Here is a 72,089-nt window from a genome sequence, read left to right on the forward strand (position 1 = left end):
TTTTTTTAAAACTTTTTTTATATACTTTTTTTTACTTTTAATATACTTTTTTTTTACACTTTAATAGTCCCCATGGGGGACTATCTATAGCAATCACTTGATTGCTAATACTGTTCAGTGCTATGCATAGGGCATAGCACTGATCAGTGTTATCGATCATCTTCTGCTCTAGTCCGCTCGATCTCAAACCAGAGCAGAAGAGCCCTGAAGACGGACAAAGCCAGGTGAGAGGACCTCCGGCTGCCATGCTGGATCATTGGACCCTCGCGGCAGCGCTGTGGGGAATCTAATCATCTATTTTAGTGACCGCACTGCCGCAGATGCCGTGATCTGTATTAATCACGGCATCTGAGGGGTTAATGGCACACATCAGCACGATCGCTGATATGCGCCATTACTGACGGGTCCCCAGCTGCTGATAGCAGTCAGGACCTGCCGCGCATGACCCGAGCATCGGTCCATGGTCATGTACAGGACGTAAATGTACGTCCTCGTGCATTAAGTACCACCGCACCAGGAAGTACATTTACGTCCTGTGTCATAAAGGGGTTAAAGGGATACTCCGCCTCTTGACATCTTATCCCCTATCCAAAGGATAGGGGATAAGATGTCTGATCCTGGGGGTCCAGTCTTTGGGAAACCTGCGATCTCTGTGCAGCACTCAGCGTTCTGAACATTATGTTCAGAACGCTTGGTGTGGACACCTATGTTTGTGATGTCATGCCATGCCCCCTTGAGATGTTATGCCACCCCCCCTCCTTTCATGTCTATGGGAGGGGGCGTAGCGACCATCACGCCCCCTCCCATAAACATGAATTGAGGGGCATGACGTCCCAAGGAGGCTTGGTGGGATGTCGCAAGAGGCATGCGTGATGTCACGGCCACACCAAGCACTGGGTGCTCCACAGACATTGCAGGGGGTCCCAGAGGCCGGACCCCCGCAATCAGACGGAGTACCCCTTTAAATATATTTTGTGTATTCATTTTTGAAAAGATGATAACAGGAATTTATTTCAAGTTAGTAAATTATTTTTTCTTAATTTTAGCATGGTTAGCAATAAAATGTGTCCCAATGCTTAAAATACAGGTGGAATCAAAAAGGTTGGTTCAATATGATAGCCTCAGTATTCATAACTGAAAACATATCACACATTGATGAAAATCAAAAGATACACTCATTGAATAAATTAGAATATTAGATTGGCTGTGCCGCAAACAATGATTCAGCTGTCTTGCACTGATAACACCAGATAACACCCTGCAATATCTTTCTGTGGGGCTACACCAAGGACAAGCAGGTGTCTGGATAGAACTGGACTATCCCCTAGACATCTGCTGTGTTACCCCTGGAAATCACGGACATTTGTAGTGTATAGTTAAAACTTGGATCAATAATGTGCTTTTTTATGTTAATACATTTTTGCTATGTTCTCTTGGTTATGAATACCAAGGCTATAGTATTGCACTATCCTTTTTAAATCCAAGTAGAAAAAAGAGAGGTTTTGGCACTGTACAATTCCAATAAAATGTCTTGATATAAATGTTTAAGATACAAGCATATCCATCTAGTTTACCATATAAAAAGCATAACCATAACATTAATTATGTCTAGATCAGACACATTTCAAGATTGCCTTAGATCTCCCATTGCTGTTATGTCACTGAGGAAGAGATATAAGGTGATCTAAAAATATGTCTAATGCTGGCATAGTTAAAGGGGTTTGCCACTGGCCAGCATTCGGAACATTTAATTCTGAAAGCTGTGCTCACACTGCAGGGGGCCGGTCATGCCCCTTTGTGCCATCAGGCCACGCCTACTCAATGCAAGGCTATGGGAGGGGGTGTATCCCATAATTTGTCTATAATGTTATCAAATACAAGGTCTGTACCACGATACTATGGCGACAATTCGATGTAATAGGCATTTTGGAATATAGCGTGCAGAAGCTTTGAAGATGTCATTCTGCATTTACGTTGCGGCCCTTTTGTGTTTATCTGCACCAGCTTTGATATTGGCCACATGACTCTCCCACACAACCGAAATAGGGTCCAGAACAATTACATTTTTTTGCATTGCATTGAACCTCATTTCAGAGTGCCAAGTTGTCTTTGATATACATAAAGCGAAGGATTGGGATCCTACTTGGGCACCGACCATATTCTACAGTGCATGTACTTTTCCATACTAGTGATGAGTGGCATAGGCCATATTCAAATTTGCGATATTTTGTGAATATATGGACGAATATTCGCATATTCGTTATATTTGCTTTTTTATGCGCATATGCGAAAATATATGCGCATATGCGAAAATAGCTGTGCATATGCGCATATTCGCGAATATTGAGCCCTCCCTTCTTTATAGGGAACTTATGGGCTAGTGCATTAACTTTGTGATTTTTACCCATTGAAACCAATAGACCCATTGTGGTCTATGGGGATCTCAGGGTATGTAAAACTGTATGATAAGCAGGAGGGTCTTGGCAGTACAATGTATTGGAGACCGTGCGGTGGTTCGAGTCCTGGGATGGGACATAGTGTTGTGGTTAAAAGCTGATGCCCATAGCAACCAAGCAGATTGCTTCTTTCATTTTTCACAAGGCCTCTGCTAAATGAAAGAAGTAATCTTATTGGTTGCTATGGGCAACTCAGCAGATTTTCCTTGAAAAGCTGATGAGTCGCCCATAGCAACCAATCAGATCACTTCTTTCATTTTTCACAAGGCATCTGCAAAATCAAAGAAGGCATCTGATTAGTTGCTATGGGCAAGTGGACAACTTTTCCTTTGCACAGGTTTTGATAGATCTCCCCCTATAGGGGAGATTTATCAAAACCTGTCCAGAGGAAAAGTTTCTGAGTTGCCCATAGCAACCAATCAGATTGCTTCTTTCCTTTTTGAAAAGGCCTCTGAAAAATGAAGGAAGTGATCTGATTGGTTGCTATGGGCAACTCAGAAACTTTTCCTCTGGACAGGTTTTGATGAATACCCAGCCTTACACATTACATCCAGTTTCAGTTAACTCCAATACCCATATTTGATACCCCATTAACCTAGTTCCCACGGTTCAAACACTGAGTTAATTGCCAATTGACCTAGTTCCCATGGTTCAAAGGCTTTCTTGATTACCAATTGACCTACATTTGTCAATCACGAGTAAAAAAAGTTAAACCACTGTAAGACTCTGTCCCACTCTGGGACTCGAACGACCACACGGTCTCCCATACTCCTGCTTCTCTTACAGTTTTACATACCGTGAGATCCCCATAGACCACAATGGGCCTATTGGTTTCAATGGGCAAAAAATCACAGAGTTAATGCACTAGTGCAGTGGTTTCCAACCTGCGCACCTCCAGATGTTTCAAAACTACAACTCCCAGCATGCACGGACAGCCAATGGCTGTCCGGCCATGCTGGGAGTTGTAGTTTTGCAACATCTGGAGGTCCGCAGGTTGGAGACCACTGCATTAGCCGATTAGTTCCCTATACCATTAAGGAAGGGAGGGCGAAATATTCGCGAATATGCACATATGCAAAGAGCAGAGAGGGATGATCGGTGATCACTGTGATGTGTACTGTGTACCAAAAAAAAAAAGCGAATATTCATTATTGCTGATATATAGTACTACATTCACAAATTCGCAAATATGCGATATTCGCGATTAAAATTCGAATTGCAAATATTCACGAGCAACACTATTCCATACCACCAGTGGCTTCAGTACATGAGCTCCTGCTTCAGTTTGGTCTGTGAATCCTTCAGACAGTGGCCAAGAGAGGTGCTGAAGCAGAGGCTGATACAGCCCAGGACATCGAGTGGAGGCAGCCATAATCAGAAGCCCCCGCTACTGGAACGGTAAGGGGTACAGTGTACTAAGTGACTCAGTGCAACATTTTATTTTCTTAGAAGCATGGGAGGAGTATCGAACTTTCAGTTAAGGTCCCTTTCACACTGCCGTTGCTCCCCGTCGAGAACGGCTGTTAAAGTCTTTTTTTTTTTTACTTTAACAGCCGTTCTAGTGACAGGGAGCAATGCGCAACAACGGGTCCTGGCGGCTCCGAATTACTATTATGGGGGCCACAGGGTGCCTTCATTTTTTGACAAGAATAGTTGGAAAAAAGACGGTGATTGCAGAAATTTTTCTCCCGCTATTCCCCCGCCTCTCCCAACGGTCATCACACAGCCTAAGGCTACATTCACACTGCGGTTGGAGCGTTTGGCAGGTGGATCCAGCTGGGAGAGGGGAAAACCGTTCACACCCGTACTTCAACCGGACCGGCGCCCAACTCCATTGACTTTAATGAGCCTACCGGGTCACACAGTGACTCCAGTTGGCTCATTTTCGCCCTGTATCCAGTTTTGTGAATGGACCTAAAACTCATTAAAGTCAATGGAGTACAGCACCGGTCTGGCTGGGGTAAGGGAGCACACAGTTTCCACTCCCCCAGCCGAATCTGGCAGCTGTACGCTCCAACCGCAGTGTGAATGCAGCCTAACACTGGTGTAGGTTTCTACTGAAATTCTATTCAGACAATATTTGGGACATTTGTTTTGCAGGAACTGAGCAAGCATTAGGGGGAGATTTATCAAAACCTGTCCAGAGGAAAAGTTGCCCATAGAAACCAATAATATCGCTTCTTTCATTTTTAAAGAGGCCTGTGAAAAATGAATGAAGTGATCTGATTGGTTGCTATGGGCAACTCAGCAACTTTTCCTCTGGACAGGTTTTGATAAAGCTCCCCCATAATATCTATTTTTACAGGAACGGAACAGTACCTCTTTTATTGACTCTGCTGGGACATTTATTTTTATTTGCAAGAATTGTTTTTATTTGCAGGAATAGTTTTGGTCTTTTATTTTCAGGATTGTTTTACAATTCAGCAAGCATTGGGGTAGATTTATCAAAACCTGTCCAGAGGAAAAGTTGCTGAGTTGCCCATAGCAACCAATCAGATCGCTTCTTTCATTTTGCAGAGGCCTTGTTAAAAATGAAAGAAGCGATCTGATTGGTTGCCATGGGCAACTGGGCAACTTTTCCTCTGGACAGCTTTTGATAAATCTCCCCAATTGTATCTAGAGAATAATATTTGCATATACACTATGGCCGACACTTATCATTGTAGTGTAAGTGAAGCATTTTTTACACCTTTTTGGTTGTGTGCTGTAATGTGTAGGAGCACCAAATTTATTAAATGGTCACAGAGCATTTGATACATTTTGTGCAGGTCACATTTTCTGAAATTTCTCTCCTCACATACACCAAAAAGTTAAGCTAAGTCTGGGCCGGTGTAGCTTTAGAGACCTTACAGTGGCTTTGTGTCTTTTTTGCGCCTTTTTTACAAAAAGGTGCAGTTCATAAAACCCTTCCATATCATGTGTTTTGCCAAAATCAGTGGATTGCAACTCAAAATCAACAGAAATGTGTAAACCAAAATGCAAAAAAGGTGTAAATAAACCCTGCTTGCTCCTTTTTTGCGCCTTTTCTAGACACAAAAAACAGTCTAAAGACAATGATAAATGTCAGCCTATGTGTGTAATACAGCAGTTGTGTCATCAGACTTGTTTTAAGGGGCATCATTTTATTAATTTAACATTTTTTGTTGCACCCACATGGGTCCTGTGGTATCCAGCTCTGTGATATGAGTGTGATATCCTTTTTTAATTTCATTAATACATTTTGATATTATTAACCACAAACACTTGTCCATTTGTCCTTGAGCCACAATTTTTGGTTGGTTATTTAATTTTTTTGCCTAACTAGGGTATTAGTATGACATTATGAGCTCAGATTCTAGGTATTTGCTAGTATGGTGGGCCTGTATCTATATCTTTTGTTTATAAATACAATAATTTTTTAATCAACCTTTACATTTAAGCCAAGAAGTAATATTGAACGAGAGAAGATCAAATAGGCTCTGAAACATATTTTCATGAATGGAATTCATAGGTACCTTTCAGTGTCATCAACAGAATAAAAAATGGGCTCTACATTAAAGTGTTGGGATTAGCTACTCAAAGCACTGGGGGGAGATAACACCTCTGAGGAAGTCACCCACATGTGACGGAGCATGTGGGGTTCCAGAAGGGCACCTGTTCCAATTGATTTCTATTTCATACCATTTCCGGCTCCTCTATTTTCTAGTAACAATAGAAGAAAAGCAGATATCAGCTCACCCAGTAGTCTCCAAGGTAAATGGAAAGTAGCACAATACACCTGCACCAGCGGGAGCTTCGGATGGTCTCTGAGGCCAAGTCCTCAGCAATCAGGGTGAAGCAATCAGGAGAACAACACCAAACGCACCGACGCGTTTCGACTTAACGCTAAGTCTTAATCATGGCCATGATTAAGACTTAGCATTAAGTCGAAACGCGTCGGTGCGTTTGGTGTTGTTCTCCTTTCATTGGTTTTATTTTTTGCTCTTGCACTGGATTTTAATATGAAGAAATAAACTTGACATTTTTTATCCAGCCTTGGGAGCCGGAACTTCCTTCTCTCCTTTCTATTTTCTAGTGCCTTACTGAGATATGTATATGTAGGATTGCTACTATATATACTCGAGTATAAGCCGACCCGAATATAAGCTGAGGCCCCTAATTTCAACCCAAAAACCCAGGAAAAGTTATTGACTCAACTATAACCCTAGGGTGGGAAATACATCATCCCCCCGTCATCATCCAGACCCCCCATCATTAACACCCTCATCATCATCACCCTGTCATCATCATCCCCTGTCATCATCCCCCCCTTTATCATTACCCTGTCATCATCCCCCCCTTCATCATTACCCTGTCATCATCCCCCCTTCATCATCCCCCTTCATCATTCCCCCTTCATCCTCCCCCTTCACCATTACCCTGTCATCATCCCCCCTTCATCATTACCCTGTCATCATTACCCTGTCATCATTACCCTGTCATCACCCCCCCTTCATCATCCCCCCCTTCATCATCCCCCTCTTCATCATTACCCTGTCATCATACCCTCTTCATCATTACCCTGTCATCATCCCCCCTTCATCATTACTCTGTCATCATCCCACACCACCCCCTTCATCATCACTGCTTGTCAATGTCTGATTTAACAGTGGTCTTCAACCTGTGAACCTCCAGATTTTTCAAAACTACAACTCCCAGCATGCCCGGACAGCCATCGACCACTGCCCGGGCCTTCGTTGTCATCCAGCTCCCCCTCCCCCCTTTAGTTTTGTACTCACCTCCGCTCGGCGGGACGTTCGGGTGAGCTGTTCCTGGCCATCTGTGCTGCAGGACCGTCTGGTGGGGAGGGATAGTCTTTCCGGGTAGTCCATCTTCACCGGGTGGGCCTCTTCTCCGCGCTTCGCGCCCGGGCCCGGAATAGTGACGTTGCCTTGACGACGACGCACAGGGCTGGGCGCGAGGAATTACATGTGCACTGGTCTCATACATGGCTAGAACTGAGCTGGTCTAAATCAGTCAAGAAGCGGGCAGGACTAGGGAGGCTCCATCCCCATACTCAATTTCCACTTAGTAGTGGATGGGGCTGTGTGTTTTGTAGAACTTGTCTCTTATGCACCTACAATTAATGCCTTTAGGTGTCAGCAAAGTTGACACATGTAGAACCATGTAACAATGTAGAGTTCATTGGAACTCACAGTAAAGGATTAATACTATACCCTATTGTGACAAAATGGCAACCAAACTATACCCATTAACACTTTTGTAGCAGGCGCTGTACTACACTGCACTTGCTTTTTATTATGGTTTCTTTTTTTAGTGATTACAGATCCCGGACAAATTCTGTTGACACCTGACTGACACTGATCAATGGATAGTTATGGCATTTGGCAGTACTTCTCTGAATCTGAATATTTACAGAAAAGCAGTAGACATAATGTCACCTCATCGATGTTGTGTCCTTGGTCATTTAATTATAGTAATTGCCATCTATACATTTTTAGAATCTTTTTCCTTTAACAAAACCTAAAGCTTTTTGGATGTGGACAGACGTATCTATCAAATGTTAATATAATTGTATCAAACACATAATGAAACATAATTAACATCTATCGAGAAAGATAAATTCATATAAATTCTGTTTAAATTAAAGGCAAATTGATTAATGTAACATAGAAGTATAATTAGAATTACTTATCATATAAAGAGAGCAAAATCTATTACAGAATAATAATTAGACCTGCGATGCCATATTGATTAGATGAAGGAATTAGTATAGATATATATTGTTACCTGTATAGTCTCGAAATCAATAGGGGAGTTAGCACTTACAGTAGCTTACAGTTGCTATTGATCTCTCTGGAGTATACACTTTTTCTGATCTATAGGCATAAATGTATAGATTTATTTCAGTTAACTCCTTCTCCTGCCATGCCTTGGAGGCTTAAAGGAGATCTGTAGTTCAATATAACTTATCCCCTATCCGAAGGGTTCCGAGCGCTGCCCCCCCCCCCCCCCCCCCGTGATCTACTGGACGGGGCCACAGCAGTATGCTAGAAAGGGGGCGTTCCGTCCCCGCATGATGTGCTGCCTACACGCCCCCTCCATGTACCCAATAGAGATACATGGAGGGGGCATGTCTGCCACGGCTTTCTACTTGGGACGAAATTTCACTTCCTGCAGACTGCCGCGGCCCCATCCAGGAGATCCCAGGGGCCCCAGCGCTCGGACCCCACACAATCCGTAACTGATCCCCTATACTTTGGATAGGGGATACATTATTTTGTGCTGGAATACTCCTTTAATGTCCAAGCTATTTTTATTTTTTTTCATTGTCACCTTTCAAGTGCTGTAATTTAGTTTTATTTTTGAGGGTTTTTTTTTTTTTGCAGGACAAGTTGTGCTTTTGAATATCACCACTTTAAGGTTCATATATATTATTGGTTAATTTTTATTAACTTTTTTTTTGCTGTGAAAATATGAAAAAAAAAAATGCTTTTTTGTCATTTATTTTTATTGCCTTATTCTGTGGATCAGTACAATGACAACCAGGTTTATATAGATTTTTTTTTTTTACTACATTGCAATGCTAGAATTTTATTGCACATTATGGATTAAGATCATTAACTTTTTAAAATGTTACCTGATGCTATGTTAGGGCTAATTTTTCCAGGAAAACTTTTAGCTTTTATTGGTACCTTTGTGGAACAAGTGTGACTTTTTGATTGTTTTCTTTTTTTTGGAGGTATTTAAAGTATATAAAGTATTTAAAAATACTGCAATCATGGCTTTTTTTGTGGGATACATAATGAAATAACTGTACTGCTTAGGTCATTATGGGCATGGCATACCATACATGTGCATTTTTTTATTCATGTATGAAAAGGGATATAAAGGGAAAAAAAAAAAAAAAAAAAAAAAAAATATATATATATATATATATATATATATATATATATATATATATATTAGTTTGCACCCTTTGGGTGTAAATATACTCTTAAACAAACTTTTCATCTATAGTGCCCCATATAGTAATTGAATTACAAATGTCAATAATGAACCTTAGTGTCCTAAACAGTAATTTTTGTGGCCCCTTTTGTGCCCTGTACCATAACTTTTTTCTAACTCTTAAAGCAGACCTGCCAGTGGAAAAACACGGATATAAATAAGCATTTGGCTCGTCATCATGATTCCAGATATACATTTTTTATATATTAATGGTCCTTTCCAGTGCTGAGTTTTTTTGTTAATATGCAAATTAGACTCAAGTATCCAGAGGGCTTTCCCCAGCACAGCAAGAGCCCAGGTAAGTATCACTGCCCCCTAGCCTGCCTGCATTCAACATTCCTGTTTGTCTTGTGCCATTAAATTAAACAGTTTATTATTTAAAAAAATAGAAGGGGGAGAAAAAAGAGGACAGAGCCTCGTGTATTACCCAAAGTGCCGGTGTCAAAAGAGACATAGTAAAATTGGCTCTTCAAGATGGCCGCTCACCTGATATGAGAAGAATGCATATATCACCCCAATGGGGTACTGTTGATAATCTGGAGATGAACTGCTGAGCCCAATGTGAAATGGGAAGGAAGGGAACTTCTCCCATACAGGATGTAGAGAATGTAGCAAAAAAAAGGACCTTTTGCGGGCGCTGTTCCCGGTTCCAGTAAATTCAAGCAAGTTGCTGAAGTATAGTTCAAGTGCTGCAGAGCACTAAGTTTATTAAATATTAAAACCAATGAAGTGTTTTGGAGGGACAGACCTCAGATTGACATGTGAGGAAGGAGGTCTGTCCCTCCAAAACACGTCATTGGTTTTACATTGGGCGCCAGGTCCCCTTATAGCTATGCCCCTGATGAGCAGTAACAGTAACTGCAACAGAATGAAAGTGTACCTCCAGTGTTTTATGAAAAATGACTATAGTACAGCACTGTGCACAATAATAATTGTTCTAAATAACATTGATTTAGAATTTGGCACTGCAATAGCTTAGCATAGCACCCATTTCCAGCGTGAGAATCAGTGCAATGTGATTCTACGCCACTTAAGTCGTAGTACCAAGGTCCATCTCCTAATGCAGAGTTGCTATGTGGCGGTAAGTGGGGAGAATAAGCACTCTATAAGCTATTTAAAATCTGAATTTAAAATCAAAGTTATTTAGTAAAAGGACTATTGTGTACAGTGCTGAAATATAATAATTTTTTTTGTTAAAAGTTAATAAAGCACTGGAGGTACAGTACACTTTAAGTATCATTGGCATTCAATTTGATAGTTCTTACTTCTTCAAGTCACTTATAAGAATTAGTCCCCATCTCAAGTTCATTTTCAGACACAGTCACTGCAGACTTTTACTTTCTTCCTGAATATTTTGCATACCACCACCCAAGGGAGTGCTAATAATAAAGATGGGACTCAGCAGTCCCAAAAGTGCTCACATTAAATACATTGTGAGGCCCATGCACGCACCTCCTCTATAAAGAAACGCATTAGAGACTACTTCACAGGGTATATCACCCTCCTCAGTGTGTAGGACTCACTTAAAGATGATGTGAGTTACTGTCCATTCCAGCAATAATTAATACATTGCAGCATACTGTCCAAATGGGGGATAAATCCCGTCCCGTAACGTAAGTCCTTGCATAAAACCTAAACAATAGCTGTGATAGATCTTCTTTTAAATGTGCATAAATCCCCGAATTATCTGCATTGATGTTCAATTATGTCAACCATCTTCTACACAGGGGAGCTTTTATCTCTTCTCTTTGTAATTGTAAGTTATATGCCCACTCTGTCCTTCAGTGAAGGACAGAAGAAATGTCTACAGTAATTTGAATTACCACCTATGTGATATGCAAAATGCCTTTCATCTTCCCTGGGTTGAAGTGCTGACGTGCTTTGCAGTTTGTGTGTTTCTCATTCTTTTTCCCGTCAGCAATTAAAATGTTAATGCGTGTACTTTATGCAATTAAATAGCTTAATTTTCCCTCTGCTGTATGTAAGACATGGTGGTCAACTATAGGCAACAAGGATGATTGTGATGTTATAAACAACATCTCTGCTCTCCATGATCTATATTTACTGCTTCAGTAAAAAGGGGGTGTCTAGAATGAGCAGCTATCCAAGGATAGGTAATCAATTTATTATTGGGGCCCCATCACTGGCATCTCTTCTGATCACCAAAGCAGGGGTACCCCAATTCCTCAAAATTGTAGGACCACAGTAAGGAGAAAATAGAATGGAGAAGTGGTCATGCATGCAACCTCCTCCTCCATGCAAGATCTAGGTTAGGCATAGGCAACCTTCGGCACTGCAGATGCTCAGAACTACATCTCTCGTGATGCTTTGGCAGAATTTGACTCTAAGAGCATCATAGAATATGAAGTCCAAAACATCTGCAGTGCTGAAGATTGCCTATGCCTATGTATTTGGGACATGCCCATTATATATGTTTAGTACTTTTTGTCTTGTGAATTCATTTCATTCTACTATAACAATAATGATGCATTAATTTTGTATATGGTACATGGATCCTAAGTTCTGACTTAGGGCTAGTTCACACAGAGAAATTCTGCCAGAAATTTCCACTCTGAAGACTATACTAATAGAGTGCCAATATCATGCCATGGCATAGCACTGTTCAGTGAGAGCAATCAAATGATTGCTTATATTAGTCCCATATGGGTACAATAAATAAAAAAAAAAGAGAAAGAGCGAAAGAGAGAGAGAGAGAAGAAGGTAAGACACCCCCGGGGGTCGACCTCTGTGCAAGTGGTTGCCCAGCCCAGGATCAAATCACAGCCCCAGCCAGGTCATGGATCATGAAAAAAATGGAAATCTTTATTATCTCTGTTTCAAAATGCAACATTTTGGCAGTAGTAGCCTTTATCAAGCATCCATTAATGCTTGATAAAGGCTACTTCTGCCGAAACATTGCATTTTGAAATGGGGGTAATAAAGATTTCCATTTTTTTCACAATTCATGACCTGGCTGGTGCTGTGATTTGAGGATTTGGTATAAATAAACATATATATATATATATATATATATATATATATATATATATATATAATTTTTTTTTTTTTTTTGATGCACTGATTTTTTGGGAAAATTAAAAGGGGTCATTACATAGTACAATTGGTCATACAAAAAACAAGCTCTCATATAGCTCTGTGAAAGGAAAACATTAAGAGATATATCTTATAAAAGTTAAGGAAGAAAAAGTGAAAACGCAAAAGTGATAATTGTCTGTGTCCTCTAGGCCAAAACTTGCTGTGTCCTTAAAGGGTTATAAACAAGCTATATTAGAAAGATGTTTAACGTTTTACTATACAGTGAATAAGATTTAAGTTTTTCAAAAAACGATTACATGCCTCTAAAGTCGCAAAATGTATTTTTATTGCCTACCAGTAACATTCTATAACATCCTCATTGATCCTTCCCTTACTTGCCAGCTTTCCCAATATAATGCCGGTCCTACTGCTTACCCATATGGCCAGTGCTGTGACTGTCCGAATGCCCTATTCAATGTGAGTCCCACAGAGATGTACAGAGGAGGTGACTTCCAGTCCACGCTGCCCCTAAGGCAGGTACCACATCATACTGTGGAAATGAAATTGTCTGGAAATAGAAGGATCAGAACAGCTGTTTATCTAGTGCAAGTTACTAGCAGGCAGTAAAAATAATATATGAGATTTCTTATAGGCTATGAAAGGAGAAATCAGTCCAGGAATAAGGCTGTGCTGATACATGAGAGATAGTGAAGACAACTGCACCATGGACACACGACCCACATCCAGCATTGTTTGTGAGAGGGACACATGCACAAAAAACGGCATATCCCAACATATAAAAAATTATGAAAATAAAAAGTCTAAAACATAATGCAACTTTTTTTAACTCAAGGTATCTGCTTACAAAAAAATGATATTTTTTCATGTCAATGATATCCTTACCCAGGGGAAATCTCTCATCTCTAGATCATGCTCAGAGCCCCAGTGTCAGAGGCTGTGTGCGCCAACAGCCATACCATGCAAGTTTCCTCCCTCCCCTACATCCTTGGACCTTGACTAATTGATGTGCAGGGATCAGTCCTTTACATTAATTAATCGAGTCACTTTATAGAAATATACAAAATCCAAAATTGATTAAATCACATATATATATATATATATATATATATATATATATATATATATATATATAAACACATTGGAGGCATAACACACTCAATGGGGGATAGAAAACAAAGAATTTCGGACAAGCCTTTGTCGACAAAGGCTTGTTCGAAAAGCTGCGTTAGGGTGGTGTCACCCTGTTCCCCAGGACCATGCATTGTCTAAGTATGTACTTACTACTATAGGGCTGTTTTTCTTCTTCTTTGTAGCTCTCCATTATATATATATATATATATATATATATATATATATATATATATATATATATTTATATATATATTTATTATATGTTACTACTGTTAGTGAACGGGGTACAGTGTGACACCTTGGTGTTTTTTGTTTTCTATCCCCCATTGAGTGTGTTATGCCTCCAATGTGTTTTATATATATATATATATATATATATATATATATATATATATATATATATATATATGTGATTTAATAAATTTTGGATTTTGGATATTTCTATAAAGTGACTCCATCTTCTTTTGTTGTGTTAATATGTATGGAAGTTCATACTAGCTGTAGTGATTTGGGTTCATTTTGCACCTTGAGTGCGTTACTATTAGTAATTGGATTACATGATATAATTCTTTAGTCAATAAATTTTGACGTGTATAGTAACCAAATCTTTATTGTGTTTTTTGTATTCACATTAATTAATCGAGGCATGGGAGGGTGGGGGAGGGAGGAGGCATGTATGCTGCATCTCATTGATACTAGATCACTGGGCATAATCTAGAGCTGTGCGTTTCCTTTTAAGTGCAAAATTTGAATTAGAACTGGTAGCATTCGTTTGTTTAATTAAAAATGTAATATTAATTTTTATTTTCTAAGCCAATTTTCAACTAGGACTATTTGACCTCATACAAACTCAAATGACTAAAAAAATATTTTTATTGGGCTCCTCTGACATTCTGACAGTATTTCTGTAGTGCAAAGATCTCTGGCAATATTCAAAAAATGGCCTCAGTAAAAAGCCTCCAGTTTCACAAGTTTTACTGCCAAACAATTTTAACATCTAATATGCACCACTGAGATTCCATTGAAGTGTTTCTATATGAAAAGAATTCATGAGGAATATGCCTTGAGATGGTAAATGTCAATGGTTCTATCTCATCAGAACTTTGATGCACTGCATGACATCTGACATGGCTCCTCAACCTGGTGAGATGGTTTCCTGTTCTTAGCTTGGTTCATGTGCTATTCTTCATATGCTTTTATTATGTGGCTCTGCTGTGCTATGCAAATGAAGAAGAAAGAGAGAAACCTCTTTGGAACACCTTATTGACACTTTCATAAAACATGCTGTAGTTGCAATGCATCATTGTGTTAGTAAATAAACACAATAGTTCAAACCAGATAAACATTGTGTTCAGGGTAAAGTCCAGGGGAACAATGCCATACCAGTCAGATAAACTTGTGGGTGCAACAATAATTTAAACCATTATCAGTAGAATTTAAAAGAGGCAAACCACAGAAGCATACCAACGTTGTTATAGGGCAAGATACCTTGACAAACAGTAGAGATGGATTTGGTCTGAGGTTATGTGACCTCCCCCATAACAGGTGAGGGGAAGGGATGAAGAATAAGAGAGTCTTTCTGTTCTGCATCAGGTAGGTACATTGTCTTAAACCAGGCCCATGATGACGTTTTTCTGTGGTGCTTTCTATTATCTTTGTACATTATATCCGTGTAAACTTACACTATGTGTCTGTGTCGGATGTTCCATTAGGTAACATCTGGGGATGTCTACTCAGCCAGTCACTAATTTAAGCAGGTCGCTGTGGACATTTCTTGTGTACCAAGAAGAAATGATTAAGAGGTGGAGATAAGTAGAAAAGGGAACTGGTGACCATGAATGGCAGGGAATTGGAGATTAACTTTATTTTTTTATTTGAAAGCCCCGTTAAATATTTGCCTAATCCCACTTAGGAATGTCCATAATGTGTTCAATATTCCCCATTTTCATTAAAATTAGCATCAATTATGCCTCTTTGCAATTTACTTTGCAAAATTGTTGACAAGTATGTATATGGAGAATTCCGAACAAAATTATTACTTTGTATGTATGGGGGGAAGGGGGAGGGGGATCTAAGCTTTAATATCTGTCCTGACCGGATGACAAAATGTATATAAATACATTTCTTAGCTTAAGTCTACATATCTGCATATCTTTGTCATGGCTTCTACATATATTTTATACCAGATTCTGATGCCACACAAGAGACCCCACTGACTAATACATGGATCCAGTGGGTTCATGTTTTGAGTGGGCATCCGCTACGTCTAGAGAAAAAAAAGGTTTCACCATCATCACAGACAGAGATTCTTTACTGTTAGAGCAGTGAGACTATGGAACTCTCTGCAACATAATGGCCCTCATTTACTAAGAGTGGAGTGTAGGTTTCGTTGTGGGTTTTACTTCCCTACAATTTATTTTCCACAGTATTTACTAAGGTTTCCCTACATTTTCCACTTTCCCTACGTTTTCCTTTCCCCCCCCCCCCCCCATGCTCTGATCTGTAGGGTTTTCCTCAGCTGAAATCCACCACATTTTATGTGGAAACCTTAGTAAATATGTTGGGTTTTTGTGAAAATGTCAGAAACACACCCCTTTTCAGAGACCACGCCCCCTTTTCACGGCGGCCACGCCGTGAAATAGTGTTTTCTTAGCAAAATGGAGAGCTACTATGGGTTTTTTCAATTCTGGCGCAAATTCTGGCGCAGACAGAATTCGTGGCGCAGATTCTGGCGCAGACAGAATTTCTGGCGCACAACCAGACAAAACATGTCAGGTTTGCAATAGTAAATGAGGGCCAATGTTGTGATGTCTGACTCAATAAACAAGTTCAAGGGGGGCCTGGATGTTTTTCTGGAAAAATATAATATTACATGTTATGGATACTAGATTGATGTGGATAGAACGTTGATCCAGGGATTTATTCTGATTGTCAGGAGGGAATTTTTTTCTCTGTCATGGGCAATTGTCATCAGCCTCGTGGTGGGGTTGCCTTCTTCTGGATGAACACAGTAGGGTTTTAGGTGTTTTTTTTTTTTTTTCAATCTTACAAACAATGTCACTATGTGTGTGTTGTTATAAGAGTAGCTCCATTTGCTGTGACAGAATTGTAGATCTGTTGACCGCATTGGGATTGGAGCCTAAGATTTCTTGACTCTTTTAATATTGGCACTGGGGCGGCACACTGCGCTTATAAGATTCCAAATTTAATTATTATTTAATGAAAAACCTGTCCTCAGATTCATGGCTCATAATCCTAATGACATGCTCAGCGGGCTCCTCTTCAATGCCTCATTATTTTGCTCTATATTTTTACTTTCCCAAAAAATAAATAAAAAAATAACACTGTTAAATGAATATCTATGGTGCAATATATGAAGAGATAATCTGATTTTACTGTTTACTTCTTTTAACCACAACTGACATCTCTAAAATGTAACAAGAGATTATCTGCCAAATCTGTTTTCTGTTCATATGAAATAAAGACCATGGGGTCTTAGTCTATATTAGGAATAAAGTAGATCTGGCTGTTTTCACCTGGTAAATCCCACTGCTGTCTGCTGGAGTTAACAGGAAAACGTCATGTCTGTTTTATATCCTCATATACAATAAAGCCTTTAATGAACGGAGATAAAAACAGAAAAATCTCCGGGTAGAATTGTTGGCCATTGAGTATATGCCTTTCCTCAGCATGCACTGGCCATATGCTAGTTGTATGCTGTGTATTATACAATTATTCCAATAATAAAGTTTTAAATATCACTAAAAGGTGTATTTTTATGATAGAATGGTATAAGATGTTGCTAAGTACTCCACTGTATTGTAGAAAAAAAGGAATCAAATTCCCTTCAGTTTTTCTTCTGCAATAAGGCACTGCCAGGCAGGGAATTTCTTAGATGTGCATTAAGTTTAATGTGAACAGTAAATTATTATATTGATGTTCACCAGTCTTTATTTGGAGGAGACATTGCAGAGCTGGTTATATTTTGCATATTGTTTCTTGTACTGTGGAAATATTTATTATGAATTGCTTCCCTGTGTACAAAGTATGGCATATAATAGTGGCAGGAATTAAACCACTCTGGATGCCATGTGGCTATATATAGCTAGTAATGGCTAGTATGGGGAATCGGTTATGTGACTATGATTTCGGTTAGACCATGTGATCGTTTGATGGGCACGTTGCCATGCTCGCTTAAGATGGGTGGGGTTCTTGCCAAGTGGGAAGTGTATGTGTTGTGATTTGATGGGAGAGACATCTGTGTTCCTGAATACAACACTGGTGCAGTGGCATTGACAAGGAAAAAGTGTGCAACTGTGGCTGCAGAGACCAGTCCTGACCAGTAGAGAGAAGTGTGTCACTTGATTTCCATCATTGAAAACTGGGGTAGTGGTAGACACCTACCAAGTGAGAGTGTTGTCACAGCCAATAGAGAACACAGTAGGAGAGAACCTATGGGTTGGTTGGGAACTGTATTTCCATGCTGGTCACAGTCACTGACATGAGGGCTTTGACAATGTTGTCCCATGCTCTATGGGCTGGCACAGTGAAAGAGGTTGCATACAAGGCATAAGTAATGTTAATTCCTCCGGGCACACCCTCCAAAGTGTTCTGCTGGCTGGTATGTAAGGTGCTTTTGCAGTTGTGGTACACTTAACAAGCCATACCCTATGATGTTCAACGAGGCAAACAGTCTTTACCTCAAGAAGGCAAGTCTTCTGCAATATGGAAGGCATGGTCTCTTGGAAATAATGAACAAATATGGCATGAGCAGTGAGTTCGCCCTTCTGGAAGTGACATAGAATATTGGGTTGCTAGGACTCCTTAACTTCGCCCAGGCTTCAGCACTAGTCCTATGTTCTCTTTCTTGGGGAGGGTATATACTGCTATTGGTTATCTCTTAGTGAATTCCTAAAAGTGCTGCAGTGCCAACTGCACATGATATCTAGGCCTAGCCTTAAGCCCTGAAGAGTGCTTGGGCAGCTATTGGGCTGTATCCAACTTCTACCTTTTTTCTCACTTTTCTCCATTCTCCTTATTCATCCACTCATATTAAAGCATATGTCGCTAGGATAAAATGAAGACTCTGCAGGAGATGTTTAGTGTCCAGATATGCTAGGTCTTTGCCTAGGTCTAGAAGGAGGTAGAATGCTCCACTCTCTTTATTATGACACTCTAGACTGAGTCATCATCATTTTTCTGCATAGAAAGAGGTCGGGCTACAGCAATATCAATCCCCAATCTAGAATATTCCCATTTAAAGAGTATAGGCTTAAGTGTTGTGTATGGGATAACCCTTTTTCTTCACAGACAAGAGAACGTATATGCTTCATGACAATTTAAAACACTATGAATACATTAAAAAAGTACATGATACTCCGGTCCCGTAGTCGTGACCCTTCAGACACGTAGCGATCATCGCTCTGTGCAGTGGACACAGGTGGGTGCTGCATGCAAGATTGCGGGGGTCCCCAGCGGCAGAACCCCCGTGATCAGACATCTTATCCCCTATCCAAAGGATAAGATGTCTTAGGGCCAGAATACCCCTTTAAGACAGGCAAAAAAAAAAAAAATGAAGCATGCCTATCATTCAAATGAATAAAAAATACCTGCATGGTTTATTAGATTAACCCTTCAGGGTGTTGACAAGGTTATTTTAACATGCTCACTGCTATCTAGCACACTCCCCATTTCAGGGGGCTGGACAGGAGCTGGGTTCTTTGCCATTAGTAAAATCATAGTTACTTCTTCCCATAGGCGGCTCTAGACTTTGTGAGGCCTTAGGCGAAACTCAATGATAAGCCCCCCAGCACACGATAACCACTACCATTACCAAATATAGTAACTTGATAATATTACCATATTGATACTGAAACTACTATACACAGACCAGCATCACCAATGACACCACTATACACAGACCAGTATCACTAATAAAACCATTATACAAGGGACAATTAATACTGCCACCACATTATCACTGCCATTTAGAAACAGGATAAAACCACCATTCTAGTACTGAATAAAACCACTGTACACAGACCAGTATCACCAATAACACCATTATACAAAGACCAGTATCACCAATAACTATACATCACCAAACCACTATACAAGGGACACATTATACTGCTACAGCATCACTATTATCACCATATAGTAATGGAATAATACTACCATACTGATACCGAATAAAACCACTGTACATAGACCAGCATCACCAATAACACCACTATACAAGGGAAAAATAATACTGCCACACCATAACTACATGTTACCCTCATATAGGGGGATATTTATCAAAACCTGTGGAGAGGCAAAGTTGCCCAGTTGCCCATAGCAACCAATCAGATCGCTGCTTTCATTTTTCCCAGGCCTTGTTAAGAATGAAAGAAGCGATCTGATTAGTTGCTATGGGCAACTGGGCAACTTTGCCTCTCCACAGGCTTTGATAAATCTCCCCCATATGGACTGGATAATACTACTATACTAATACTGAATGGAAACCTTTGTATGCCGACAGGGGTGATTCCGGTGATTACATACAGTTACATCAGGTGACGTCTTCTCTAATTGTAGTCATTCACTTTCCTTTTTCTTCTCTATACGGCCATTATGATGATTTCTTTTAGCCACAACTCGTTTCCACAGGACCTGTCAGACAAACATTTTAGGCTGTGCACTTTTCCAGCACCTATAGTACTCCAAACAGTAATAATAATAACCCCCTTAGTGTATCACAGAGTAGAGTGGGTGGATAAATGGGTTGGGGGAGAGTAGGTAGGGCCCCCACATTAGGTAGTTATGTTGCATTTGTAGTTTGACGTGTCACTTCACTTTGTTTCCCCCATAATACAGGTGCCCCAAGTAGGTAGGTGCAACCTGTAGATATGTACCCCTGTAGATAGCTGCAGCCCCCATATACACTGGTAGACACAGCCCCCTTTAGGTAGTAGTAGAAGCAGTCCCCTTTAGATGGTAGTAATAGTAGCCCCCTTTAAGTGGTGGTAATAGCCCCCTTTAGGTAGTAATAGTCGCCCCCTTTAGCAGCAGCCCCATGAACTTAATAAAAACAGCAGCAGCCCCATGTACTTAATAAAAACAGCAGCAGCCCCATGTAGTTGTAAAAATAAAAAAGATACTCACCTGGCTCCTGTAGTCCGTAGTGTGGCCTCTTATATCTTCTCCTCCAGTCTGTGCTCTGGCACATGATCATGTCACTCGAGCGAGAGGCCTTATGGGAGAGCTGCCTCTGATTCCTTCTTTACTTGTCTATCAAATTACAGCACATCACTTATTCTTCTCTGTATGCCTTGACATGGAACAGGTACATGTACACTGGACTGAAGCTGCTGCCAATAGGAAAGACTTTATTTATTTTCTATGGGTATTGCAGATCATATGGGAGAAAGAGAAAGCCTCAGCTTGCATGCATACAGCTCTAGGTTGCTCTTTTTCCTTTTTCCTTCTTTCCTGCACATAGTTACATAGTTACATAGTTAGTATGGTTGAAAAAAGACATACGTCCATCAAGTACAACCAGGGAATTGAAGTGAAGGGTGTAAGGGGATAAGGGAAAGGGATGTAGTTTTATAATTCTGCATAAGCATTAATGTTATTTTGTTCCAGGAATATATCTAACCCTGTTTTAAAGCTGTTAATTGTTCCTGCTGTGACCAGTTCCTGAGGTAGACCGTTCCATAAATTCACAGTCCTCACGATAAAGAAGGCGTGTCGCCCCTTTAGACTAAACCTTTTCTTCTCCAGAAGGAGGAAGTGCCCCCTCGTCCTTTGGGGGGGTTTAACCTGGAACAGTTTTTCTCCATATTTTTTGTATGGGCCATTTATATACTTATATACGTTTATCATATCCCCCCTTAAACGTCTCTTCTCAAGACTAAACAATTGTAACTCCTTTAATCGCTCCTCATAGCTAAGATGTTCCATGCCCCATATTAGTTTAGTTGCGCGTCTCTGCACCCTTTCCAACTCCGCAGTGTCCCTTTTATGAACAGGCGACCAAAACTGAACAGCATATTCCAGGTGAGGCTGTACCAATGCTTTATAAAGGGGGAGTATTATGTCCCTGTCCCTTGAGTCCATGCATAGAACATGCTAAGCCCTGCCCCCACATCTTGTGTTCCATCTTCCTTTTTTGCTATTACTAGAGACGGATTGTCCCTAACTACAGTCACTGGACAGCAGAAGGCAAAGAAGTGAGACACCTGGTGCTTTGGAACTGTTTCCTGGGATAAGAATTAATGATTGGTAAATGAAATGGTTTACAAATATGTTACAGATCACCTGGAGGGAAGTTGTAAATCTTTTTTAAGCCTATATTTATTTATTCTGTGTACAACATTACTATGTAAATAGTATCTCAACTGTGAACTTACTATACATTCAGGGCTTTTCGGTAACACCAAGATTTAACCAGTAATTTACAAAGAAACATTGATTTTTTTTAGTTACATTAAATGTAATCAGAATTCTTTCTTTTTTTCCTTCCCTTTTCTGCGTTCTATTTAGGTTTGCACATACAGCCACGCAGTCACACGGTGGGCGTCCATCTTGTGAATTCCGAGCCGGGTCTGAAGCCTTTCTCTGCATACATCAGCATGGTTACAGATGTGTGGAGCTGTTTATATCAAAAGCAGTGGATTGCACCTTTCAAAATCCCATTTGGAAAGGACAGAAAAACAGTGCTTGGAAAGTCAGGAAAATTTAATTTATCACGCTATTAAGTTAAGGGATTGAAAAATCACCTTGCTTCCAAGTTGCCAACTTTGATCTTTTCAAATTGGTTTGAAACACGCTGCCCTCGGTAGAAAATGAAGTATGTCTCTATGTACATGTGGGAGGGGGCTAGACTCTAACCTCAAGCTATTCCCTGCCATCTCAGCTTTGCTGAATAGAGTAAACTGCAGATATTGTGAGGTTTTAAGCAGCGCCAACAAGCCAATCTCCGACAAAATTAGTTCTCAGGCTGAGTTGGCTTCCTTTTTCTCCTTAGACTTCATAAATAGACTCAGAAATGACATGATATATTAACACCTTCCTTGCCATTTCTAAGACCTTAAAGATCTCCAGACACAATTTGTTGTGGTCCGGTACTGCAGTAACCACTGTTATGTAGAGATATCGAGAGAGTAATTGGATGTACTGCTAACATGCTTTGGTTGTGCTCATGTACAGTACATCATATGGTTCTGTAGGTATGACATGTCTACAGCATCTGGCGCAGTGAACCCAGCCTAAAACTCAACACTTATAAGAGAAACAAAAACAGGAGAGGACAGTGCCTCGTGTATTACCCAGGGTACCAATGTCCCACAAGGAACAGGATGAAATCGGGTCTTCAAGATGGCCGCTCACCTGATTCAGGAGATAAATTGGGCATATTACCCCAATGGGTTATCAATGATCCTCTGAGGAAGAATTGCTGGGTCCAAGGTAAGAATGGGAAAGAAGGAAACTTCTCCCATGTAGGACTGGAAGAATAATGAAGAAAAATTAACCTTTTCTGCGGGTGCTGTTCCTACTTCCAGAAGTATCAAACAGGATACTGAAGTTGGTTAAAGTGCTGTATAGCACCATGTTTATTAAAGTACATAAAACCAATTACGCGTTTCCGAGGGACAGTCCTTTTTCCTCAGATTGGCATGCATAACATGACACAAAAGAGCTCCTTATCTATATTAATAAAACTCAATGTGTGTCTGTATGTATGTTCCAGCATCACGTCCAAATGATTAAAGATAATAACATGAACCTTGGCACACATGTTACTTATATGTCAACAACAAACATAGGATAGGTAATTTAACCCTTACTCACCCCCATTTGACAGGGTCTGGGTTTTTGCTTAAAGTCCCATACAAGTCTATGGGAAATATATGTTACTGCATAACTTCCAAACGGCTGGAGATATTTTGATAATACTTGGTCACATGTTTCTTATATGTCCATTTAAAAAATTAGAATAGTTATTTACACCTTAACTACTCCCATTTGTGAGGGTCGGGGAAATGCATGTTCCCACATAATGGGAAATGTATGTTCCCACATAATTTCCGTACGGCTGGAGATATTTCAATACCTGGTACACATTTTACAGGTCGAGATAGGAGGTAGAGATAGGAGGTCGAGATAGGATGGGATAGGAGGTCGGGATAGGAGGTCGAAATAGGAAGTCGGGATAGAAGGTCGGAATAGGAGGTCGAGATAGGAGGTCAAGATATGAGGACAGGAAAGGAGGATGGGATAGGAGGTCGGGATAGGAGGTCGAGATAGGAGGTCGAGATAGGACGTCAAGATAGGAGGACGGGAAAAGAGGACAAGATAGGAGGTCAGGATAGGAGGTCGAGATAGAAGGACGGGATATGAGGACGGCATAGGAGGTCGGGATAGGAGGTCGGGACAAGAGGTAAAGAGAGGAGGGTGAGAGAGGAGGACGAGATAGGAGGACGGAATAGGAGGACACCGGGTACTCAGCTAGTATACACTAAAAATGGTTGCCAAGTACAGTGGGCAGGGTTACAATTCAAAAATGAATTCACAGTAAAAGTGATAAAAATAATGTGAATAGACATCCATGACTATAGATACTTATAATAAGTAACAACCAACACAGAAAAAGTATTCAATAATTCTTAAATAGTGATAAAACACAGCAGGTAACTAGAGGTCACAACAAGCCCCGTTCACATGCACCGGTAGTAGTGCATGAGAGCGAGGCTCGCCCCGAACGCAAAGTAAATAAACAAACAGTATAGTAGGGAGCCATGTGATGCTCCAATCATATGTAAACAGTAGAGGAGAAAAGGCAGGTTGCCACGGACGCGTTGTCAGGGCTGGGGGGCCACGTGACCAATCCAGCCAATGACAGCGGCGGTATGCGCACACTCCGCAGAAGGACTCCTGGTGCGGGCCGGTGAGTGGCTGCGCGCTGTCCGGGACGGAGGCACGTGACTGCATCTAGCCACTGACAGCGGTCCTGTGGAACGATATGAATGAACACAATGGGTAAATAGTGAATACTGAATAGAATGTTGTTGCATAAAGTTTAATTCAATGGATAGTAACTTGTCAGGAGGAAAACAAATGGGATGAATAACGCTCGATGGTGTTTATATATACATATGGGGGGAGATTTATCAAAACCTGTGCAGAGGAAAACTTGCCCAGTTGCCCATAGCAACCAATCAGCTTGCTTCTTTCATTTTTATGAAGGCCTGTGAAAAATGAAAGAAGCAATCTGAGTGGTTGCTATGGGCAACATGGCAAGTTTTCCTCTGCACAGGTTTTGATAAATCTCCCCCATGGTGCGTAGCGCTACATGGTAAATTGAAATAAAGGTAAAACCGTGCCTTAAAAGTGATATAGTGCAAGGCATAAAGCATGAGCAGACTATATAGCGCCCTTACATATAGCAGCATAAAAGTCATCAGAGAAACCAGTGAATAAGCCATTAGATATGGGCTATAACAGCCAAGGGGATAATGATAAAAGTGCAGAACTAAAAGGTCAGTTTAGCCAAATATGGTAGCAGCTTAAAGAATAACAATAAGAATGCAGATAGTCAGTATAGCAGCCGAATATAGTAGCAACATCTAATATATAGATGGTTAAAATGGAAATGTATACATATAGTAAAAATAACGATAAATGTTCTGGAGTGAGAGATTATAAAAATATAGATTGTATATAATGTAATAAAGTTATATATATATATATATATATATATATATATATATATATATATATATATATATATATATATTGTGATGAGGTGGCAAGGAAAGGGTGTATTTCCTTGGCTCACCCTGAAGTATCTCTCACCTGCTTCTTAATTAATGAGGCAGGAGGGAAGGGAGGTGTGTATATTAGATGGAGACTCAGTCTAATGTGGGCTCTTCCTAGGAGACAGCATGTGGGCTGTAGGGGAGAGACAGAGCCTGCTGAGGAGTACACAGCCCGAGCTATGAGTGGCTCAAAGAGAGTGACATGAATTGTGAGTAGAAGGTTGCAGGGGACATATGTTTAACCGGCTGAGGGAAGCTCAGCGGTTGTTAGTCAGGACAAGCTGATCTGTTTAGTCAGTGACCAGACGGTCTAGGATTTTGTTTTGTTCCTGCTTTTTGTTTATTTTTTCCCTGCAACCTGTCTAATAAAACTGGCAAGGTGCCAGATTTGCATTATAAACGTTTGTTTGCTGGTTTATTGAGAAGTAACGCATCCTGTGGCGTAGTCCAGGACAATCCCAGAGTGAATATATATATATATATATATATATATATATTTGTATAAAAATATAGTAATGTAGGAGTACCGTAAAAATACAATAATGTTACAATAGATCACAGTGAAAAAAAGCCGCGTGTGACCATAAAGCGGTATAGTGCAGTGAACTTGGACATATATTAAACTATAGAGAACTCTCAATCAATTAATTTAGACCATTAAGGTGCATAGCTTATAAATCCAATAATTCTCTCATCTTTCAAGCATGGAGAACCGTTGGGGATTTTCTTTGGGTATCACTTCAATAGGGATGATTGTAATGGCCCCAAATTCGTAATTGTGTAATTCCACTAGATGCTTAGACACACTGTGTAGCAGAAATCCTAGTTTGGTGTTGCTCCTGTATTTACTAACTCGATCTTGTACATTGGATACTATGTTCAGCATACTGTAAACCACAGGAGCATTGTAGTGGGTATACAACACACTTCAAGTTACAGTTTAAAAATGTCTTAATCGGGAAGGACTCATTGGTGAGTTATTTTGTCTTATTAGAAAAATTATGGCAACATTTGCACCTGGGAATACCACATTTTAAAAAAATCTCAAACTTTTTTTTTACAAAATCAGTGGCCCACATTTATCATTGTCTTTAGACTGTTTTTTGTGTCTAAAAAAAGGGGCAAAAAAGGCGCCAGCAGGGTTTTTTGTGCCTTTTTTTGCCCCTTTTTGTTTACACATTTCTGCTGATTTTGAGTTGCAATCCACTGATTTTGGCAATAGACATGATATGGAAGGGATTTATCATTGCGCCTTTTTGTAAAAAGGAGCAAAAAAAGGTGCAAAGCCACTGAAAAGTCTCTAAAACTACACCAGCCCAGACATGGTGTAGCTTTTTGGTGTATATGTAGACAGAAATTTCAGAAAATGTGACCTGCACAAAATTTATCAAAGCTCTTTTACCTTTTTAATAAATTTGGTGTAAAAAAAAATGCTTCACTTGCACTGCAATGATAAATGTGGGCCTGCATGTTTAAAATTGCCCTATTTTGACCACCTCTAACTTTCTTACTTTTCCGTATTCAGGGGGCTCATTTTTTGCACCATAATCTGTAGTTTGTTTTGGTACCATTTGCGTATATGACTTTTTGATCGCTTTTTATTTAAAGAAAAAATCAGTTTGATGTGACAAAAAAGCTGAATTTTTTTTTTTATGTTTACACTGCTCGCCGTAGGGGATCATTAATATTATATTTTTATAGTTCGGACATTTACACATGCAACGATACCAAATTTGTTTATTATTTATCGTTTTATCAGTGATTTAAAACTTTATTGGGAGGGGCTTTTTCACATTTTTTTTTTTACTTTTTTTTACATTTATTGGACACTTTTTTAGTCCCCATAGGGGACTATTTATAGCAATCATTAGATTGCTAATACTGTTCAGTGCTATGCATAGAGCATAGCACTGATCAGCATTATTGGCCATATTTTGATCTGGTCTGCTGGAAGACAGATCAGTGCAGAAGACCCTGGGAGACGGATGGAGGCAGGTGAGGAGACCTCCGTCCGCCATCTTGGCTGATCTGATCCCCGCAGCAGTGCCGCGGGCGATCAGATCAACCATTATAAGTGCCGCACTGCCGCAAATGCCTTGATTACGGCACCTGAGGGGTTAATGGCAGATATCAGCGCGATCGCTCATGTCCGCCATTACTGGCGGGTCCACGGCCACTGACCGTTGCCGGGACCAACCGGGAAGGAAGCGAACGGTGCTCCTGCGCTCGTGTCACAGCCGCGCCGTAAATGTACGGTGCTGTGCGCTAAGTGATGCTATGCAGCGCCGTACATTTACGGCACATGTTCTTAAGGGGTTAAAAAGGGAATTGGGGTAAATTATCTGTATTTCGAAGAGGCCTACAAACAAGTTAGCAAAACTTGATGCCACCTTCGACCCCATAACGGTGCCGCTGTGCTGCGAATATATTTGTTGCTGAAACTCAAAATAGTTGTGGGTCAATATAAAACGTAATCCTTTTATCATAAACTCCCTTTGTGCTGGTGGCATATTGCCATCTAGTCCAAGAAAATTAGATATTGCACTTAACCCTATTTTGTGATCTATCACAGTGTATAGCGAGGAAATGTCCATCGTAACAAGAAGGTAATTGTTACTCCAAGGTGCTTCTATAATATACTTAATAAAATCTGTAGTGTCTCTCAAGTGTGATTCTAACTTAAAAAAAATTTTTTTTGCAATAATATATCAATATAGTGAGCTAGATTGGCTGAAATGGAATTTACCCCTGAAATAATGGGGTGACCTGGGGGGTTCTTTTGGTCCTTGTGGACTTTAGGAAGATAATAAAACAACAGGAGAGCAGGTTCAGTAGTCATGATATAATCCCTTTTAGCCTTATCCAAAATCCCATTAGAGTAACCCTCTTTAACTAGATTTCTAAGTTCTTCCTTATATTTGTCAGTAGGAGTAAATGATAAAGGTGTGTAATAGGTGGTATCGGACAATAACCTTAAAGCTTCTTTTACATAATCATCACGATTGAGAATGGGGGGGGGGGGGTGGACGGGCTAGCAAAAAAAAAAAATAGGATGGTGGGAGCTACCCTTTAAGTGAGAGTGGAGGGGCAGGGGATCCAGAGATATGGTATGGGTGTTATGGGAGAGGGACCCTTCACTGTTGTTACAATCTTTAATAGCAAAAAAAGTTTGATGGTCAGTTTCCTGACATAACTGTTCAAGTCCATAAATAAATCAAAACTGTCAAATGTTGCCATAATATTTCTAATAAGACAAAATAATTTACCTCCAGAGTCACCAATGAGTCCTTCCCGATTAAGACATTTTTAAACTGTAACTCTAAGTTCTTTGTATACCTACTACAATGCTCCTGTGCCTCCGTCCCGGACATCGCGCAGCCACTCACCATCCGGCACCAGGAGTCCTTCTGCGGAGTGTGCGCACCCTGCCGCTGTCATTGGCTGGATTGGTCACGTTGCCCCCCTGCCCTGACGACGCTTCCGTGGCAACCTGCCTTTTCTCCTCTACTGTTTACATATGATAGGAGCATCACATAGCTCCCTAATATACTGTTTGTTTATTCACTTTGCATTTGCGGCGAGCCTTGCTCTCATGCACTACTACTCTCGGTGCATGTGAACGGGGCTTGCTGTGATCTCTAGTTGCCTGCTGTGTTTTATCACTATTTAAGAATTATTGAATAGTTTTTCTGTGTTGGTTGTTACTTAACCCCTTCCCGACCTATGACATACCTGTACGTCATGAGTGGGGAGGTGTTCCCGACCCATGACGTACCTGGTACGTCATGAACATTTTTGCCGCTACTCGCGGCATCCTGCAGCGCCCGGTAAGATGGTGGCTATCACTGATAGCCAGCCATCTTACCATGCCACCACTGGGGGTTTTCATCCCCCAGCTGACTAGCTGATAGCAGCGTTTTGCTTTGAGAATACTTAGCAGTGCGGTGTGTGAGTCCCGATCACGGGGATCGGGACACACACCGCTCTGCTAAGTGTCCCTTACCCGTCCCCCGGCATCACTTACCCGGCAATGCGGTGTCCCGAGCGGTCCCGGAACGAGCGGCGTCCTCCAGGCGGTCCCGGCGGTGGTGCGTCCCGGCGGTGAGTTTGCAGCAGCAGGGCGGCATCTTCATTGGCAGCAGTGAGATCGCCGTAAAGCGATCTCACTGCTGCCTCTGGGAGTTTCAAAACTGCGACTCCCAGCATGCCCAGACAGCCTTTGGCTTTCTGTGCATGCTGGGAGTTGTAGTTTTGCAACATCTGGAGGTCCACAGTTTGGAGACCACTGTATAATGGTCTCCAATCTGTGCTCTTCCAGATGTTGCAAAACTACAAATCTCAGCATGCTCAGTCTGTCCAGGGATGCTGGGAGTTGTAGTTCTGCAACATCTGGAAGAGCACAGATTGGAGACCATTATACAGTGGTCTCCAAACTGTGGACCTCCAGGTGTTGCAAAACTAAAACTCCCAGCATACCAGACTGCCCAAGCATGCTGGAAATTGTAGTTCGGCAACATCTGATCCTTCAGATATTGCCGAACTACAACTTCCAGCATGTCTGGGCATGCTCAGAGTTGTAGTTTTGCAACAGCTGGATGTTTGCCCCCCCCCCTCCCCCCAATGTGAATGTACAGGGTACACTCACATGGGCGGAGGTTTACAGTGAGTATCAGGCTGCAAGTTTGAGATGGCGCAAATTTTGCGATGCAGCTCAAACTCCCAGCAGCAAACTTGCTGTAAACCTCTGCCCGTGTGACTGTACCCTAAAAACACTACACTACACTTACACTAACCTAAAATAAAAAGTAAAAAACACTACATATACACATACCCCTACACAGCCCCCCTCCCCTCCCCAATAAAAATGAAAAACGTCTGGTACGCTACTGTTTCCAAAACGGAGCCTCCAGCTGTTGCAAAACAACAACTCCCAGTATTGCCGGACAGCCATTGACTGTCCAGGCATGCTGGAAGTTTTGCAACAGCTGGAGGCACCCTGTTTGGGAATCACTGATGTACAATACCCCTATGTCCACCCCTATGCAAATCCCTAATTTAGGCCTTAAATGCGCATGGCGCTCTCTCACTTTGGAGCCCTGTCGTATTTCAGGGCAACAGTTTTGGGACACATATGGGGTATCGCCGTACTCGGGAGAAATTGCCTAACAAATTTTGGGGGGCCTTTTCTTCTTTAACCCCTATGAAAAGGTGAAGTTGGGGTCTACACCAGCATGTTAGTGTATAAAAATGAAATTTTTTACACTGACATGCTGGTGTTGCCGCATACTTTTCATTTTCACAAGAGGTAAAAGGGAAAAAAGACCCTCAAAATTTGTAATGCAATTTCTCCCGAGTACGGAAATACCCCATATGTGGGCGCAAATTGCTCTGGGGGGGGGGGGGGCGCACAACAACGCTCAGAAGGGAGAGTGCACCATGTACATTTGAGGTGATTTGAACAGGGGTGGGCTGATTGTTACAGTGGTTCTGACATAAACGCAAAACAATAAATATCCATATGTGACCCCATTTTGGAAACTACACCCCTCATGGAATTTAATAAGGGGTGCAGTGAGCATTTACACCCCACTGGTGTATGACAGATTTTTGGAACAGTGGTCTGTGAAAATGAAAAATACAATTTTTCATTTGCACAGTCCACTGTTTCAAATATCTGTCAAACGCCAGTGGGGTGTAAATGCTCACTGCATCCCTTATTAAATTCCATGAGGGGTGTAGTTTCCAAAATGGGGTCACATGTGGGGGGTCCACTGTTCTGGCACCATAGGGGCTTCCTAAATGTGACATGCCCCCCAAAAACCCTTTCAGAAAAACTCACTCTCCAAAATCCCATTGTCGCTCCTTCCCTTCTGAGCCCTCTACTGCGCCCGCCGAACACTTTACATACACATATGAGGTGTTTACTTACTTGAGAGAAATTTGGTTGCAAATTTTAGGGTGATTTCTCTCCTTTTACCCCTTGTAAAAATTAAAAAATTGGGTCTACAAGAACATGCGAGTGTAAAAAATGAAGATTTTGAAATTTCTTCTTCACTTTGCTGCTATTCCTGTGAAACACCTTAAGGGTTAAACACTTACTGAATGTCATTTTGCATACTTTGGGGGGTGCAGTGAACTGGTCCTTGAAAAAGTATGATTTTGAAAATCTTTAGAAAAATTGGAAAATTGCTGCTGAACTTTGAAGCCCTCTGATGTCTTCCAAAAGTAAAAACACGTCAATTTTTTGATGCAGACATAAAGTAGACATATTGTATATGTGAATCAATATGTAATTTATTTGGAATATCCATTTTCCTTACAAGCAGAGAGTTTTAAAGTTAGAAAAATACCAAATTTTCATGTTTTCATGAAATTTTTAAATTTTTTACCAAGAAAGGATGCAAATATCAGTTAAATTTTAACAATAACATAAAGTAGAATATGTCACGAAAAAACTTTCTCGGAATCAGAATGATAAGTAAATGCATTCCAGAGTTATTAATGTTTAAAGTAACAGTGGTCAGATTTTCAAAAAATGCCCAGGTCCTGAAGGTGAAAATGGGCTGGGTCGTGAAGGGGTTAATATAAGTATCTATACTCATGGATGTCTATTCACATTATTGTTTATCACTTTTACTGTGAATTTGTTTTTGAATTGTAACCCCGCCCACTGTACTTGGCAACCATTTTTAGTGTATATAATTAGCTCTTTGTGTGATGTTATGCATGCCAATCTGAGGAAGGAGTACTGTTCCTCAGAAATGTGTCATTGGTTTTGTGTACTTTAATAAACATAGTGCTATACAGCACTTTACCCAACTTCAGCATCCTGTTTGATTCTTCTGGCATTAGGAACAGCGCCCGCAGAAAAGGTTCATTTTTCTTCATTATTCTAAAACTCAACACAGCTGGTGCTGCAACTGATGACAACATGCATCAGTTATCATCAGTTGTTTAGCATCCGGCATCTATTTTTACCGAATGCCGGATGGGAGAATGCAGCAAGATGCGTTCCCCTGTCCGGTGTGTCAAACCTCCCAGCATCCAATGCAGTCCATGCAATGGTGATGGGGTGCACACGGTTGCAATAGATCCTGATCACAGATCCTTCCAAGTAGGCAACGAAAAGGCAACAGCATTCCCATAGGTGCAAATAATCGGTCTTTATTCACACAAGCGTGGTAGTGACGTTTCGGCCGGCTCACTCAGCCATTATCAAGGCTTGATAATGGCTGGGTGAGCCGGCCAAAACGTCGCCACCACACTTGAGTGAATAAAGACTGACTATTTGCACCTTATGGGAATGTTGTTGCCTGTTCGTTGCATATATATATATATATATATATATATATATATATATATATATGGATAGATATAGATATTGTAGTCATTAAGGAGGTAAATAAGCACTCTGGAAATAGTTTTTACTGATATAGTGCAGCATAGAATGTTAGAGTGGTGTGGTGTTCTTGTATTTGCCTTCTGCTTACCTAATTTAGCTTATGTGGCAGGCATTAGTTTTCAGACATGTTTGATTCTGATACAGCGCAGTGATTAAAAGCGTTATCCATCGTAAGGGGACTTTAATACTTATCCGCCAGACAGTAATGGACATGTTTAGGAAGGATCCATGCTTGTCATGGGGCAGATCCATGCTTGTCTTGTGGCTAAATGGCTGTGAGTCTACCATAACACCACTGCTTTCTTGTTGTGAAATGGATATTCCATGTTGGAGTTCCCTCCCTCCAACTATAAGTCCCAGGATCCCTTGTTTGTAAGTGTGAGATCACTTCCCCCCACACATCAGCCACCCCACTCATTGCAGCACACCAGAGCTGCCTTGCATGTTGTACTGTGCTGTAAACTTCAATTCCCTGCAACCCTTTGGAGAATGATATCACTCCTACCCAGTGGTCGTTCCACCCATTCAAATTCAGAGAGGCTCCCTTTCAACACCTGACTAGTGATGTAATGTCTTGGGCCACACTGCAACCTGCGAAAAGCTGAGGCAACACACATTTTGTATGCTGTTAAAAATAAACATGGGGGCAAAGATCACAAAAGAATAGCGAGACCAGCCATCAAACATAGGTACATACACTCTATTATGAACTACTCTAACTTAACAGCACCTGTAGCACAGTCAAATAAAACAATCCCGGAATACTCCTTTAAATTGCCATGCTGCCTACGTTTTCCATGAATTCTCAGACTTTGCAAAGAAAGGGTATGGTCCACTTGACTTAATGAGACTAACCTGGCTAGACTCCAACAACCAGCAGCCTAAACAGCTGAGACTCATAATGGATTGAGGTCAGTTCACACTAAATGCAGTTTGGTGCATTTTTAAGAGAAATGTTACCACGAGATGAATGTGGGTTGCACTATAATCACAACTGAGGAGTTTTAGGGAGATTTGGAGTCTTGCTGTGCTCGTACATTGAATTTTTTTATTGCATTTTTCACACACTTTACTGCATTTTGGCTGCTTCTGCTGCTATTTTCTAAGATTAAAGTAAAAGTTACACACTTTTTTTTTTTTCAAAATGGGGTTGATTTCAAAAGATTAGAGTACAGTTTTCTTCGTGGGTTTTTTTCCTGACAGGTTTTTTTCCACAGTTTTTATGAATTGTTCCCAATGCTTTGCTTTCCCTACATTTAGCTTTTTTTTTTTTTTTTTTTACAACTATGGAAACCTTAGTAAACATATGGTGACACGCCACGTTTTGTCAGGGTCTCACCCTCTTTGTCGGGGACACATCCCTTTCCCCGGGAGGACATGCCTGCTCTTTGGGGTTTTCTGAGAAAAAGGGAGAGTTGGTCGGCTTTTTTGGATTATTTATGCACCAAAATTCACCCACAAAACCTGATGAAAAAAATCATCGGGAAAACTTTAATAAATTAACCTCGATGTTTGAACCTGGCCTCAGAAGCGTCAGTATGCAGATAGAGTTTGGAGGGGTCTGTGAGCTAGTTGGTGCAATTTAATGATATGATAATGTCATCTTATAGTTTACAGGCAGTCAGCTGACCCAGAACTGACATCCACAGAAACACATTCAGCTCAGTAACTTTGAATCAGACTGATGATCACATGACCAAATTAGTAAATAAAAAAAAACAAATAGATGCAGCTGTGCTGGAATGAAACAAATTACACTGTGAGACTAGTAATGGTGAGTGTGCATGATATGGATAAAAAAAAATGCAAAATGCTACCCCCTTTGGCACCTGCTTTAAGAAATCCCCCCCAACCCCTCCCCCAACAAAACCACTGAGCAGAGGACTACTGTCATAGACAATATGGTGATATTTATATAGTATTCAGGGTTAAATAATAAAATAAGTTAAGTTAACCATAAAGGAGTGCTTATGCTCTAGATATTGTCTTGTTTCAATTATTTTATTTGTAAGCCTTGAATGACATTTAAAAATATCAATACGCTGCTGCCTAGTGGCAAAATTAATTTTAAGCTCCATGTCGATACTCACATTTTTTTTAAGGCTAATCCATGCCTTTTATTTTCATAAAAAAATCAATGCAGGAAAATAGCCATGAAGTGAAGCATAGCCTACTGACACACGATGCATGGCATCAGTCCTTGACTCCTTCACTGTCCGATCCTACTTTGTCATTTCTTTATTTTCTGTGATTGTCTGTTTAATATAAATAGCATTAATGAAGATAAAGGAACCTGCTCCTCCCCAGATGCTGACAGAATAAACGTAAATGAGAAGATACGCTGCATTTGATTTCTGTGCAACCTAGAAATAATTGTGGGGGCCCAGTACAGGAGTTGCACCCTTGTACCCTTGCTGCCCTGTCAGGCAGCCTCCCTACAGTGTCCCCTGGGCCCCCTGGCACCTGTTCCCCTTGTACAGTTAACATTATGCTGTGTATTGTATGTAAAAGTGTTATGCCTTTAAAGGGGTACTCCGGTGGAAAACTTTTTTTTTTTTTTTTTTATCAACTGGTGGCAGAAAGTTACACAGATTTGTAAATTACTTCTATTAAAAAATCTTAATCCTTCCAGTACTTATTAACTGTTGAATACTACAGAGGAAATTATTTTCTTTTTGGAACACAGAGTTCTCTGCTGATATCACGAGCACAGTGCTCTCTGCTGACATCTCTGTCCATTTTAGGAACTGTCCAGAGCAGTATATGTTTGCTATGGGGATTTTCTCCTACTCTGGACAGTTCTTAAAATGGACAGAGATGTCAGCAGAGAGCACTGTGGTCATGATGTCAGCAGAGAGCTTTGTGTTCCAAAAAAAAAAAAAAAATCCTCTGTAGTATTCAGCAGCTAATAATACTGGAAGGATTAAGATTTTTTAATAGAAGTAATTTACAAATCTGTTTAACTTTCTGGCACCAGTTGATTTAAAAAAAAAAATTAAGTTTTCCACTGGAGTACCCCTTTAAGAACAGTTGAAATGTGATTAACCTGTTGTCATGTGATTGTAACCCACAGAGGTATTAGTGACCATGTGACCTAAGGTTGACCCCTCAGAGTCTCCCCGTTGCAGTGAGGTTAAGTCCTAGGTGCGTGTCTGGAGTCCAGAGGAGGCCTAAAGTCAGCCAAGCAGCCACGGATTCTCAATTACATTGCCCCACAGGTCAAGTCAAAGCCTGGTAAGCTACAGAAGGGGTGAAGTCAGTGATAGTCTGTCATAGTAAAGTCAGTCCAAGTCATCCTGTCTCAAGTCAGCGTGACCTGCATTCAAATTGTCCAAGTCCACTATAAGTCCCAGCAAGCCCTGAGGTCTCTGAAGTCACTGGTCACCTTTGTGGGCCTGGCCAAGCTGTATAGACTGTTGCACCTGTCTGACTCAGTAAAGCTGCTGTTGTTCCGTAACTTGGTGTCGGAGTCATTATTTCCCCTCGTCCCTAGCCCAGGATCCAGTGGTATTCCTTCGGGTGTAGAGGATAAACCATGCCCTGTTATCATGAACACAAGGGGTTAATGCCATCTGCCCCTAGGGTAATTCCATCTGCCCTCATCACACCCTCACCACATAATAAATATATGGGTTTGGGAAATCAGTGTCTGAATGGTTTGCTGTATGAAAAAATAAGCTTAATACTGTTGTGGTGCCGGGGTGTTTCAATAGTGTGGCAGGGTCTGATGGTATTAACCCTGTGGGGTAAGGTGTTATTAACCCCTGATTAGTCGTGACGCCAGGATGTGGTGTTTTTGGTATAAGGCCCTGCCGACAACCAACCCAGAAATGGCAGGCAATGAAGGAATGTCCACAGCAGGAATTGTGAAAATAACTGGAACTTTTACTTGGAATTCTTATTAAAGTCTTTACAAAGATGCAGTTTCTCTAGAGGCAACCGGGATGTAGGATACCTCACAGGCTTGCTGGTACTTGTAGTGTTGAGAATATCTATGCAGGCCATTGTGCTACTAATATTATTCTTGAGTTGAGTAGTAGTCACTAGAATTGTAGATAGAGCTTGATAACTCACGTTTTGAAGTGGCTGCAAGTTCTTTAGGCTTTGGACTTGATTAGATGAATTTAGATAGTACAGGTATTGTGATTTCTTATGAATCCAGGAAATAAGAGAGAGAGTTTAGAGACTAAAGCCCCTTATATACTAGGGGGGCTGGACTAAAGCCCATTGGTTGCTAAGCCTGTGGTTCCTGTGCCCATGGCACTTTGGGTAGTGTCACATGACAGTGGTTCACATGACAAACCTCTATACATTTGTACAACTTTATGTATGTTATGCCGAGCGCTCCGGGTCCCTGCTCCTCCCCGGAGCGCTCGCGGCGTTCCTCTCTCTGCAGCGCCCCGGTCAGACCCGCTGACCGGGAGCGCTGCACTGACACTGCCGGCGGGGATGCGATTCGCATAACGGGACGCGTCCGCTCGCGAATCGCATCCCAAGTCACTCACCTGTCCCGGTCCCCGGCTGTCACGTCCTGGCGCGCGTGGCTCCGCTCCTTAGGGCGCGCGCGCCAGCTCTCTAAGATTTAAAGGGACAGTGCACCAATGATTGGAGCCTGGCCCAATCAGTCTGATTAGCTCCCACCTGTGCACCTGTCTATATAACCTCACTTCCCCTTCCCTTCCTGGCTGGATCTTGTTGCCCTTGTGCCTTGAGAAAGCGTTTACAGTGTTTGCCTCACCAGTGTTCCTGACCTCTTGCTATCTCCATTGACTACCTTGCCGCCTGCCCCGACCTTCTGCTACGTCTGACCTTTCCTCTGTCCAGTCCTTCTGTCCCACGCCTTCTCAGCAGTCAGCGAGGTTGAGCCGTTGCCGGTGGATATGAACTGGTTGCTACCGCCGCAGCAAGACCATCCCGCTTTGCGGCGGGCTCTGGTGAATACCAGTAGCAACCTAGAACCGGTCCACCGACACGGTCCACGCCAATCCCTCACTGACACAGAGGATCCACATCCAGCCTGCCGAATCCTAACAGTAGATCCTGCCATGGATTCCGCTGAGGTCCGGCTGCCAGTTGTCGCTGACCTTACCACAGTGGTCGCCCAGCAGTCTCAACAGATAGAGCAACTTGGACAAAAGTTCGCCCAACAAGGACAGCAGCTGTCGCAGTTGAACGCCATGCTACAGCAACTTCTGCCACAGCTACAGCAGCAACCATCTCCTCCCCCAGCTCCTGCACCTCCTCCGCAGCGAGTGCCCGCTCCTGGCCTACGCTTGTCCCTGCCGGACAAATTTGATGGGGACTCTAGACTCTGCCGTGGTTTCCTGTCACAATGTTCCCTACATTTGGAGATGTTGTCGGACCAATTTCCTACAGAACGGTCGAAGGTGGCTTTCGTGGTTAGTCTCCTGTCTGGGAAGGCCCTGTCATGGGCCACACCGCTCTGGGACCGCAATTATCCTGTCACTGCCACTGTACAGTCTTTCTTCGCTGAGGTTCGTAGTGTCTTTGAGGAACCAGCCCGAGCTTCTTCTGCCAAAACTGCCTTGCTGAACCTGGTCCAGGGAAATTCTTCTGTAGGCGAATATGCCATCCAATTTCGTACCCTCGCCTCTGAATTATCTTGGAACAACGAGGCCCTCTGCGCGACCTTTAAAAAAGGACTATCCAGTAACATCAAGGATGTGCTGGCCGCACGAGAAATTGCTGCCAACCTGCATGAACTTATCCATTTGGCCACCCGCATTGACATACGTTTTTCTGAAAGACACCAGGAGCTCCGCCAGGAAAAATACCTTAATCTCTGGGCACCTCTCTCACAGTATCCTTTGCAATCTACCCCTGTGCCTCCCGCCGAAGAGGCTATGCAAGTGGATCGGTCTCGCCTGACCCATGAAGAGAGGACTCGCCGCAGAGATAAAAATTTATGTATGTACTGTGCTAGTACCGAACATTTCTTGGTGGATTGCCCTATTCGTCCTCCACATCTGGGAAACGTACGCAGGCACCCAGCTCACGTGGGAGTGGCGTCTCTTGGTATGAAGTCTGCTTCTCCACGTCTCACTGTGCCCGTGCGGATTTCTCCTTCTTCCAACTCCTCCTTCTCAGCTGTGGCCTTCTTGGACTCTGGTTCTGCGGGAAATTTCATTTTGGCCTCTTTTGTTAATAAGTTCAACATCCCTGTGACCCGTCTCGTCAAGCCGCTCTACATTTCCTCGGTCAACGGAGTAAAATTGGACTACACTGTGCGATACCGCACAGAACCCCTGCTCATGAGCATTGGACTGCATCACGAAAAAATTGAACTTTTTGTTTTGCCCAACTGCACCTCTGAAGTCCTCCTCGGTCTGCCATGGCTCCAATGCCACTCCCCTACCCTTGACTGGACCACCGGGGAGATCAAGAGCTTGGGTGCTTCTTGCCACAAAAAATGCCTCACGTCTGCTCCCAGTCCTGTCAGTCAAACCTCAGTGTCTCCTTTTGGTCTCCCCAAGGCCTATCAGGACTATGCCAAGGTTTTTTGCAATAAACGAGCAGAGATTTTGCCTCCTCATAGTCCCCGTCCTGGTAACACTCTGCTCCGTGCCAAGCTTCACCCTCTGCCCCCCCTCCCCATTCCCACTCCTTCTGAACTGCCTGCCTTTGATGAGTATACCCAGGACTTCTCTGTCTTCCAGAAGGAAACTCTACAATCGCTCCCAATGTCCTCGTCCCATGTGAAGCGACAACTGGACAAAAAGAGGGGGAGACCTAAGGGGGGGTACTGTTACGCCGAGCGCTCTGGGTCCCTGCTTCTCCCCGGAGCGCTTGAAGGGTTCCTCTCTCTGCAGCGCCCCAGTCAGACCTGCTGACCGGGAGTGCTGCACTGACACTGCCGGCGGGGATGCGATTCGCATAGCGGGACGCGCCCGCTCGCAAATCGCATCCCAAGTCACTCACCTGTCCCGGTCCCCGGCGGTCACGTCCTGGCGCGCGCGGCTCCGCTCCTTAGGGAGCGCGCGCGCCAGCTCTCTAAGATTTAAAGGGCCAGTGCAGCAATGATTGGTGCCTAGCCCAATCAGTCTGATTAGCTTCCACCTGTGCACCTGTCTATATAACCTCACTTCCCCTTCCCTTCCTGGCCGGATCTTGTTGCCCTTGTGCCTTGAGAAAGCGTTTACAGTGTTTGCCTCACCAGTGTTCCTGACCTCTTGCTATCTCCATTGACTATGAACCTTGCCGCCTGCCCCGACCTTCTGCTATGTCTGACCTTGCCTCTGTCTAGTCCTTCTGTCCCACGCCTTCTCAGCAGTCAGCGAGGTTGAGCCGTTGCCGGTGGATACAACCTGGTTGCTACCGCCGCAGCAAGACCATTCCGCTTTGCGGCGGGCTCTGGTGAATACCAGTAGCAACCTAGAACCGGTCCACCGACACGGTCCACGCCAATCCCTCGCTGACAAAGAGGATCCACATCCAGCCTGCCGAATCCTAACAATGTATAATAAACAATATGTACACAACACATTTACAATGCAATGACAGAAGGTGAGCAATGAATGAGCCCTGCAGGAGAGCCCTGTGGACTCCAGGGACTCTTCCAGAGCAGACCTAGAGATGGTATAGGACCATGTACTGTACCGGGACACCACACTGTAAATACCATAAAGTATTATATTTCAGAATTAGAGAAAAATACATAGACAACGTTTTCATTTTTACAGTCATCTGTTGCTGCTAAGCAAAATTTCCATGACATGAACTTAAAAAGGTACTCCACCCCTAGACATTTTATAAGAAGTCTGACCATGAGAGGGGGGGGGGGGGTTTGGGGGCACACTGGGACCCTTTACAGTGTCAGATGAACGTGACTTTGGTCATGGATATTGCATCAAAAAGGATTATTGGGCACAAAAAACAACACGTTTCTTGCCCGAAAAGGGCACTTCATCAGACAATGTGCATATACCGAAAGAAAAAAGCCAGGCTTAAATGGGCAATCTTTACGTCAATTTAAAGGTTACATTAATTACTCTATTCAGAAAAGCTTATTCCATCTTAGATAAAATTTTAAACAGTAAATGTATAAAAAAAACACAACTTAAGCAAGTATAGTAAATGGTTTGTACATATATGTCAGTTTAATAATTTATAAAAATTGATGATCCCTCTATAATATGTAGTTAGAGAAATGTTTAAAACCATGTGTATAGGGCCAATGCGCTGCTGAGCGCCATGACCGCAGTGAAGCCAGAAGATGAGAGCGCTATGAATACTATAGCGTAGCTAGTGGTGTGCGGAGTTAAATATTGTGTCAATGGAAGATAGTAAAAACCAGACCTATGGTGATAACTGGTGCCTAGCCGGGAGTAATATTTCCCATGGAGCCGCTCAATCGTGGAGGGGCAGTGGATGCAATGCGTTGTCACCGCCGATACAAAGCGATACATGGTAGTAGTGTGGCTAATGTTAGGCAGAGTTTAGAATGGTAAGGCTCACAGCACCCTGTCCAATGGTTATATAGGCGCAGTACGTGTGAGGCTACACCACCACAGGTACAGAGCGCTACATGGTAGTAGTATGACTAGTGCAGGGCATGGTATTGAATAGTAGGGCTGACCGCTCCCTAACCAATGGCAGCATGGCCGGTAACGAGCGCTATACTAAAAATGGAGGCGCTAATTGTGGTCTATTACTAAGATCATTTGGAATATATTGGGAATATGCTGCACATAACAGCCAATTGTAAGCTCTAAGTAGTAAGGGAGGCAGTTCCCACAGCAGATGTGAGGGCATGTGTCATTCCAGATGGGAACACCCCTCCTCTTCAGTGAACAGTTGGTTATTAACAATCTCTCCATGTATGAATCTCTCAATTATTTAAACCATTGACAAAATCATGACAAGGCTGTCAGCTTGCTTACAGGAGTCTTATTCCCTAATACTGGTATGCTGGGAGTTGTAGTTTTGCAACAGCTGAGGAAACACTGCTTGTAAAACATTGATCTAGCTGTATTTAGCTCAAAAATCCTTCCGGTCTGCTGCTCACTCATTTTGACATCCACTGCTCAGGAAGGGGCATGTCCGAGGCATTCACTTTGTGCTGGGTTTGTGCTGGGTTTTTTGATCCAGTCACTGCAGGTTTCTCTGTAACCCCCTGCTCCCTGCTGCAGTCTGATAGGACAGTAGTGAGCCCACCCTTGCTTACTGGACTTTGTCCATGCCTCTGCTTCAGCTTGGACAAAGATGCTGCTGCAGCTGAACAGGATTGTGTTCTACTGTAGATGGTATGGGGATCCTTTGTGGTCTTTTTGAAATCCAGGATTCCTTTAAAAAGGAGATAACATTTTCTTATGAACTATACATTGAACATTTCTGATTCATTACACTCTAACATTCCTTTTCTTGTTATTGCATAGTTTATGTTGTACGTGTATAGTGAAATGCATATTACATGCTTCTATGTTTTCTGGAAAAACCTATAAGTTAACAGTTTTACAAAAAAAAAAAAGTTTTAGATTCAGACAGTTTCTAAAAGAAGGCAAGAATTTACAATGACTGATGATTTTCTTGTTTTAGGTAAAAGTGCCCTTTAACTGCAAACACTCCCGTTGGCTTGAAATGCTTTTTAAAAGATCAGCAGCAGAGTAAAAGGTAACAGTGGGGGGCTAAGTATTGCTTATCAATGAGACATGAATTGTAGGTGTTTCGTCTTAAACATTGTTTCCTAAACTGCCAGGTACAAAGCACAGCTGGATTAACATTAGCTCTAATGGAAAAGGTTATGAAGGAGATGTGTGTGTGTACATATGTTTGTGTGTGTGTGCGTGCACGTGTGTGTACATAGGATTGTGTGTGTGTACGTGTGTGCATGCATGTGTGTGTGTGTGCGTGCACATGTGTGTACATATGTTTGTGTGTGCACGTGTGTGTGAACATGTTTGTGTTTGTGTGCGTGTGTGTGCGTGTGTGTGCATGCATGTGTGTGTACATATGTTTGTGTGCATGTGTGTGTGTGTGTGTGTGCATGCACGTGTGTGTACATATGTTTGTGTGCGCATGCACGTGTGTGTACTTATGTTTGTGTGTGTGTGCTGGCACGTGTGTGTACATGTGTTTGTGTGTGTGTGCGTGCACGTGTGTGTACATATGTTTGTGTGTGTGTGTGCGTGCACGTGTGTGTTTACATATGTTTGTGTGTGTGTGCGTGCACGTGTGTGTTTACATATGTTTGTGTGTGTGTGCATGCACGTGTGTGTTTACATATGTTTGTGTGTGTGTGCATGCATGTGTGTGTTTACATATGTTTGTGTGTGCAAGTGTGTGTGCATATGTTTGTGTGTGTGTGAGTGCATGTGTGTACATATGTTTGTATGTATGTGCATGCACGTGTGTGTACATATGTTTGTGTGTGCGTGCATATATGTGTACATGTTTGTGTGCATGTGTGTCTGCATGCATGTGTGTGTGCGTGCACGCGTGTGTGCATATGTCTGTGTGTGTGTGCGTGCACGTGTGTGTACACATGTTTGTGTGTGTGTGTGCATGCACGTGTGTGTGTGTACATATGTGCGTGTGCACGTGTGTGTGTACATATGTTTGTGTGTGCGTGTGTGCGTGCACGTGTGTGTGTACATATGTTTGTGTGTGCATGCATGTGTGTGTACATATGTTTGTGTGTGTGCGTGCACGTGTAAATAGGTGTGTGTGTGTGCTTGCACGTGTGTGTACATATGTATGTGTGTGTACGTGCACGTGTGTGTACATATGTTTGTGTGTGTGTGTGTGCGTTCACATGTGTGTACATGTTTGTGTGCACGTGTGTGTACATGTTTGTGTGTGTGCATGCATGTGTGTGCGTGCACGTGTGTTTACATGTTTGTGTGTGTGTGCGTGCACGTATGTGTACATATGTTTGTGTGTGTGTGTGTGTGTGTGCGTGCACGTGTGTGTGTACACATGTGTGTGTGTGTGTGTGTGTGTGTGTGTGCATTAAATCATTTTTCTCTAGCTTTCTTTGGAAAATTAATGAATTTCACTTAAATGCCTAAATGCAGCTCGGTGAATGATCTGGCATAATCAATCTCTACTATGGACATCTTGGTAAAAGCTGTCTTGTAAAGCTGACAATATAAAGCTTAATCGCCAAGGCAACCAGCATCTTTTGTTGATCCTGCCTGATATATCATAAGCAAAACTCCGACCCAGTAACAGGGACAATTTTATGGACAAAGCTGAACCTCTCCTGAAGGCTCATCTGTGTAAGGAGGAGTGCCTGCAAATGAAATGTCAGAATTTCTGTTCTCAAGGACCTTGTTATGTAAAATCGGCAGGTGGAGTAGATATTATATTTAACCTCTTCCATGCTGACTATAGACAAGGGAACTATTTCACACTATGGTATCCTAAAAAGTCACTTAACATATTGGCCGACATTTATCATTGTCTTTAGACCGTGTTTTGTGTCTACAAAAGGCGCAAAAAAGGCGCAAGCAGGGTTTATTTGCACCTTTATTGCGCCTTTTGGTTTACACATTTCTGCTGATTTTGAGTTGCAATCCACTGATTTTGGCAATACACATGATATGGAAGGGTTTTATCAACTGCGCCTTTTTGTGAAAAGGCGCAAAAATGGCGCAAAGGCACTGAAAAGTCTCTAAAACTACACCGGCCCAGACTTAGCTTAGCTTTTTGGTGTATGTGAAGAGAGAAATTTCAGAAAATGTGACCTGCACAAAATGTATTAAATGCTCTGCACCCATTTTAATAAATTTGGTGCTTCTACACATCATCAGCACACAAAAAAAGGTGTAGAAAAATGCTTCACTTACACCTACAATGATAAATGCATTTTTCTACACCTTTTTTTGTGTGTGTAGGTAATGTGTAGGAGCAGGGGTGGACTGACACCACTCAGGGCCCCTGGACCAAATAAAGCAAGGGCCCCCAGTAAGACTCCACCCCTGGCACCACCTCTAGCAAACAACAGAGCACGTACGTGCACTCACCGCTCAGTGGAGACCGTTGTGTGTAGAAGTCCGGTAACGGGAAGCTGGATAACAGCATCAGCGCAGGTAGAATGGCGCTCGGAATCTACGCCAGCAGTTTTGCACGTACATGCGTGCTTCTTCCTGCCTCAAGTGCGTGAGGCCAGAAGAAGCACACACTTACGTGCGAAACTGCCAGCGTAGCCTCCGAGCGCTATTCTACCTGCGCTGATGCTGTGATTTATATTTCACATACACAACTTATATGTCAGACTGTGCCATTATGTAGGGAACGGTGAAAGGCAGGTAGAAGATGCATATACAACTGTACAATTCATAAGCCAACCACCTGGCCAGGCTAGCCTGTTTTTGGGTCCATGCAGATGTCGACTGAGAAAGCCAGCAGAGAGAGCAAGGCACTTCAGCAGGGCTCTGTGCACTGAGGACAAGCAGGGCTCTGCACACTGAGAGGGCTTCATACACTGACAACAAGCAGGGTTCTGCACACTGAGGACAAGCAGGGCTCTGCACACTGAGGACAAGCAGGGCTCTGCACACTGAGGACAAGCAGGGCTCTGCACACTGAGGACAAGCAGGGCTCTGTACACTGAGGACAAGCAGGGCTCTGTGCACTGAGGACAAGCAGGGCTCTGTACACTGAGAGGGCTCCATACACTGACAACAAGCAGGGTTCTGCACACTGAGGACAAGCAGGGCTCTGCACACTGAGGACAAGCAGGGCTCTGCACACTGAGGACAAGCAGGGCTCTGCACACTGAGGACAAGCAGGGCTCTGCACACTGAGGACAAGCAGGGCTCTGCACACTGAGGACAAGCAGGGCTCTGCACACTGAGGACAAGCAGGGCTCTGCACACTGAGGACAAACAGGGTTCTGTACACTGAGGACAAGCAGGGCTCTGCACACTGAGGACAAGCAGGGCTCCCGGACACTGAGGAAAAGCAGGGCTCCCGGACACTGAGGACAAGCAGGGCCCTGTATACTGAGGACAGGCAGGGCTCTGCACACTGAGAACAGGCAGGGCTCCTGGACACTGAGGACAAGCAGGGCTCTGCACACTGAGGACAAACAGGGCTCTGAGGACAAGCAGGGCTCTGTGCACTGAGGACAAGCAGGGCTCTGTACACCGATGACAAGCAGGGCTCTGGACACTGAGGACAAGCGGGGCTCTGCACACTGAGGACAAGCAGGGCTCTGGACACTGAGGACAAACAGGGCTCCCAGACACCGAGGACAAGCAGGGCTCTGGACACTGAGGACAAACAGGACTTTGTACACTGAGGACAAGCAGGGCTCTGTACACTGAGGACAAGCAGGGCTCTCGGACACTGAGGACAAGCAGGGCTCCCGGACACTGAGGACAAGCAGGGCTCTGGACACTGAGGGCAAGCAGGGCTCCCGGACACTGAGGACAAGCAGGGCTCTTTACACTGAGGACAAGCAGGGCTCCCGGACACTGAGGACAAGCAGGGCTCCCGGACACTGAGGACAAGCAGGGCTCCGCACATTGAGGACAAGCAGGGCTCTGTACACTGAGGAAAAACAGGGCTCTGTACACTGAGCACAAGCGGGGCTCTGTACACTGAGGACAAGCAGGGCTCTGTACACTGAGGACAAGCAGGGCTCCCGGACACTGAGGACAAGCAGGGCTCTGTATAGTGAGGACAAGCAGGGCTCTGTACACCGAGGACAAGCAGGGCTCTGGACACTGAAGACTAGCAGGGCACTGTACACTGAGGACATGCAGGGCTCTGTACACTGAGGACAAGCAGGGCTCTGTACACTGAGGACAAGCAGGGCTCCCGGACACTGAGGACAAGCAGGGCTCCCGGACACTGAGGACAAGCAGGGCTCCCAGATAGTGATGTCGCAAACAGGGCGAACCGCCATTGACTTCAATGGGCAGGCAAATTTTAAAACCCACAGGGACTCTTTCTGGCCACAATAGTGATTTAAAAGTTGTTTCAAGGGGACTAACACCTGGACTGTGGCGTGTCGGAGTGGGATCCATGGCAAAACTGCCATGGAAAATTACATAGTTGATGCAGAGTCTGGTTTTAATCCATAAAGGGCATAAATCACCTATTATTCCTAAATGGTTTGGAATAACGTGCTTTAGCCCCCTTTAGGCATCACATATTTAGATTCCCCCCTTTAGACAGCACATAGATTCCCCCATATTAGGCAGCACATATTTAGAGCCTCCCTTTAGGCAGCACATAGTTAGATCCCCCCTTAATGGCATCACATAGTTAGATCCCCCCTTTAGGCAGCACATAGATTCCCCCATGTTAGGCAGCACATAGTTAGAGCTCCCCTTTAGGCAGCACATAAGATTCTCCCATATTAGGCAGCACATAGTTAGAGCCCCCCTTGAGGCAGCACATAGTGGGATTTGAAAACAAGGCCCCAGCGCTGAAAGGCAGCAGTGCTAACCTCTGAGCCACCATGCTACCCTTAGCATACATCTAATATCCACGGTTGCAAAAATGGACAGAGATGTCAGCAGAGAGTACCTGAAAAATTAGGCATGTATACATGCCTGAAAAATTTGGTATTGTTGCAGCCGCTTCTGTAGCAGCGGCCATAGAAATTGCAGCACCATAACAAGTGCAGCAGCAGAGGCCAGAAAAATTAGACATGTACACATGGATGAAAAATTGGGTATTGTCGCAGCCGCATCTGTAGCAGCAGCCAGAAAAATTGCAGCACCAGAAAAAGTGCAGTAGCAGAGGCCAGAAAAATTAGTCATGTACACCTGGCTGGAAAATTTGGTATTGTCGCAGCTGTAGCAGCGGCCAGAAAAATTGCAGCACCAGAAAAGTGCAGTAGCAGAGGCCAGAAAAATTAGTCATGTACACCTGGCAGGAAAATTTGGTATTGTCGCAGCTGTAGCAGCGGCCATATACATTGCAGCACCATAACAAGTGCAGCAGTAGAGGCCAGAAAAATTAGGCATGTACACCTGGCTAGAAAATTTGGTATTGTCGCAGCCGCTGCTGTAGCAGCGGCCTGAAAAATTTCTGTTTGTTTTGCCAGGCCGAAAGTGCCCTAACACATTGCGGCTTTAACCCTAGTTGGTGGCGGATAAGTCACGCAAGTCATCCGGCATTCAGAGTTCAAATACAGCAGTGTGTGGACCATTTTTAGGCCAAAGCAGGTCATCTGCTGTGGTTGGTCTTCCTCCTCCTCTTCAAAGCCACATTCCTCCTCTGACTCCTTTTCCTCACAATCCTCTTCCAGCGTTGCCGCAGGTCCAGCAAGCGATGCTGATAAGGCTGTTTCTGGTGGTGATGGTGTCCACAACTCTTCATCTTCACGCTCATCTACTGCCTGATCCAGCACTCTTCGCAGGGCACGCTCCTGGAAGAAAACAAACGGTACGGTGCCTTCGGTTCGACTGACCAGGTTTGCCACCTCCTCAAAAGGACGCATGAGCCTACAGGCATTGCACATGAGCCTCCAGTAACGTGGCAAAAAAATTCCCAGCTCCGCAGATGATGTCCTAGCACCCCGGTCATACAAATATTCATTGACGGCTTTTTCTTGTTGGAGCAGGCGGTCGAACATTAGGAGTGTTGAATTCCCACGTGTCGGGCTGTCGCAAATCAAGCGCCTCACTGGCATGTTGTTTCGCCGCTGGATATCTGACAAGCGCGCCATGGCCGTGTAGGAACGCCTGAAATGGTAACACACCTTCCTGGACTGCTTCAGGACATCCTGTAAGCCTGGGTACTTGGGCACAAAGCGTTGTACAATCAGATTACACACATGTGCCATGCACGGCACATGTGTCAACTTGCCCAACCGCAATGCCGCCAACAAATTTGTTCCGTTGTCACAAACTACCTTGCCGATCTCCAGTTGGTACGGAGTCAGCCACTGGTCCACCTGTGCGTACAGGGCCGACAGGAGCGCTGGTGCGGTGTGACTCTCAACTTTGAGGCAAATCAACCCCAAGATGGCATGACACTGCCGTATCCGGGATGAGGAATAGCACCTGGGGAGCTGGGGGGGCTGCCGTTGATGTGGAGCAAAACGCAGCAGTGCAAGAGGACTTGGCCGAGGATGTTATGGAAGAGGATGGAGTAGGAGGAGTAGAGGAGGTGGCAGCAGGCCTGCCTGCAAGTCGTGGAGGTGTCACCAACTCCTCTGCAGAGCCACGCATTTCATGCTTGGCAGCCATCACCAGGTTTACCCAATGAGCAGTGTAGGTGATATACCTGCCCTGACCATGCTTTGCAGATCAGGTATCAGTGGTCAGATGGACCCTTGCCCCTACACTGTGTGCCAGACATGCCATAATTTCCTTTTGCACAATGGAGTAAAGGTTGGGGATTGCCTTTTGTGCAAATTAATTTCGTCCGGGTATCTTCCACTGCAGTGTCCCAATGGCTATAAATTTTTTAAAGGCCTCAGACTCCACCAGCTTGTATGGTAAAAGCTGGCGGGCTAGCAGTTCCGACAAGCCAGCTGTCAGATGCCGGGCTAGGGGGTGACTTTGAGACATTGTCTTCTTGCGCTCAAACATCTCTTTGACAGACACCTGACTGTGGGCAGATGAGCAGGAACTGCTCAAGGTGAGAGACGGAGAGGCGGATGGTTGAGAGGGGGCAAGGAGGGCAGCATTGGTTGACCTGGCTGAAGATGCTGGACCAGGAGGAGGATGGCGGCTTTGACTTTGTGTGCTGCTTGTACTGATGTGTTGATCCCATAGGCGTTTATGATGTGACATCATGTGCCTTCGCAAAGCAGTTGTGCCTAGGTGGGTGTTGGACTTCCCATAACTAAGTTTCTTTGCGTTGATTGTCTTCCCGTCTGGCTGACCCCGATGCATGGGTGCCGATGCATGCTGTCTGACTGTGCCACTAGCTTCTTGCGACGACCTCCCCCTGCTTCCAACTCGTCTCCTCCTCCTCTCTGTCTCACCATCTGAACTTTCCCCTTCTTCTTCTCTTCTAGCGGGCACCCACGTGGCATCGACGGACACATCGTCATCATCAACACCTTCACCGCTATCTGACACCTCAAGAAAGGAAGCAGCAGCGGGTACAACATCATCATCACACCGTACGTCCATGTGTGTAATGCTGCCTGACTGAGACATATCCCTGTTAACTACATCCTCTGGCAATAATGGTTGTGCATCATTCATGTCTTCAAACTGATGTGTAAATAACTCCTCTGACGGATGAAGTAAAGCTGCTGTGGTGCTAGTGTTGGTGGTGGCGGCAGGCGGGCAAGTGGTAGCATGAGAGGTTCCCGAAGCTAAGCTAGAGGAGGAGAAGGACGGTGCGTCAAGGTTCGTGCGGAAGCTTTAGTAGTAGATTGGGTGTCTTGTGATAGCCAGTCAACTAAGTCCTCAGAACTTTGGGGGTTCAGGGTACGTGGCCTCTGAACACTGGCCATTCTAGGGCCAAAGGGAATCCCAGCACCACGACGGCCCCTGTGGGGTGGCCTTCCTCTGCCTGTAATTTTTTTGGTTAAATTTACACAAGTGTCACACCTAATGTGATTTGCACTAGGGTGACACAATTTGCCCTGCAGGCAGGAAAAATGGCAACTATGACGTGAACTAACAGTGATGGCTGATTTTATTTAACAGCCAAAAAAGTTATTTTTTTTTAAATTTGTGCAACTGTAGCACCTAATGTGATTTGCACTAGGGTGACACAATTTGCCCTGCAAAAATGGCAACTGTGACGTTAACTAACAGTGACGGCTGATTTTATTTAACCCCTTAAGGACACAGGGCGTATCCATACGCCCCCGTTTCCAAGTCCTTAAGGACACAGGGCGTATGGATACGCCCTGCGCATTTCCGGCCCCCGATGCTAGCTGGAGTGGAGCCGGTGCCGGATGCCTGCTGAAATCGTTTAGCAGGCATCCCAACATATCGCCCAGGGGGGGTCATTATGTCCCCCCATGTCAGCGATTGCCGCAGATCGCTGGACAATTCAGACCAGCGATCTGCGGCGGATTTCGGGTCAATTGGGTCTCCAGTGACCCGGAATTAATGGCTGATCGGGGCCGTCAGAGACGGCCCCGAACAGCCATAGCCAGCAGGGGTGAGGTGGCGCCCTGATTCGTCGGCCGGTTTCCCGGCCGACCAATCAGGGCGCCTGCTGCGGGTGTCACTCCCGCAACCCGCTCCGCCCCTCTTCCGGAGGACGTGAGCAGGTGCGGGCATAAGACCCTGGGTGCTGGGGACACCGATCCCCGGCGTCCCTGTTGGGATCGGGGCCCCAGGAGCGACGGCGGCGGCGGGACTGACTAGCGCGGTGGCGGCGTGGAGCAGCAGCAGGTGGTGAGTGACAGCCTCCTGCTGTTGCTTAGCAACAGCTCCCAGCATGCAAAAAGGGCATGCTGGGAGCTGTAGTTATGCAACAGCAGGAGGCAGACCACCACAACTCCCAGCATTCTCTTATGGAAAAGTGTACCTTCAGCTGTTGTATAACTACAACTCCCAGCTTGCACAATCAGCTAAAGTGCATGCTGGGAGTTGTAGTGGTGCATCTGGTGGTTGCATAACTACAACTCCCAGCATGCCCATTGGCTGTCGGTGACTGCTGAGAGATGTAGTTTTGCAACAGCTGAAGGCACACTAAGTTAAGTAGCAAACCAGTTTGTCTCCAGCTGTTGCATAACTACAATCCCCAGCATCCCCAGCCAAAGTAGTATGCCTCCAGCTGTTGCATAACTACAAGACCCAGCATGCCCTTCCGCTGTCCGTACATGCTGGGGGTTGTAGCTTTTGCAACAGCTGAAGGCACACTGGTTGCAAAACACTGAGTTTGTTAACAAACTCGGTGTTTCACAACCAGTGTGCGTCCAGCTGTTGCAAAACTACAACTCCCAGCATGCACTGATAGACCGTACATGCTGGGAGTTGTAGTTTTGCAACAGTTGGATGTCCCCCCCCCCTCAATGTGAACGTACAGGGTACACTCACATGGGCGGAGGTTTACAGTAAGTATCCGGCTGCAAGTTTGAGCTGCGGCAAACTTTCTGCCACAGCTCAAGCTGTCAGCGAGAAACTACTGTGAACCCCCGCCCGTGTGAATGTACCCTAAAAACACTACACTAACAAAAAATAAAATAAAAAGTAAAAAACACTACATATATGCATACCCCTACACAGCCCCCCTCCCCAATAAAAATGAAAAACGTCTGGTACACCACGGTTTCCAAAACGGAGCCTCCAGCTGTTGCAAAACAACTACTCCCAGTATTGCCAGATAGCTGCTGACTGTCCAGACATGCTGGGAGTTTTACAACAGCTGGAGGCACCCTGTTTGGGAATCACTGGCGTAGAATACCCCTATTTCCACCCCTATGCAAGTCCCTAATTTAGGCCTCAAATGCGCATGGCGCTCTCACTTTGGAGCCCTTTCGTATTTCAAGGCAACAGTTAAGGGTCACATATGGGGTATCGCCGTACTCGGGAGAAATTATGTTACAAATTTTGGGGGGTATTTTCTGCTATTACCCTTTTTAAAAACGTAAAATTTTCGGGAAAACAAGCATTTTAGGTAAAAAAAAAAATTTTTGTTTACATATACAAAAGTCATGAAACACCTGTGGAGTATAAAGGTTCACTTTATCCCTTGTTACGTTCCCCGAGGGGTCTAGTTTCCAAAATGGTATGCCATGTGTTTTTTTTTTTTTTTTTTGCTGTTCTGGCACCATAGGGGCTTCCTAAATGCGGCATGCCCCCAGAGCAAAATTTGCTTTCAAAAAGCCAAATGTGACACCTTCTCTTCTGAGACCTGTAGTGCGCCAGCAGAGCCCTTTTCACCCCCATATGGGGTGTTTTCTGAATCGGGAGAAATTGGGCTTCAAATTTTTGGGGGTATTTTCTGCTATTACCTTTTTTAAAAATGTAAAAATGTTGGGACACCAAGCATTTTAGGTAAAAAATAAAAAAATTTTCACATATGCAAAAGTCGTGAAACACCTGTAGGGTATTAAGGTTCACATTACCCCTTGTTACATTCCCCGAGGGGTCTAGTTTCCAAAATGGTATGACATGTGTTTTTTTTTTTTTGCTGTTCTGGCACCAGGGGCTTCCTAAATGCGGCATGCCCCCAGAGCAAAATTTGCTTTCAAAAAGCCAAATGTGACTCCTTCTCTTCTGAGACCTGTAGTGCGCCAGCAGAGCAATTTTCACCCCCATATGGGGTGTTTTCTGAATCGGGAGAAATTGGGCTTCAAATTTTGGGGGGTATTTTCTGCTATTACACTTTTTAAAAATGTAAAATTTTTGGGAAATCAAGCATTTTAGGTAAAAAAAAATATATTTTTTTTACATATGCAAAAGTCGTGAAACACCTGTGGGGTATTAAGGTTCACTTTACCCCTTGTTACGTTCCCTGAGGGGTCTAGTTTCCAAAATGGTATGCCATGTGTGTTTTTTTGCTGTCCTGGCACCATAGGGGCTTCCTAAATGTGACATGCCCCCCAAAAACCATTTGTCGCTCCTTCCCTTCTGAGCCCTCTACTGCGCCCGCCGAACAATTAACATAGACATATGAGGTATGTTCTTACTCGAGAGAAATTGGGTTTCAAATACAAGTAAAAATTTTCTCCTTTTTACCCCTTGCAAAAATTCAAAAATTGGGTCTACAAGAACATGCGAGTGTAAAAAATGAAGATTTTGAATTTTCTCCTTCACTTTGCTGCTATTCCTGTGAAACGCCTAAAGGGTTAATGCACTTATTGAATGTCATTTTGAATACTTTGGGGGTTGTAGTTTTTATAATGGGGTCTTTTATGGGGTATTTCTAATATGAAGACCCTTCAAATCCACTTCAAACCTGAACTGGTCCATGAAAAATTGCGAGTTTGAAAATTTTGTGAAAAATTTCAAAATTGCTGCTGAACTTTGAAGCCCTCTGGTGTCTTCCACAAGTAAAAACTCATAAATTTTATGATGCAAACATAAAGTAGACATATTGTATATGTGAACCCCAAAAAAAAATGTTTTGAATATCCATTTTCCTTACAAGCAGAGAGCTTCAAAGTTAGAAAAATGCAAAATTTTCATTTTTTTCATCAAATTTTGGGATTTTTCACCAAGAAAGGATGCAAGTTACCATAAAATTTTACCACTAAGTTAAAGTAGAATATGTCACAAAAAAACAATCTCGGAATCAGAATGATAACTAAAAGTATTCCAGAGTTATTAATGTTTAAAGTGACAGTGGTCAGAATTGCAAAAAACGCTCCGGTCCTTAAGGTGAAAAAGGGCTCGGTCCTTAAGGGGTTAAAAGGGTAGAAGTTATAAAAAAAAAAAACAACTCTAAAGTGTGAGAGTGTAAATGGCCCAATTTTATTGATCGAAATGTTTCCACTTATGAGTTATATTTGCAATTTTCCAGAGTTACCTTTAGGGTTGGGTGTCAGATGAACCTAGATAAACTAAATATTTTTGCACTTTATCCTAATGCTGTTCATGCATTTTATTACTGTTGTTGCATTTATACCATTTTCCGACAGGTAGCTAAAAGGTTAATTCACATTCTGACACCCAACCATACACATTTTACAAGCTGTGTATCTGTTGTGTTATACTGCCATCCATATGTACTGTAACTTGCAAGACTGCATGTCATATACTTTAAATTGTTCATTGGGTTATAATGGGGAACATTCTAGACACAAGTCAGTTAGGGTAGCCTGAGATAAACCACCACAGAGTGAGGATCTATTCACATGACAGAATTTCTGCTAGCGGAATTCCGCCTCAAATTAAAGCCCATAGACTTCTATGGGATTTCGCACTCCCATTCCCACTTTTGAATTTCCGATTGCGGAAATTTAGAAGTGTGAATGGGAGGGCGGAAACCCATAGAAGTCTATGGGCTTTAATTTGAGGCGGAATTCCAAAAGCAAAAATTCTGCCATGTGAATAGACCCTGAGGATGCCTCTTCTGTAATTCTGAGCTTAAGAGACTAAGCCAGGCCTAACCCAACACCATATGGGGCCCTCCAGGTTCATGCTAAATATTTACTAAGTCCTAAGAAATGATCTGGTCCAACATAAGGCAGGCACCTAAGTCTAAAGGGAAGTTTAGCTTATTGTGGACTCTACAACCAAAGGACCAGTGTTATTGAAGCTGCATAACTAGAAGACCAGAGTCATGGCAGGTTTTTGTAACAAGGAGAACAGTACTCGATTGTGACTAGCCTTGGACGTCAATGAGCTTCCACATAGGTCTAGGGACCAGTAGCTGCCTGAGCTACCATTAAAAACTGCATGCTGCAGAGCAAATTGCAGCCTATTTGCTATGATAGCCTTCTCCTCTGGCTTGTAGATCATTAGGAGATTCATTAAGACCTATGCTGAGGAAAAGTTGACCAGTTGCCTATAGCAACCATTCAGAATGCTTATTTTATTTTCAAAAATGAAAGAAGCGATCTGATTGGTTGCTGTGGGCAACTTAACAACTTTTCCTCTAGACAGGTTTTGAAAAATCTCCCCCATTGACTTTTACAGCATGTACTGGAGAATACTTTTTGGGGGAAATATTATAAAATTGAGTCGTGTTCACTCTACTCTGGCAACAGCCTAAATCAACTGTTTTTTGGATATTGTCCTCCGGGGAAAGGGGTTTGGACTAGAGACTAACCCCTTAGCCTCTCCAGAAGATTTTTGGAGCAAAAGGAAGAAGTGTGCTAAAAAAGAACATACAATTTAGAAGGAGGGACTTCTTCCAAATAGATCCACTTTAAACTTTGGGTCAATAAAACTGAATGGAAAAGTATCATAAAAAGCTGTGTGGGGAAATCATCTTACTAGAAGTAATGTTTTCTTTTAAACACATCTCGGCTTTATTATTAGAGGTTAAGGGAGTACTCCGCCCCTAGACATCTTATCCCCTATCTAAAGGATAGGGGATAAGATGTCTGATCGTGGGGGGCTGCCGCTGGGGACCTCCACAATCTTGGCTGCTGCACCCCAGACTTCCAGTGCATTGAGCGAACTTTGCTCTGTGCCAGATGACTGGCGATGCGGGGCAGAGGCTCATGACGTCATGGCCACACCCTGCAGGCAACATCACAGCCATGCCCCCTCAATGCAAGTCTTTGGGAGGGGGCTTGACAGACTAACATTGAGGAGGCATTGCCATGAAGTCACGAGCCTCTGGCACTGCACCTGATGCTCTAAATGAATGCTGGGTGCAGCAGGGAGATTGTGGGGTCCCCAGCGGCGGGACCCCTGCAATCAGACATCTTATCCCCTATCATTTGGATAGGGGATCACATGTCTAGGAGCAGAGTACCGCTTTAAGGCGATGCACAGGGCGATAATGACTTTATTACATATATTGCTGGACAATGCATTTCGGCATCTTCATGTGCTTTCCCCAGGTCCACCAGAATGACGGATTCAGCGTTCTGAAGTCAGGCTGTGCAGACATGATATTACTGGAGGACAATGGGTTGCTGTTACGCCTAGCGCTCCGGGTCCCCGCTCCTCCCCGGAGCGCGTACGGCGTCTCTCTCTCCGCAGCGCCCCGGTCGGTCCCGCTGACCGGGAGCGCTGCCCTGTCCTGGCCGTTGGGGATGCGATTCGCACAGCGGGACGCGCCCGCTCGCGAATCGCATCCCAGGTCACTTACCCGTTCCCGTCTCCTGCTGTCATGTGCTGGCGCGCGCGGCTCCGCTCTCTAGGGCGCGCGCGCGCCAGCTCCCTGAGATTTAAAGGGCCAGTGCACCAATGATTGGTGCCTGGCCCAATTAGCTTAATTGGCTCCCACCTGTTCCCTGGCTATATCTAGTCTCCTCCCTTGTACTCCCTTGCCGGATCTTGTTGCCTTAGTGCCAGTGAAAGCGTTTTGTGTGTTTATAACCAGTGTACCAGATCTCCTGCTATCTCCCCTGACTACGAATCTTGCCGCCTGCCCCCGACCTTCTGCTACGTCCGACTTTGCTTCTGCCTACTCCCTTGTACCTCGCCTATCTTCAGTATCTTCAGCAGCCAGAGAGGTGAGCCGTTGCTAGTGGATACGACCTGGTCACTACCGCCGCAGCAAGACCATCCCGCTTTGCGGCGGGCTCTGGTGAAAACCTGTAGTGGCTTAGAACCGGTCCACTAGCGCGGTCCTCGCCATCCCTCTCTGGCACAGAGGATCCACTACCTGCCAGCCGGCATCGTGACAGTAGATCCGGCCATGGATCCCGCTGAGGTTCCCCTGCCAGTTGTCTCTGATATCGCCCGACAGGTCGCCCTTCTAACCCACCAGCTGTCGGAAGTGTCCACCATTGTGCGCCAACATTCGCAACTTCTTCAGCAATCATCTCCTCCGCCAGCTCCTGCACCTCCTCCGCAGCGAGTGGCCACTCCTAGCCTCCGCCTGTCCTTGCCGGACAAATTTAATGGGGACTCTAAGTTTTGCCGTGGCTTTCTTTCGCAATGTTCATTGCACTTGGAGATGATGTCGGACCTGTTTCCCACTGAAAGGTCTAAGGTGGCTTTCGTAGTCAGCCTTCTGTCTGGAAAAGCTCTGTCATGGGCCACACCGCTCTGGGACCGCAATGACCCCGTCACCGCCTCGGTACACTCCTTCTTCTCGGAAATTCGAAGTGTCTTTGAGGAACCTGCCCGAGCCTCTTCTGCTGAGACTGCCCTGCTGAACCTCGTCCAGGGTAATTCTTCCGTTGGCGAGTACGCCATACAATTCCGTACCCTTGCTTCTGAACTTTCCTGGAATAATGAGGCTCTCTGCGCGACCTTTAAAAAAGGCCTATCCAGCAACATTAAAGATGTTCTGGCCGCACGAGAGACTCCTGCTAACCTGCATGAACTCATTCATCTAGCCACTCGCATTGACATGCGTTTTTCTGAGAGGCATCAAGAGCTCCGCCAGGAAAAAGACTTAGATCTCTGGACACCTCTCCCACAGTCTCCACTGCAATCTGCGCCTAGGCCTTCCGCCGAGGAGGCCATGCAAGTGGATCGGTCTCGCCTGACCCTGGAAGAGAGGAATCGCCGTAAGGAAGAGAATCTTTGTCTGTACTGTGCCAGTACTGAACATTTTTTGGTGGAGTGCCCAATCCGTCCTCCACGTCTGGGAAACGCACGCTCGCACCCAGCTCTCGTGGGTGTGGCGTCTCTTGATGCTAAGTCGACTTCTCCACGTCTCACGGTGCCTGTTCGGATTTCTACGTCAGCCAGCTCTCCCCTCTCAGCCGTGGCCTGCCTGGACTCTGGAGCTTCTGGGAATTTTATTCGGGAGTCCTTAGTGAATAAATTCCGCATTCCGGTGACCCGTCTTGTCAAGCCACTCCACATTTCCGCGGTCAACGGAGCCAGATTGGACTGCACCGTGCGTTATCGCACAGAGCCCCTCCTAATGTGCATCGGACCTCATCACGAGGAAATTGTATTTTTTGTCCTTCCTAATTGCACTTCTGAAGTTCTCCTTGGACTACCCTGGCTTCAACACCATTCCCCAACCCTGGATTGGTCCACTGGGGAGATCAAGAGTTGGGGTCCCTCTTGTTCCAAGGACTGCCTTCAACCGGTCCCCAGTACTCCCTGCCGTGACCCTGTGGTTCCTCCTGTATCCGGTCCCCCTAAGGTCATTAAGGACTCTGCCTGCCACAAGAAATACCTCTCCCCCCCTCCCAGTCCCATCAGGCAAACCTCTGTGTCCCCTCTTGGCCCTCGTCCTGGTGTCACACTGCCCCGTGCCAAGTCTCGCCCTCTGCCCTCCCTCCCCATCCCTACTCCTGCTGTTCCGCCTGCTGTTGAGGAATCCCTCCATCCTTTCCCGGTGTCCTCATCCCAGGGGAGGCAGTTACCAGACAAAGGGAAGGGGAGACCTAAGGGGGGGGGTACTGTTACGCCTAGCGCTCCGGGTCCCCGCTCCTCCCCGGAGCGCGTACGGCGTCTCTCTCTCCGCAGCGCCCCGGTCGGTCCCGCTGACCGGGAGCGCTGCCCTGTCCTGGCCGTTGGGGATGCGATTCGCACAGCGGGACGCGCCCGCTCGCGAATCGCATCCCAGGTCACTTACCCGTTCCCGTCTCCTGCTGTCATGTGCTGGCGCGCGCGGCTCCGCTCTCTAGGGCGCGCGCGCGCCAGCTCCCTGAGATTTAAAGGGCCAGTGCACCAATGATTGGTGCCTGGCCCAATTAGCTTAATTGGCTCCCACCTGTTCCCTGGCTATATCTAGTCTCCTCCCTTGTACTCCCTTGCCGGATCTTGTTGCCTTAGTGCCAGTGAAAGCGTTTTGTGTGTTTATAACCAGTGTACCAGATCTCCTGCTATCTCCCCTGACTACGAATCTTGCCGCCTGCCCCCGACCTTCTGCTACGTCCGACTTTGCTTCTGCCTACTCCCTTGTACCTCGCCTATCTTCAGTATCTTCAGCAGCCAGAGAGGTGAGCCGTTGCTAGTGGATACGACCTGGTCACTACCGCCGCAGCAAGACCATCCCGCTTTGCGGCGGGCTCTGGTGAAAACCTGTAGTGGCTTAGAACCGGTCCACTAGCGCGGTCCTCGCCATCCCTCTCTGGCACAGAGGATCCACTACCTGCCAGCCGGCATCGTGACAGTTGCATTATATTAACTTGTAATATAGATTAGCATTAATAATTTAGATCGGAGGTGACATCTGTACCAACCCTTGCTATGATATGTCACATAACCCATGTCACCGCTCCCATTGTTCCTCCAATGTTTAGAACATATTCATTTACTTATACCTAATCCCAACTCTATCGTTAAACATTCTTCTTCTCCATTATCCAACATATTTGTCACAACTTATCATTCAGCCCGTACCTGTAAAATTCTCTGCTTCTAATCCGGATCTGCCTTAAGGTTGTTACTTGGCATCTCGGGAGCAGATGAACTAAAGAGGCTGGGAGCATAGGTTTCATTCCTACATTACGCCTGGGCAGCATTTAATGTAAAGATAATAAGCTATTGTATGTAATTCATGAATTACCACCTTTATAAGGGCTAGAACTTTACATATGTGAGTAGGGAGCGAGGCCTTGGCTTCCAGTTAATGACACTAATTCGGATGTTTTGTGTATTTGAGATTTGCAGCACATCCTGTTCTATTTCCATCTCCCTGTGAACATATCTTTGCCAGAGAAACAACATATTTTAAAGTGCTGCTGTCTGGGTCTCTTGTTGGGGAACGCATAGATTTTGGCCAAGAAAAAACAACTATGACATTCTGTTTTGTACCCCTGTAGCAACAACTTTGAGAAGAAAAAAACAGTATTTCGTATAGAGTTGCCTAAACAATTGGTTGTCTACAAGGAACACAAATGGATTTTAATGTTTAATATCCTCCTCTGTTATTTTTTACTTATAGAGGAAAAAGGAAAGCAATTTTTCCCCATAAAATAAACATAGGGTAATGTATAGTGCCTCCAGGCAGGAGCGTAGTTACTGAGATACAGTAGCAGACGCATTAATGCCCTGGTGTTATAAATGATACATAGTAGCTATAAGGCTTTGTTACAGATTTTGCATTAGGGATTTTCAGGTTAAATCTCTGCCTCCAGGCAATTCCAGAGGTTACCTTTTAATACTTTGTATATTGCTTTATAGCAAGGGTCTGAGCCCTGAAATATTTCTTGATGCCAATTCTGATTCTTTTAGTCCCAAGCAGAGAGCAGTCCATCCAAAAGGTGATGAGGCCCCTAAGTACATAGAATTAGTAATACAGCCTATGTGTGCTATACAGGCTCTTCATTGCTGCATGGATAGTCATGCTTATAGAGGGGAATACTCCAGGGCAGTATGCAAATTTTTTTTTAATATCAAAAACCCTTAGGCTATGTTCACACGTCTGAAATGTCCACACGGAAAATCTCTGTGCGGGCAATCTATTTTTATTTATTTATTTATTTTTTATTTATTTATTTATTTATTTATATAGCGCCTACAGATTCCGCAGCGCTAGAGAATGCAGGTGCAGGCATAATATGCCAGTGCTAATACCGCACGGGAAGCCCCCCCTCACCCCCCCTAGACAGAAAGATCTGGTGTTTATTTCCCTTTGCTCTCCATTACTCATTGGTCAATACCTTCTTCCTTGTATTTGCTGACAATGCAGTTCCCTGGAAAGAGTGGTTCTGAACAGTTTCATTCAAATAAATAATAGGAATGGGACCAATCAGGACAGGGACCCCACTCTCCAAGGGCCAGGTAGCAGCCACATGTTGCGTACACCCTTGGTTCTTTATCTGTCATAGGCTGTGAAGCTGCACGTGACACAAAAGGTGGAACTAACTTCTCTTGCCTTCATAGTTTGCACTGACAACATAGCATTTTTTGTGCCTCCCATTTCTTTTGACCTTGATCTCTATGGTGTGCATGCTTATTTGTGGATGCTTATTTCCATGGCAAGAGTACAACAAAGTATCAGGCAAGATTAAATCAGGCATGCCCAAATAAAAAGGTTGACCAAAAATGGACTGGTTTTGCCATCTTTCATCTGCTCCTAAGCCAGACAAGCTCTGGTTCCTTCATCCTCAGAAGTGTATCTCCTGTAACTTAGTGGTAAGTTAGTGGGTAAAGATCTGATATTCACTCAATGCCAGACCCAGGCTGTAAGGAGGATGTAGAAGATGTTTGTCTTTACTGTGCTGCATGAAGATGTGTACTGTCATGGGGCTGCAAGACTGTTTTGGACAGCATGCCCCTTATTTTGCTGGGAATTGCAGGTTCATAAACCTTTTGTTGATTCATTGTGTTATGTCCATACTGAGCCAACATCTGATCTGTGAATTTTCACAGGTTCACTCCCTCCAAAAAAAAAGTGCACCATAGCACATTGTTCTTTGATCTTGTAATATTGTTATAAAGGATCAATTGTTATGCCCTTGTGGGTGCAACTTCACTAAGGGCCAATAGGTACACTGTGTGTGGTTGGACAATTCAGAAGACATCGCACATATGTTTTATTTCGCAAGCTTCTTTTTGTTCTCCTTTTCCAGTCAGGGCCGGTTCTGCCTATAGGCGAAATAGGCAGCCACCTAGAGTGTCTTCTTGATGGGGGCACTGCTCTGCCTGCTGCAAGAAAGTTAGTAGCCAGCCATCCAAAGCACTCGCCCAACCAGCACCACCGTCACACGCACTAACCAAATCCCCCCTTACTCCATCCCCCGACACCCGGGACCATAATAATATGCATTCTTCAGCCTGCTAAAGGAGCGCAGTTCAAGCTCCGATGCAGACAGGCAAGTCAGGTCGGTCCAGCATCCTGACATAGCATGTGCCTCCATACATCCACCCCAACCCCCTTTTCCTCTCATAAGCAATCACTTCTGTCTGCCTTTGAGGATTACTGCTTTCAACAAGAGCATGCTCCTCAGTGGCAGACAGGCATGATCTCTGATGTCATCTGCCTCATGACATCACAGCTCTGTCTCTGCCCCTCTGTCATCGCTTGGGTTATAGAGGACAATGATGGCACTACTGACAGTCGATTGGGGCTTGAGTGCGAATTTTTACAGAGTGTGTAAGTGCACAATTACATGAGTAGGAGGTGTGTTACAGTGTGTCACCCCAGTAGTAAGGAAATTACATGATAATAAGGTTTGCTACAGTGTGTCACTCTAGTAGTAAGGTGATTACATGAGGAGATGGTATGTTACAGTGTGTCACCCCAGTAGTAAGGTGATTATATGAGGAGAAGGTTTGCTACAGTGTGTCACCCCAGTAGTAAGGTGATTATACAAGGAGATGGTATGTTACAGTGTGTCACCCCAGTAGTAAGGAGATTACATGAGGAGGAGGCTTGTTACAGTGTGTCACCCCAGTAGTAAGGTGATTATATGAGGAGAAGGTTTGCTACAGTGTGTCACCCCAGTAGTAAGGTGATTACATGAGGAGATGGTATGTTACAGTGTGTCACCCCAGTAGTAAGGTGATTATATGAGGAGATGATATGTTACAGTGTGTCACCCCAGTAGTAAGGTGATTATATGAGGAGAAGGTTTGCTACAGTTTGTCACCCCAGTAGTAAGGTTATTACATGAGGAGATGGTATGTTACAGTGTGTCACCCCAGTAGTAATTTGGGGTGTGTCAAAGGGCAGGGACAATGGTGGCAAAAATCTTTGTACCAGCTCAGTGTCTAGTTATTGCGCAATTAAAAAATTGCCTTTAGTTTTTCACTCCCCTGATATTTTCCTACAGTATGTGTTATACCTAGAGCTGAACCCAATCGATTTCATATATTTCACCCTTTTAGTGTATTATTGAAGTATAATTTTCTATGGTTTAATGGTTCATTGTTATGACAATTATCCTTAATTAGACAATCTAACAGACTCTGCCTCTTCTCATCTCTCCAATGTTATATTGGTCATAACAAACCAGGGTATTTGCAGCCTGTTTTTCTTTTATATTATTATACAGTTTTGGGCCCAGTCATTATGTAAAAGAAACACATATGTAAACAGACATTCCACACTCTTAAAACATAAAAAAAATCTTAAAAACATTTTCTGGAGATTTTGTTCTCTTTTCAGCTTCAGAGTTGAGGAAAAAAATACCTTAAACATAGCAAAAGTTCTCTGTGATGTTAAAAGTACTGTATATATTGCACTTTTACCTTAAAGCATTACTGTCATTAAAAACAACTTTTGATATAGAAGTCAGTGCAGAAAATGTACAGATCTCTCAGCCGGCCATGGAGTGGTGCACAATGCTGCTTGCTTCCCATGCTAATAGCTCACGATCGCAAGGGGTCTCAGGAGTGAGACTTGGTCTAATCAACAACTTTTGACATGTCAACAAGTTTAATTTGATCATGAGTCATGTTCTCAGCAAAAAGTACATGCTGTCCCTACTACTAGGATGTTGAGCTTTAGCAGTAGCCTGTAGATTTCCAAGCTAAATAAATATGTATATCTATCTATGTATCTATATATCTATCGATCTATCTCATATCTATCTATCTATCTCATGTGTGGTGAGCCACTGGGGTGCGATGTGAGGTGTAGGGGCAGATTGGTGTTGCCCAGGGGTAGATGGTGTTAACCCCTTAGTGTTTGTGACACCAGGGCGTCGTTTGCCTATATAACCACCTGAAGGTAATCCCCGTACTCCTAGGTTAGGCAGGAGTAAATGATAGTCCAAGGCCAGGTTAAGGTTGACGGTAGCTTTACTGAAGTTGAACAAGTCTAACAGCCTTTACAGGGTAGTAAGGTTCCCAGAGAGGTGACCAGTAACACGAGGAACCTCGCAGCTTGCTAGGACTTGCAGTGACTTGACAGACTCTAGCACAGCCCCGCTGACTATAAAGGTCTTGAGTTGATTTAAGATAGTGACAGCAGACCAAGATGACTTGACTTGCAGATCTGTAGCTGAGAATTAGGCTTGAGGCCTCAAGATGTACTGGACACTGGCTCTGAGACTTCTGGACTGAACTTGACCTCAGCAGAAAGTGAAACACAAGAGCAAAAGAGAGAGATTGCAGCTCCTTCCTTCCTTATAAAGGGGGTCTGTGCAAGGAGCCCATAAGCTAGCTGCTGGTCATCTGGTCACTGGTGCTCCCTGGGTAACAAAACATGTAACAACCATTATCATGTTATCAATAACCATGTGACCCTATCAAAGGTCCTTTACACATAATATACAATTATACACGTTATGGGGGAACACTGCTGGTGAGCCCTGAGGACGTACAGGCAACCAGACAGGACTGTAGGAGCATATCCCGTACTGGAACATCACAAACCCCCCTACTTAAGCAAAGTCTCCCTCGATGTCTGTCCTGGAAGGCTTTGAGGAGGGAAATGGCCACGGGGCCACATGTAGTCCTATGGCATTGCAATTAACGTCCATATCCAAGCTGTTGTTGACAAAACTGATAATGCAATAGAGTCTCTGTTTCAATGTCCAGGCATGCTCTGTTAGATTTGTGTAACTGAAAATAACCATGGAATTACTGGAGAATAAAGACTATGTATAATAATGACAACATACCTATGACTATAGTATAAACATGACTTATAGACTATTTTATAACATATGACTATACATATTATGACAGCTGACTATACATGTTACATTTGACTTTACATATAACACTCTATACATTACTAAGACATAACACTGGCGGATTGGTTTGCCGGAGGCTTTCTGCCCAATGCCTTTTCTACTGGGGTCCCTTGGCATTACACACTTCTTCCCATTACACTAGTTATTTTTATGCTAGACATTTTCTTATGCTAGACATTTTTTCAGATAACATTTGAAATTTTTTACCTCTGACTTACTGTGCACTCTGCTTAAACATTGCTGTAGAGACCTGTAACAACAAAATTGTGCTTGCACACAGCAGTCAGTTAGTCATACTACCAAGTTTGCTGAAGTTACTGTACACGAGTACACAAAAACATTTTTCACATAGGTACTCTTCCACTCCAACCTCATCGGTCAAACTGCTTTCTAGGCTGTGACATATATCTAAGACCATGAGACTGGGCCCCCTCCATGGGGTTGACATGTGTGTTCCATGAGACATGGGACAAACGGGATTCAGTGAGGGTCAAACTCACAGTGACCACCTCTTGTACAGCAGCAGCTTGTGCCACTGGGGGATGAATTGTTGGTGCCTGTTGGTCCTGCCAAACATCCACATCAGTTGGAGTAGGCCGAGGCACTTTGGTTGGTAGCCGCTGGTTAGGTCAAACCTCCTCAACAGCAGGAGTAGGCCTGGGTACATCTGTAGGAGACCCTTGAAGAAAATTTGAGTACAACGTCTATTTCAGAGGCCTTGAGTGTGCCGGCCCTTTAAGATACTTGGGGTCCATAGCGGGTGGATCCGGATACTCATCCTAAACAACTGCTCCATTGACGCTTGATGGCAGGAGACCAAAGGGATCTGAGTCCCAATCTTTAGAGGGGAAGTAGGCAAAGGGAATTTGTGTGGGATTCTCAGGCCTGGTGGCAGCTGCTGCCCATTACCCTCACAGGCTTTGTACAGGTGTATACTCTACAATCTCCCCGCTCTTAATATAATGCATAGCTGGAGGGGGAGATAGTCCCTTTGTACTGCCCTCCTGTTCACTAGGAGGATGCCCCCGTGGTGACAGTCCATAAGGGTGCCAAACACCCTCACTTTGTCGAACTTAACTACTGGCTCCAGGGGTGGCTCACCCTCCTCGGGTGCTCTTCCTTTCTTATGTACAGGGCCTCCAACTTTTTAGTATCTTGCTGCGGCACTTGTGGCACCTCGAACGGCAGCCCCTTCTGCCTGTATCTCTCCATTCGCTGAATCCTCAGTTTTTTTGGAGTTTGATGTGATAAAAAAAGCAGAATTTTTTTACTTTTTTATTTTACGTTGACGCCGTTCATTAACATAATTTTTATAGTTCGGACATTTACACTCGCAACAATACCAAATGTTTTTATTATTTATCTTTTTTTACGCTTTTATGTATTCATATGGGGAAAAATGGTGATTTAAAACTTTATATTGGGGAAGGGGATTTTTCACATTTGTTTTACTTTTTTTAACTTTTTTTTAACATTTATTTTACACTTTTTTAGTCCCCATAGGGGACTATTTATAGCAATCACTAGATTGCTAATACTGTTCAGTGCTATGCATAGGGCATAGCACTGATCAGTATTATCGGTAATCTTCTGCTCTGGTCTGTTGAAGGCAGATCAGTGCAGAGGACCCCGGGAGAAAGACGGAGACAGGTGAGGGGACCTCCATACGCTATCTTGACTGATGTGAACCCCGCGGCAGTGCCACGGGCGATCAGATCAGCCATTATAAGTGCCGCACTGCCGCAGATGCCCTGATCTGTATTGATCACGGTACCAGAGTAGTTAATGGCAGACATCATCGTGTTCGCTGATGTCCGCCATTACCGGCGGGTCCGTGGCTGCTGACAGCCGCCAGTACCCGCTGGGAATGAAGCAAGTGCATCTCCTGCGCTCGCATCACAGCCGCGCCGTAAATGTATGGTGCTGTGCGATAAGAGGCGTTATGCAGCGCCGTACATTTACGGCGCATGTCCTTAAGGGGTTAAGATACTTGGGGTCCATAGCATGTGGATCCGGATACTCCTCCTGAACAACTGCTCCCTTGAGACTTGGTGGCAGGAGACCAAAGGGATCTGAGTCCCAATCTTTAGAGGGGAAGTAGGCAAAGGGAATTTGTGTGGGATTCTCAGGCCTGGTAACAGCTGCTGCCCATTCCCCTCACAGGCTTTGTACAGGTGTATACTCTACAATCTCCCCGCTCTTAATAGAATGCTTAGCTGGGTGGGAGATAGTCCCTTTGTACTGCCCTCCTGTTCACTAGGAGGATGCCCCTGTGGTGACATTCCATAAGGGTGCCAAACCCCCCCACTTTGTCGAACTTAACTAGTGTTGCATGGCAGCGCTCCAGGGGTGGCTCACACTCCTGGGGGTGCTCTACCTGTCTTATGTACAGGGCTTCCAACGTTTTAGTATCTTGCTGCTGCACTTGTCGCACCTTGAACGACAGCCGCTTTGGCCCATATCTCTCCATTCGCTGAATCCTCAGTTCCTCCATGATAGTGGCAACCTCAGCGTCTCTTTAGGCCCTTACGAACTGGGCTGGAGGAACTGAGGGAGGGGACTTCCCTGGCAGGATAAGGAGATGCTCCCTCATATATTGGATTAAGCCAGGCTCATCACCAAATAGCCACCTAGGTAACGGTGGTGACCGCGGATGTGCTGGGGGCTGCTGGACCTGGGGCGCTGGCTCCGGACTGGGGGTAGATGGAGGGGTAAATAACGCTGCCTCGGCTGGGGTACTCACTTCTGACTCCTTTGTGTTGATCTCTGCCCAGGATCCCCAGGTCCGGTGATGAGGTGACACCCTCACCGGCGACGGTTCTTGTGACGACCCCGGCGTACCTTCCGTTGGAGTTGTGGCCCACTCTCCATTGTCTTCTGGCAGCAGTACTTTCAGGTGGACATCTTTGGCCCCGATGGAGAGCTTGTGCAGGAGATCCGCTAACTCCTGGAACACATGTGTCGTGACTGCTGCATTCTGTCGGTCTTCCGGTTCCATCTTGGGACTCTTTGCACACGTGGATGGCTGCACCTCCGCCATCTTCTTGCTCTCAGCCAGGGCTTCCGTTAAACTGCAGAGATCAGGCTCCGTGTCGCTTCTTATACTGGTCTCCCCCAAAATGGCCACCGGCCGGAAGGACGTAATCAGCGGGGCCTAGGATCGGAAGTAACTGAGCGCTGCATCCTCTTCGTCCACCCCCCCCCCCCCCCCGGCAACAAGTGGCGGGCCTTTCGAGTTCCACCTCGGACTGGACACAACAACATGATCCCCATGCCCAGAGACGGGATGCTGGCTTTGGCGGGAACCTTGTCGACCTACTGGTTAACGCTTTCAGGTACAACGGCAGATATTTTGGCACGTAACATGGCTTTAGTTCTGATTTTGCACATTGTGTTCAAGACTTCAAATTTACTTTCAAAAACAGATAATGCACTCCTTTTCGCCTCCCCCACTATTTCACCAGTGCCTTTAGTAAAACACATTTCAGTAACAAAGTCCTGTACACTTTCCTGATGCAAATTTTTTCACATCGGCATGCAATTTTTCCTGGACACAATTCAGACTCAGACTAGGGGGAGGACTTGTGGCTTTATAGCTATGGCACACACCCATATCCTGTTCATGATGCCAAAGATTGTGGTGAGCCATGGGGTGCAATGTGAAGTGTAGGGGCAGATAGTGTTGCCCAGGGTTAGATGACATTAACCCCTTAGTGTTTGTGATGCCAGGGAGTGGTGTGCCTATGTAACCACCCAAAGGTAATCCCGTTACTCCTAGATTAGGCAGGGGTTAATAATAGTTCAAGGCCAGGTTAAGGTTAACAGTAGCTTTACTGAAGTTGAACAAGTCTAACAGCCTTTACAAGGTAGAAGAAGAAGAAAGCAGCACTCCGAATAATAAGGTGTATGGGTGCCTCCTGCTGTAAACCTTGGTAAGAGGTCCAATAAAGCTGGCTTGACAAAGACAGCGAGAGGCTGTCGAAACGTAGCTCACGGTGGAATGAATAAAAGACATCACTTTGCACTGAATCAACGGGAGTGCCTCTGTTTCTTTTTGGACATAGCCTTTACAAGGTAGAGAGGTGACCAGGAACACGAGGGATCTTGCAGCTTGCAGTGACTTTCAGTGACTTGACAGACTCTAACTGATTTAACGCTGACTATAACTGACTTGACTTGACTGAAGATAGTGACAGAAGACAAAGATGACTTGACTTAGATCTGTGGCTGCAGATTAGGCTTGAGGCCTCCAGATGTACTGGACACTGGCTCTGAGACTTCTGGACTGAACTTGACCTCAGCAGAAAGTGAAAATCAAGAGCAAAAGAGAGAGATTGCAACTCCTCCTTTCCTTATAAAGGGGTCTGTGCAAGGAGACCATAGGTTATCTGCTGGTCATCTGGTCACCTGGTGCTTTATAAGTAACAAAACATGTGACTTTAACATGTGCCAACCTTTATCATGTGATCAATAACCATGGGACCATATCAAAGGCCCTTTACACATAATATACAATTATACACATTATGGGGAAACACTGCAGGTGAGCCCTGAGGACATACAGGGACTCAACTAGACAGGACTGTAGGAGCATATCCTGTACTGGTACATCACATATATATCTATTCATTTATCTATCTCGTATCTATCTATCTAACTCATATCTATCTAGCTCCATTAGGGAATACTAATCCATGAAAGGGTAGACTTGGTCTGCAACAAGGTAGGTGGTATATGTCAAAGTAACGGGCAAAGAGGAATCAGACTGTACAGCACTCACCAGGAACTTTTGCCAGGATGGCACTTTCTTTATTGCATATAGAATGGAGTTACAGCAGCATTCTCGGAGGAAGAAGAACGCGAGCGTTCTTCTTCCTCCGAGCATGCTGCTGTAACTCCGTTCTATATGCAATAAAGAAAGTGCCATCCCGGCAAAAGTTCCTGATGAGTGCTGTACAGTCTGTTTCCTCTTTGCCCTTAGTTTTATGTTCTTCAGTTCAAGTTCAAGCACCCGTGGATAGCCGGTCAGTTGTCACCATCATCACTACTGCGGCAGTGTTCCTTTACTCTGATTCCGGAGTGCCAGACTCTATTTTCTATGTGTGTCTTTATATGTCAAAGTAACATCCACACAGAGGCCATTACTGATGGGTTTTCAGTAGAACATTGCCCAGAACATTTCACTGCTTGCATAGGTTTACGTCTACCCACCATGCATCCTGGTGCCATTTTTCCCCTGGCCAGTATCTATATGATGTACAAGAAAGTGTGATTCATCAGACCAGGCCATCCCCTTGCATTGCCCCATTCTTCAGTTCTGATACTCACATGCCCATTGTAGTTTTTTTTTTTACTATGAGACAGGGATCAGTATCAATGGCTTAGTAAACCCTATATGTAACAAGCTGTGATGCACTGTATGCCCTGTCTGTCATCTGTATTCCCCTGTGTGCTTTCACTATTTGACATTGTCCAGTTCATGGTGCCATTAAAGTTCTTCATGTAGGTCAGGCCTTGTTCCTATATTTTCAGGAGGTATAAAAGAGGAATAGTAATACACAGAATATAAAATAAAGATACTCCAAAAATGTTTTCTTATTTGGTATCCAAGCAAACATATCAAGAGAGCAAACATTTTTATACATTGCTGCAGAGTTTACACAAACTGCAACAAAGTACTATCTAGTGGCACAACAAAAGAGCAGTGCTTTCCAAAGAAAGCAATGGACCTAGCATCTGGAAAGTTCCAGGCACAGGTCAGGTCATGCATTCCAGAGCCCCAAAATGTGCTGGGTCACTGTCCTTTAGAGTTGACCTGTTGAATTAGAGACAAAACTGCATTTTACCTAGTCAAACCACACTGCCAGGATAGTGCTGCATGGGTCGCATTTAAGATTATCTGCAAACTCCAATGTACTAAGGAATTTGATGCTGCATGCCTCTAGGTCCCTGTCCAGTTATCAGACCGATAGACAAGTTGGGGGATATCCACCTGGATGCATTGAATCAGATGCATCACAGCAGGGCCAAGTCAGTTGGTGTAGGATCTTGGGTTGTTCTACAGAGTTACCATTGCTATACTCCTGGGAATATCCTGGACAGTAAGTATCACATTGCCCTTGTGCTGGAGAACCCCCAAACCCTTCACCATATACCAACTGGGACCTACTGTATAAGAAGTCCAAGGTTAAAATTTAAATTCAGACACTGAGATAGAGAGAAGTCAAGTAGTCTATTACCAAGTTAAGTAGCTTAAAGTGACACACTAAACCAGCACCTCTCCTCTGTGGCACCCACAAAAGTAACCCTTTCAGTGGTCTGGGAGCTGTTAGAAAAAGCTTGATGTTTGTCTGAAGTTACCACAAGTAAAACTGCATTGCACCTTGTCCTTGTCTCCTTTAGTCGTGTATCCGGCACCCACAACACCATGGGTACCCCAACATCCATCTGCAAGTACACAGGAAACTCTAGCATGCCCCAAGGATTCCGCTTACCCACATATTTTGCCTCTGAAGCTCTTCCCAGCCTCTATAGCAATACAAATTATTTCAGATCACAGACCAGATCCCAAATTGATACAGACCAGAGGTCAAATGACCCAGACCAGATCCATGGGGGCATTATGACCCAATTAGTCAATAGCTAAAGTAGAGCCCAGAAGCGATGGCATTACCAGCTATAAATATTGGTTTAATCCTATAGAACATGGCTATTACCTCTGTTAACTCCTTGCCTGATGGAAGCTTTTACAAATATGGACTTATACAACATTAGCATATAACAAAAAAAAATTCTATTACATGTGAGATATATTTGATTGCACTGCGGGAGAAATATCTCACTTAATTCAAGCTGTAAATAAGTCTGTAAATATTTGCTAATATCTGGCCTATATAATGCTTCTCTCTCAATTTCCTGTCACTCGGCTCCTTTCTTCATTTTTTACTCCTGTACTTTATCTAGCTCTTGACAGTATCGTAGTTTGCTCGCACCCGTTGTTTGGTTGATTTATTTGAATAAGTTCCCAGCTCAGTCTCTCTCCCTCTATCTTACTGTATGTGTCATCCACTCAATCTTTATCTTACTGTCTTCCTCACACTTGTTATCTATATTCTTTACATCTACTATTCCTCTCTATAAAGCTTGACAGCACAACACAGTAGGGAGATACAAAGATTCACTGCCTCATTTGTTTATAATAGGTATTTGCAATTTCTTATTTTGCCTCCATC

General features: G+C 44.0%; 1 long non-coding RNA gene across 1 annotated transcript; it reads left to right on the forward strand.

Annotated features, from left to right (window-relative positions):
* The first annotated feature begins 24,522 nt into the window (after positions 1–24,522).
* LOC130366832 (uncharacterized) lies at positions 24,523–49,867 on the forward strand. Its single transcript, XR_008891941.1, has 3 exons — positions 24,523–24,656; positions 42,393–42,467; positions 49,783–49,867. It is a non-coding gene; the product is annotated as an uncharacterized LOC130366832 (long non-coding RNA).
* The last annotated feature ends 22,222 nt before the right edge of the window (positions 49,868–72,089 follow it).

Source organism: Hyla sarda, chromosome 4, assembly GCF_029499605.1.
Source record: "Hyla sarda isolate aHylSar1 chromosome 4, aHylSar1.hap1, whole genome shotgun sequence".
Classification (NCBI taxonomy): domain Eukaryota; kingdom Metazoa; phylum Chordata; class Amphibia; order Anura; family Hylidae; genus Hyla; species Hyla sarda.